Genomic DNA, 66,400 nt, shown 5'->3' on the forward strand with positions numbered 1-66,400 from the left:
ATGAGTTGTAATTAGGCAGCTAACCGCCTGGTTTCCCCCTTGTGACTCACACACTGTTGTTGTTGACAGCCAGCCTTTTTGCCGTTGGCACTGCATAATAAACTATATCCCCCCCTTTCGAACAACGTATGTAACTAGTTTCCTTGGACTCTGAAAAACTACTTACCGCGCATTAAGATTTTCCTCATGCTCTTGCGCAGCACACTGCAGTTCCATCGGCGATTGCGGAACTGAAACTCACATTCGCGGAAGCCCAGGTTGATGCCATTGATGATGATCTCTTTGAGCAGCGCCGAATCGTGGCGGCAGATTTCGGCCAACTTGCCGCGCAGACGACGTGTCTTTTTGCACATTAGATTTGGATCGAGAAGGATGTTGGTGCCCTCGGCCCTGAAAAAGGATTAAACATATGTAGGTTTGCATATTAAAAAAGAAATAAACATGTACTGCATCAGTTGCAAGTTAAATTGACTATGGAAACTCGTTGGTCACTTTGTCACTGTTTCGTTCTGATTTCCCATTATTGCGTATCTTTTGCACTGACTAATCCATTTGCTATATTTCCCATTCCCACCTAGGGCACACCCAAATTCGATTATCTATGACCAACTTTTTGTTTTCCCTGAAGGGTTTGTCCCCAGGGCATTTATCAGGCCAAGCACTTTGTCATCGATGAATAACCTGCACGTAGCTCACATTTTGAAGTACGCCGAGGCTTGGCAGTGATTTCTTGTATTTTTAGACTGACTCAGCTGAGAGTTCGCCTCGATTTTATGGCTTCAAAAATGGCAATCGCGATTTGCTGGAAGCCATAGATGATGAACACATCGATCAATCAGTGCTCGAGGGCTGAGCAAAACTAACAGCAGCAGCAGCAGGCCCTATTTAGGCGCTTTATTTACCCGGAGATCTGAAAACCGGGCAGAGCATAAACACTTTCCACTCTGAAACACTTTCCACACAACTGGCAAACGGCGCAAAGTTCAGGAACACAGGCAAAGTAAATTTCACGCGAATGTGCAATGTGAAAAAAGCGAAGAGCCGAGCGATTGAGCTATTAAAAAGTCATAAATCTGAAATGGAAAAACATAAATCAGCGCCAAAAGGCGAGCACTACTACTGCCTACTGCCCGCAAAAAAAAAAAAACAATTTCCAGTGGCCGCTTCTGAATGCTGACACATAGAAGTCGATCTCGATATGAATACTCATATATACTTTACTATAGGTATACACACGGCTGTATATCGATGTGTGCTCACTGCACCCACATTGTTGGGTAATTATTAATTTTCCACCTAAATTAAATTTTAACGCCGCAGAACCAGCCGCCAAATGGCATTCAAAATGAAAACGAAAATTGCATCTATTGGGAAAATATTTGCTAAATATTGTTGTGGAGCCAGTATGTGTGAAACTTTTATCGATTGACTTCTGCCTACGAATCGGCTTTATGATAATAAACATTGGATGAGGACCTCTTTATCGTCGCCATCACGTATACGCAGCATTTGATGGCGGAAAAATCCGGTGAAAAAACGCGCTAAAATTAAGTTCATCTTTTGGAAGTACGTTCGTTTTTGCTCCTTTTCTTTTGCTCTGCAGTTTTGCCATTCTGAGCAAATTTCGGCCAAGCAGTGCAAATAAATAAATAATACTATTTTTAATGAACTTGTGTGCGGCATGGTTTACGCATTGGATGGCGCCAGACTCATAAGTGTAGTGGCTAAGCCAACAAATTACCAAATCCGCCAATTACCGGATGATATGTGCATCTGATGTGTTGTCTCAGATATATATTACCAATTTTACTAGATTTTCGTGAAACGTGCCAGTGCTGAGATGCACTTTCCTTATGGTATTTTGTAACATCATATAGGAAACATTTAATGTTTGTTATTATGAGTTAGTTACAAGTAAAGTGTTAATTTTATACAGAATAATTTGCCGTTTTCAATGATCCTTAGAAATTACTGAATTACTGAAAAATTCTCGGCATTCCCGCATATCAGATAACCCAGTTCTGGTGGCCCCAATTTTCTCGGAGCAAGTAGATAAACCACTTGAACCGCTTCAGATTCCCATTATCGATGCCCACCTGGGTCGCTTTTGCCACCTGGCTGTTGCAGTGCAGCTCCCTGTGGCAATGCCACAAAAAAAAACACACACCATGCCACAAAAAGTGAACACACAATTCCCAAACACTCGACGAGATTATGACAACTTAATAGGTACAAAAATGGAAAAAAAAACCAAAATAACAAATAGAGCAGACACACGCACGCACAAGTGCTTAACGAAAATATTAACTCCAAAGGCAACAAAAACAATCACAGCCGCCTCTCGACCGCCAAAAACAAAAACTTCAAATGATAGACGCGCTTGGTAAACAAAGTAGAAACAATTGAAGTTCAAATCACACTGATCATCTTCATCTTCGATCGAGATCGAGATGTTGCTATTGCTGTTGCTGTTGGGAATCTAGATGTTGCTGTTGCTACTCTAAATGTTGCTGCTTTGATGATGATGACGTCTTGGCTGCGGCTGCGTTGCGTTGATGACTGGAGAGATCTAAAGAACTCAAACACCTTTCAGCCACACAAGTTGCCACCACCACCGAACACACAAATAGCAACTCGAAACATAGCAACTCAACACAAAAAACACAAAAAAAAAAAACAAAAAAAGAAAGAAAAAGGAGATTTTTGTTAAGCGGAAAATAGCCGCACAGAGAGTGGAGCAACCGATCGTTCGACACTTTTTGGTTTTTGAAGTTGAACTGAAGTTTACTTGCCAGCGAAGTCGGCAGCGAAGTTGTCGGCGAACATGAAAAGGAGCCAGCACAACTTCAGGTCTCTCAGTTCCCTCCACCGATCCGATCCGATCCCTCTGCCCATTCCCATACCCATCCCCATTCCCATCCATCCCATTCCCCATAAGATACCATACCATACCATCACATCCCATCCCAACCCATCCAGTAAAGCAACACTTGGCAACGTATCTTTATTTTGCGCCCAGTATCTGTGTGCGTTTGTTTGAATGGTATGGGTGTCGTTATAGGCCTCAATGGACTTTCAGTGATTCCTTTCCCTCTCTTTTCTTTTGTATCTGCCTTTCTCTCTCCTAGGTTGGCTGCTTTGGCATTGATCAAAGTGCCCGGTTTGGTTTTTGGTAGTCCCAAACAGACAAGTGGTTGAAATTTCCCATACTATCCCATACCCCGTATCCCATACCCCATACCCCATACCACGTACCCCTTTTGTAGTTACTTTAAGCGAGGGGACAAAAGTTGCCCCACTATTCGGGACTTTCCCGGAATGCAGGCATTTTAATTTACAGGGTATGAGGGATATTTATATCTATGTTTTATAACTTAAAATTCAGTAACATTCCTATTTTCAACTCGTTTTAAATGCACAAGTATCTTAACACTAAACATAATAGTTTGCTTTGCTTTTATCGTCTCATTACTGTATTAACTATAGAAAACAACTACAATTCAATATTTATATAACTTGTGTTAAGAACTATAAAGTTATAAATATTTACATATATAAATAACCATTTTTACAGCCCTCCGTTTTGAACTTACACCGATTAGTCTCGACTTGACTGCATATCCTATAACTCGCTATCTTAAGATATCTATGTTAATAAGTGAAATTGTGTGATTGACTCATTTTTGTGAGTCAGGTTGCAGCTATCCGCGGCCATCCCCCACACACCCTCCCCCCCTTCTCCCAGGGTTCAGTGCAAACAAATCAACGACTTAAACCACTTGTCAACATGCGAGTGGCAAAGTATTTAAACAAAGCGTTGACAAGTGAATGAATGGCCATTGGATTGGTCGCCTGGCCGGCCGGCGGGGCTCTCTGGATTTTTTATTTTCTGGCTTGCTGACTTGGCTGGCTTTGCTGACTTTTCTGACTGCTCTTGCTGACTGTTTGTGAGCTGGAGCTGGAGCTGGCCCGTTTGATTTTCGCCTTGGCCAAGTGAAGTGCTGTTGCGGCTGGTCAGTTTCATTTACGCGCTCAAATATTTGCCTACAGAATGCCTCGGCGCAAGTGCTGATCTCTTGTGCATACGAATTTCGAGGCAGAAGCGTTTGATGTGGGCGGCAGCATTGACAATCGATTAGGTGCCCCCTTGGAGCCACAGCTACTGGCTAAGAAGTCGAGAAAATAAATAAGAAACACCGAACACCGAAAAGGTGTTGACATGTCTGCGAGTTGCCAACCGATTTGATCCGTTGGGTGCGGCATCGTGTGTGGGCGCCACAAGCTGCTTTTTGGCACCTTTTTTTTGGGGGGGGAAGGAGGGTTATTTGTCATTTATTAATTAGCATATTAACATGTTTACTGAATTCAGGGCTCTTCGTCTTGGAAACCGACTTATCCTTTAATTCGTTCTAAGAGTCTAACAAATCACTGATCACTGATTTGCATATGAATCTTGTCCCCAGCTTAAGTAAATAACTTTTTTATTTCAATGATTATTTCAAACACACTGGCAGGTTTTAAACCTATTTTCAGTTAGTGCGCAGATCTAAAAAGTCAGCCTTTTTTACTGTTTCCCAGACATGTCCATGTCCAATTGGCGCAACAAAAACGCTGGCTAATAATTCAGGCATATTTACTATGAGTGCCGGGCAATGTCATTCCTTTAACAAGCCTCCTTCGGTTCCAGTGGGCAGGGCACGACTTCAACTTTAGCCCTAAGTGCCTTTAGCCAGGCTTAACTCTTTGGGCCAACAAAAGCGACATCAATCTCTGGGGCTTGGTGACTTTGAGGTGCGCAAATTGCGACAACGTTTAACTTAATTACGGCTCAAATAGGCGTAGCTGGGCCTAGGGAACGATCATCGGCGCACGGACATGGTCATGTTCATGTCAAGGATGTCTAAGCTGTGCTTAATCACGATGATTGAGGCTGTGGGAAAGATTGGGAATGGACAAGGATTCCATGAAGCTTCGCATGCCAGCGCCATTAGAGATCAAAAAGTATTTTGTTATGATGTTGAAATTGCCAGGTAAATAGAATACTTATTGTCTCAGCAAATGTGTCCCTAAACTCTACTGAGTTTTCACTTTGTATTTAAGGGTTAAATCCATTAATCAGCTTTCGTACTTTCTTAAGTCGCTGGTCCCAGCGCATCATCTTCCCTTCGAGATGACGAGGAGCACATCATATTCTCGGGCCACTCGGCGCAGACCGCCTGACAGACATCATGGCCAAGCCCTCTACCTGTGTGTTTCGGTGGCCACACCGTCCTCCAACTTGACCCATGTCTGTTCGCGTTCTTTGGTTCGTCATCCAATTTAATTATGATGCATCTGGCAGACAATCCGAAGACAGACACATTCGTCAATGTTACAGCGGGGAAAGCGACAAATTAACAAAATAAACAAATGGCATGACTCTTGACTAACAGATTTGCAGCGATCTAGTGAGCGGTAACTAGCTACTTTTTCTGGTTGATGGTTTAAGGTTGGTGTAAAGAAACTTGAACGTGAAACTTTCTCTAGAAACAGAGAGACACGGTATCGAGGTACTTTCGTTAATGTCGAGCGAATTGTGTCAGAGACGCTTTTTTGCTGATTTTTTGCTGCTCATAATCAACTCATCTGCATTGGATTTTGGCAATTGGCCGACTTTTCTTCTGCTCGTTAGTTGAACATAATTATTGTGTTGTTTTTGCTTTTTTGTTTTTTTTTTATTTTGTTTTGTTTTGCATTGGGGGTGTTTGCTGTTGTTGCTGCTGGCTCATGAAGTGTGCCAGATTCGCGGCAGAGATGATCTCGTGGTGCACGGGGCGTATGAGCAATGTTGAGTTGATGCAACCACCGACTGTGGAGCCAGCACAGCTTGAGACTAAGTGGCCACTGGGCCACAGGCCACCCAGCACCCCCTGTTTGCCTTAACCCATTAATGCCACGCCTGGCATTAATTACCATTTCACATGCTGCGAGAGCCAAAAAAAAGGAAAATCACCAGATTGAGGGGCATTGACTGAGCGGATTTTCGATGAATGAAATTGTGCGCTGTAAATTGAATGAAAAGCAGGAAGTCGCCGGCAAATGTCAAATGATTTTCCAACGGATATGAGCTCATTTAGGGTTTCTGGGTGCAGAATCAAACTGCAGTCGAAAACTCGCAATTTGCGAGATCTTCATCATCTTCATCATCGTCTCGTGCGCTGTTTTTAATTAAATTCCAGACACATCAGCGCTAAATTTCTGCCCGATCAACGGCAATTTGATGTAAGTTTTTCTCTGTAATTGGCTGCCCCCCCCACTGCTGCCCCCTTGCTGCCTGGAATTTCCATTCATTTAACGGAACATCTACCCACAATACGAGTACGATACACATACATACGTCTCTGGCCCATCGAATATGATCTCAATCGCTCACAGAACGACCGTTTGATTTAGTGCACTTCGCCTGCGAATTTCGCAAAATGCACACAAACAAAATGAGACACGATTTTGTGGCGTGGCGCTGTAAGCCCCCCAAATCGCATCATTTTCGCTATTTCCGGACCCATTGCAAAATGCAAATTGCGCAGATCCGCACTTGATCGGTTATTGTAAACCCAACGATTGGTTTTGTGCGCTTAAGTAGCTGATGGATTTGAGAGATTTCATTAAATTGGGGATATGGCAAGAGTAGAGTATTATTAGACACATTTGCGTTATACTTTCCTTTTGATCTTTTTCATGCTGCTGACTTTGAGTTTGGCTATAGTAAAATAGATTAGAGCAATCAAAGCTGCATTCTTGTTCATAAATGAGCTCTTTTTCGGAAGCTTAAAATAGGATTATATAAACTAGATCTGCTTTGGCTTTCCCCCTTTCTGAAGAAGCATTCATCATATTAGTTGCATTTCTGGCTGCCCCAACGCCCTTGAGTGGCACTGATGAAGCGCAGAAAGTGGCACAGCCAAAGGTTCCATTTTTGTTCTCTGTGCAACTTTCGGATGGTGGCGACATCACATCTCGTTCAACGTGCCCCATTCAACGTTCAACGTTCGACATCAAAAGGCGGCGAAAAGAACTGACAGCGCTGAACTTGAGCTTTAATTATTTAATTAATTTATGGTGAAAAAGTGGCAATTGCATTGGATGCGGCATGGAAACACCCAGCTACTATTCATACCGCCTCCCTTCAATTTCGCAGGTGTCCACCTTCGTTTGCTGACGCGCCCAGTTGCACAGAACACAAATTAAATAAATGAAAATCAAATGTATATATATAAATATATGTATATAGTGGATATAGCCACGTAATCGTCATGCAGTCTACGCCACGCGACGCCCACGCCGCCCCCTTTTGGCCACCCTTCATCCAACCAGCCAAATTGAAGCTTTCGACGCCGTTGACAGCCGCAATATTTCTACCTTTAGGCAAATATATATACTATAACTAACTACATATATAAAATATAGGAGCATACCTCTTGGGACAAATTCATTGATGCCACTTTGCTGGCAGATATTTTGGCAAAGTGCATAACTTGTGTGTTAGAAGGAAGCCCCTGCCTGCCCGTCACCATTTTTCTTTCTATTTGATGTCTGTCCTCCGCGGTTTGTTTATTTATTTATGCATCTCGTTGGACGCCTTTTCGCCTGTAATTTCGCGCATAAATTGCTCCAAGTGTCATTTGGCTTTTTGGCTTCATCCGCCTCTGCACTTTTGCTATTTATTTTAGGTTCCCCCCTCGCAAAAAAAAAAAAAATAGAAAAAAAAACGAAGAGGGAGAGTAGAAAAGTTGCCATGTAATTAAATCTAAATCAAACGTCACATTTTGAAGGTCCGCCGAGTCGGTCGCCACGCTCGATTGGCTCTGATTTGGACTTGCATTTGCATTTGCATTTAGAACGCATTTATTTTTGGGGGCCTGCACTTTTTTATTTGCTGTCTCCGCAACCGGAAGCGGTTACGCCAATCTCTATCTCGTAAATTGATGCGATTTGACGTGAACACAGATGCTCTGTGGCCAAAAGGCCTTCGAGAGGGTGGTAATGGGTTTTTTGGCATTGAAACAGAACATAAATTGCATGTTGAGCCAAATCGGAGCGACTTTGTTAGCTGCGGTGCATTAGACTAAGCGAGATGCTTAAAATTAGAGACTATCTTTTTTTTTTGAAGAATATTCGGTTTGAATAAGCGCACAAATGTAAGCCAACGCTCTCTTAAATAATAAATAATACATTGTTTAAAATGATTGCAACACAAAATTTATTAAATAATGAAGAAGAAATATTTTGGTTCTACTTTTATTTGCTATCCTCCTAATTTCAATATTCAACAAAGTTTATTTAACAGGCTATAAAAAGCGTGAGTGCAAATAATGAGAACGATTAACATGTTGAGCCTTTCAAACACATTAAACAATTACATTATTTTGCCACTAATCACTTGTATCGACTTTTGAGTATCTCTGAACGGATAATAGGTGTTTAAATGCCACTTACCAGCCGAATCCAGTCATTGGCATTGCGAATATTAAAATTGCAATTACCATGAGCAAACGCATATCGATTGAAGCCGCCAAATGCAGCGGCAACAAACCAAATTCTGGCCCGTTGAGCTGTTTCAATTTACTTTGTTTAGCCAGTGAGTGCTATATATTTAAAAATATGTATATAATGTTTTTGCTGTATTTGTTTTTTTTTTTTTTTTTTTGGCAGGTAGTAAAAGTTAACGCCGTTTTTATTGCGGCCACGATGAGTACACGAGATGCTTATTTGAATACCGTTGACGTGTGCGAATTAATCAAGCGTCTCGAGCTGAGTGGATATTTTTATGTGTGTACTTCATTTGGGGGAAGTTGGCGGTTGGTGGCGGAATCCCGGGCGACATGATCACCGATCTGATCCGAGGTGATCTGGCGGATCTGACGGATCTGGTGGATCTGGTGGATCTGGCTGATCTTTTCCGATCTTTCACTTTTTTGTGTTTTTTTTTTGTTTTGGGTTTTCGCTGCTGTCTGCGACTGGGGCTGCGTACGCACACGGAGAAAGCTGCCGGCGTACTGAGCCAAAAGGCCAAAAGGAATATTGGCAAGGAGTTGTCGGCCGGGTTTTCGCGATCCAGCGAACGAAACAAACAAAAAGTCCCAGGCCAAAAAAAGTTGAACAGCGAATCAAAAGCCCGGCCAAGGGTGGAGTCCAACTGGGGAATTGTGTTTTATTTTGTTGCTTGGCCCCACCGATATGGGGTATATGGGGGTATATGGGGGTATATGGCGGGCTGCAGGACGACCAGGGAGTAGCGTAAAAAATGAAATTAAACGCGCGCTTTAATCAGAATCCCAGGCCGAAGACCCAAGTCGCGCGACTCTTTTGGCTGCTTTTGTCCGCACTTTTTATTTTGCTTTTTATATTCGCTATACTCGCTGGAATCGCTTTTGGCTGAATCTTTCTTCTTTTTTTTTTTTTGTTTGGCTCCGGCTCCTCAGTTATGTTTTCGTTAATTTCGTTCTACGCAGAAGTTGTGGCGCATCCTTTGCGCCCGTTTTTCCCATGTTCCCAAAATCACCAGACGCACATGCGAGTCGAGTCGAGTAGAGACGAGACGAGACGAGACGAGTCGAGGAGAATTCTTCTCGCGATCGGAACACTCACTCGCGCTGACCGTTCATATGGATCTGATCTGGCGGATCGCTAGCCGATCATTTCGAGTACGTAAACGCGTAACAACCGTGGGATTTTCCACCTCCTCCGCGCTCGCGAAAAACTCACTCGCGAATTGTAACGAATACCGAATACCGATCGGGTACGGACTCTTGACTGATTTTGCGGATCGTTTTCGGATCGCTTTCGGATCAGATCGGATACAAACGGTACGGATCGGATCGTATCGTATGGGATCGGATGAGATGGGATGGGATGGGATCGGATCGGAGAGATCTTGCGACCCCACACAAAAATATAAGTCACTCTATGAATGGACGGCGGTTGTCGGTCGGTTGTCGGATCGTTTCTGATTGTGATACGTCGCCGTCGAAAAGTCTCTTCCCACTTCAGCTGCTCTGCTGACGCTCTGTTTGGAAGCGTGAAAATTTATTTCACTCATGCGCGATCCGAGCGCTCAAAATCTGTGGCGTTCTGTTCTGTACCCCCAACGCACACTGGGCCACGTTCGACTTTTTCGGCTCAAAAGTTCAAAAAGTTTGCGAAATATTGTAAGAATATGCCTCATAGCGATGTAACCAAAATTTCTAGGAATGGTAAATGATTCCTTAATGTTATAGGTAAATAGTCACGGTTTATTATTCACAATACATTATACTGAGCATCCATTTCAATACAGGTCTTTCAACATATAAAACTCTTTAGCTAGTTATCAAAGATACATTTTTATAAAGGCCATACTCATTATTATAATATTAGGTTTAAGTAATACTCTTTTATAATTTCGTTTATACAGAAGTTTTCCAGTGGCTAAGAATTGCAAAAAACAGCCGCATTGATTACGTAAGCCTGCTTTGACGTCTTTAAAGTTTAAGCTTATGCCAATAAAAACCTGATCTGGCCCACTGTGCAACGTCGCCAGCGCAGTTGACGTCTCTGTTGGCTGCGACGCCACCGCCCGTAGTTTTTGTGTTGATTTTTGAGATATTTTCTAATGTATCTGTAGATTGTGTTGGATGTGCTTTATTTTTTGACGGGGCATTCGGCTACTACAGTGCTTGCCATTTGTAAGCAAACTGAGTGAAAGTGGCGTGATGAAACGTACTTAGTTTTACTTTTTATAAAAACTTTTAAATTAAATTACGAACATTATTTATTTAAAAAGTTGCAGATGTAGAAAAAAAAAACTAAAAGCATATTTATATTGCTCACTAACTTTGGTAATATTGGGCTTGCTGAGCTGTCAAAATTCCTTAAGGTCTTTGTTACTTACAATATGAATTTAACCATCATTGTAACCTGCTTTTCCCACTCACTGTTGTTGGCTCTTTGACTCGGTTACGGTCACCGACTCAGGCCGACATCTTTGCTCTTGATTTCCGTTTCTGTGACACTGCTCTAACTGCCATCCAGTCCGCACCTTTGAACCCTCCTCCTCCTGGAACTCCGGGAACTCATCCCCATGTGATGGCTACTCCACCCGCGCTCTGTTTTGGCCGCCGCGAATTGTTTACACGCGACAAACTTGTCATCTTTTTTTTCGTGTACATCTTGAATGATAAAAAAGGTTGGCGACTTGGTCTTTGGCATGCTCTCCGCTTGTTGGGCTAGGCCACGAGCTCAGGTAACAACAAACAGAGTATAAAAACCAGAAACAATATCAACTGGTGGTCAAAAAAACACAAAAAAAGAGAATTGGAACACACACAGAAATGAGCATCAAACCAAGTCGCATGATCATAAAAATTGTGCCACTTTGGAACTCCATCACCGTTCTAGTCACTCGGAAATCTCGCGTCCCAGCCACAGAGTTTGCATAAGCTCCATCTCCATCTCCATCATACATCGCCAGACACGTTCGCGTCATAGCGATTCGTCTTCTATTCGTATCTAAGCGGCTAATCATTTTCAAATACCATAAAAACACATTTCACAGAGCTCAGCTGATGGCCATAGTACAAGTAGGCACAAGTAGCTAAGAGCCATCTTAGCCAGAAACGGGAGCAGCCACCAAAAGCCCAGTCAGTCAACAGTCGGCACAAATCTCTATACAAATCTATAGAGCCACCTTATCTTGTGCTTCTGATTTAAGTTGCAGCTTGCTAATTATGCTGTCTAAGTGTCTAAGTGATTAATTTATATTAATTTTTTATCTTTAAATTTTAAAAAATAAACCTTGAATACTATTCTCTGGCATCTTAATTGTTTATACAAAAATGATTCACATTTATTTATGCCAGCTCAAAATATCCGCTTATTGTTAAAGAGGAAGTCTCGCTTCATACTTGTTTACCTCACCGTTCTTTCTTTTTATTTGTATGTTTAACATGGTAATTTGTTGATTTCTTTTTGACATTTAAGTAAGCACACATAGTTCAGTATGAATAAAGCAGTTAGTTAAAAGTTTTTGGAATAAATATTTTCTTGCAAATCATTTCATGTCTTTGCCCCATTTTATCATGAATTAGCCTTGTAAGACATTCAGAACTGTTCGATCCACCCTCTCCAGTCTGCAGCTTCCAGCTTGATGATCTGATAGCTTGATAGCTCCGATCAAATATGGGCTAATCGCCGTTGGTATTATTGATGATGCTTCAGCTGCTTGGCGCTTTTCTGTTTGTTTATACTTGTATATCTCAAACTTATTTTTCTTTGCGCATCCCCAGATTTCGGCAGCTTTTTGTGATTGTTCCTTAATTGTTGGCGGGCTTTTGCGTTTATGGTTTATGATACCACCACGTTCTAGTATCGAGCAGGAGCCGAGAATGGGAGCTGAGTGGATGAAGAGGAGCGGTGGCGGGTTGTCAGTCTAAAGTTCACAAGTTGTCAAAATGTTTGCGCTAAAGTCTCAGACGCGGAGCATTTAGTGGCCCGTACTTATCTGACTGTGTTAACACATTACCAGCACTGACGTTCAACTCGAGATGTGTTTTTTTTTTTCTTCCAGTTTGATGGGCTGATTCAACAAATAAACAAAAGGTGAAAATCTCACAGAGAGAAATTTTAGCCGAAACTTATTCGGGTGTGTTGCTAATTACTTCAAGCTTTTCATTTCGAATGAAAGCAGTTATCTCAAGAATGTGCAGATAAGTGTGCATAAATCGTAATAAAAGTTGAACGATAACCTTCATAAGTTAGTTTGCCTAAGAGGTGGTTAGATTTTATCCATTTCTTCATGTGCACTCTTAAGAATTAAATGCGAAACGAAAGGAAAAGTCAGACATACATCCACCGCTATGACTAATGGGTGCCAAACGGATGTGAAATCCTATAAACAAATCCAAGCCACAGAGACAAAGACTTTCCAAAGGGACCTCCTGCCCACTGGTAAACTGCATTTGGCTTCGATCACCACTCAGAATCAACTGTCAAATCGGTGATGTACACCTGATCTCATCTGATCTGAACTGATCTGGCTGGAAAATCAAAGAGTGGGCGGAAAAGGCGGTGGGCAGAGGGCGCTTGGCCATTGAATTCTCTCGCACTATCAATGGGTATCATAAAAACTTTATGGCCCCGGGGCAAAAAGAAGCTGCCTCAGCAGCAGCAACAGCAGTAGCCACAATTCTTTTAAGTGCCCTCCGGCGTAATTACACTCGAGCCCAAAGTCAGCTGAAAAATATGCCACAACAGATCTACAAATATCACTTTGTGTATATATATAGAGCTCTTCCCGATAACCAAACATTTTCGTGGGGGAGGGCGCTACACGGATTGTTTGGTATTGTTCGGCCGAATGACCGATTCGGAGAATCAGAATCAGGTCTCCATTTGTGCCACAAAAGCTCTCGAAAACGGCTTTAAAGACTCCGAAGCGAAGAACAACAAACAAAAACGTCGTGTTATGAGCTATTAACGTAATTGGAAAATGGCATTGGGGGAATTAGAGCGGTCTTTGATGCACTACAATGAAAAATGAAAACCCGGGCTACTGCAGACGAGGGTAAATAAACAGAGAACTGGCCAAATGTCGAATTTGATGGGCGGACTTCTAATAAAGCTAAGGGAAGGCAGTTTAAGAATAATTGAAAGAAATGCTAGCGATAGTGGTTTAAAAAAAATATAACACTTTTAAATGGGTACTAAATTAGTTAAATATTATTAGTTAACACACTCAGTGTGTGTTCTTTTTAAGGCATTGTAGTATTAAAACCATTCTTATTATACATTTGGAATGTAAATCTGCAATTATGCAATATTAATTAATTTCAGTTTGTTAAATTGTTAAACAAGAAAGTCTCGACACTCTCTTCTTTTCTCTGTTCTCGTATTCCTCTCGAACTGGCTCATTTGAGGTATCTGTGTCTGAGTTTTTCGGCTTGTAATTAAAAACGCATAAAATCGGAACAACAAAGTAGCCACACAACAACAGCAATAACGAGAAACAAACAGAGAAAAATGTTAATACTCTGCCTCGAATTCATTTTTACGCAATGTTCTCTTCATAATTCAATTGTTTTTATTATGTGCGCCGACACACACGGCGATCATAAAATTTTATTAATTTAATTGGATTTTTTTCTCGCTTTAGTTTTCGGTTTTAGTCGTAATTAACGTAGAAAGTGCTGAGTGCGCGGCCACAGGAAATGATTCTTCGCCGTTCAACAAATTAAAAAAATAACCGCAAAATGTATAAAGGCCAAAAAAAAAAAACAAAAGCGACAGCAAACAGATTTAGTTTATAAATTATTTTCAGTTTTTATTATTATTTATTTACCATTTTTACCACCCATTGTTGCTTAAACAATTAAAAAATCCACACACAAAGCCACGAGAAGAGCCCACAAAAATAATATATTTCGAGTCAACTGCTTGGCTTTTTACGAGCGATTCAGTTGATTTACTATCCAGCCCCCGAAGAAGTATCCGTGTGTCCGCGCATCTGAGTATCTGGGTATCTGGGTATCTGGCCATCCAAGTATCTGAGTATCTGTGTGAGACAGGCGTGTTGAAACGGACAGTCAGCATCGGCAGCGGCCGAGTACTAAAAGAGATTTATGCCCATTTTGTCAGCTGTTCACTCACTGCAGACATTCCGCCACTCGGTTCTCAAGTTCAGACTCTATGAAAATGGATTTCAACATGATTTTTACTGGCCGACATAAATTAAGCCACTATCGCCCCACCAATTCGAACATTTCCATTTCCATTCGCATTCCCATTCCCATTCCCGGTCACCTACCGAAAAAATAAGTGCCAAAGCTTAATTAAGCCACATCCGAGGGCTCATGCGGCTCATCATAAATTGGCCTTAGTGTTGAGCTGATGCCGAGCGGTCCGATCAAAAACAAAGAGCAGCCTTGCCGCAGGACCACCAGGGATCTTGGATGGGTTTGTATAATGGCCAAAACGGGTTTTTAGGGCCCGAACTGCTGCGTCTGCTGCGGATTAAGCGATTAAGCAAATTAAAACAAATTACGTTTTTGCACCCACCACAGCGACGATGAGCATTAAATTAATAAAAATTTACCTGTCACGGAAAGAGGCCAACATTAAAATGTCCCAGTCGGTGTCAAAAACTCAAGGTATTTTGGATATTTCCAATGTTACTGTTTCTTATATTGTTTTTGCTAAAAGTTCTCACTTGGAATCACTTAAAAAAAAAGTAGAAGATATAGTTTGTAATGATTGTTTTCTATGCAGAAATGAACTATAAATTATATAATATAAAAGAATAGAGCTTTATAGATTCGCCTCAATGAAAAGTTTCCATATTACAGGGTGTCTGATTTGGGCTATTTCCCGATTTTTCTATTCGACGCCAATTGGTGTAGCTCGGTTTGTGTTTCGGCAGCCCATTAATTTCCTGGGTCTCGACCAGATATCCAGATATCCAGAGCTCTTCCTGTCCGACGCGCCAACAAGTTATGATCGACAAAATGGGCAATTATAATTATTGTTAACGATTTGTTTAGGTAGCATTAGTTTGCCTGTTTAGTTAGTTTGGTTAGGCCAATGCCGAAATTTATTTTAATATTTATGCACCGAAGTTCATTAAAATGCAAATTTATTGGCGCTCGTGGTCTCAGCCTTGTTGCACGGCCAATTGGCCAATTGGATTTCCATTAAACGAACAAAAAAAAAATGGTGTGGAAAAACCTCTAGAAATGTATAGCAATTTTTTTTCGCTTCGTAATTGTTAACACATTTACTGTATATACCTATCTGCATATAATTGAACGCACTTGTATGTTTCTCCTTGCGTATATTGCGTATGCGCCATGTGAGTTAATGGCGGACGCGTGTTTAGCTATATTGGTAAACTACATATACTCCCATATTGCTCATACGCAGTGTTGAACGAATTGTAGTGAGATTCCGTGATTCACTCACACTAATGAGCGTTGCCCGTAAAAAATGTTGTTTCCAGGAGAAAGTCAGGGTTAACAGAAGGTTTATTTTTATGATTTGCCGGAATTTATTGTTTTGGTAATTTTTTTTCGTGGGTTCTTCTGGATAAAGAATATTCTTTTCTCTTCATTATTTCTTGCTAACTTGACTTGTGAAATATTTTCGCTGCACAGTTTCGAACTAATTGAGATTGTCAGATCTTTTGTTTGGTATTCATAAAGTTTGAACCATATTTTTTGTGTTTTCAAAGCATTTGATTTATGAAACGCATTTATAAACGACGTAAAGGTAGTGGCTTATTCGATACAGTAAATCCTAAGCGAAGCTGACTTTTCTATCCTAAAAAATCTCATCGGAGGGATCGCATTTCGCATGTCAACCCTTCGTTTACTATGTTTTAGAGATTTGGTTACATCGGTAATTACTCAACAATTTTTAACCTGATTAAGCAGAAGCAGCAGAAAGTGCTTCACCTGGGCAAAAAGCGCTGCCTTGGGCCAGCGACATCAACTTGTCGTCGTTGTTTTTGTTTTTCTTTTTTTGTTGTTATTTAATTTTGTATATTTTTTGTTGTTGTTTTTGTTGGCTGTCAATGGCACTCAGTGCTGAATGCAGGGCATGTGCTGCATGCATTTAACTTTAACATGACAAACCGCAAACTCATAATACACAACATCGGCGACAACAGGTTTCCACAACCACAAGATAAAAGGGGGTTCAAGTACCTCCGACTCCAACTCCAACTTCGACTCTTACTCCATCTCCAGCAACTCCTCCACTCAACTGGACTGCATCTAGATGGGGAAAAGATGGAGCAAACAGAAAAAAAAAAAACAAAATAAACAGAAAACTGTCCCAACTGTCTGAGCGGGCGATTCATAATATCATATTTCACTTCCTTCAGGATATCATAAAACTTGGTGCATTGCGTTGTGGCTCGCTGTGTTGTCAACATTTATTGAAAAGTCGTGCCGATTTTATAGCCATTTTCACTGTACACCGCACACTGGACACAGGAATATCCCAATCTCGCAATTCCAATCCCCAATCCAAAAACCAAAACCAAAACCAAACCTCATTCCAAATCGAGACCGAACCAGAAAGCCATCCCAATGCAATGCCATGCGGAATGGCGCTCCATCGCACTGACTTAGTTTATTTTGCAGCTATTTATCTCGCTTAGTTGGTACTTTTGGCGTAGATTAAGTGCACTAAATACCAAAAGCCCGGCTAGAAGAGCCAGAAACGATTTGACTCCCGCCGATCGCCAGACGCAAAGACGGAAAAAGCAGAAACGCAGACGAAGTTGCAGACGAAAACGCAAATGGCTGGACGACAGCGAACAAGGAGTCCCAGTTCGGGGTGAACTGTGGCATAAAGTTGCATTCGCTTATTTATGAGTTAATATACATGAATTATGACATCAAAGGCCCCACAGTCGGGCCAACTTGCTCTCTAGCCCGGCTGAAATCGAAAACGAAATGGAAATGAAAATGGACGCCGCCTCATAGGCAAAGTTTCTACACCCAGAGAAATTGCCAAGCATCTAATGTGTTTCAATTGCTTTTAAAATAGCATTCCTCTAAGGCATTTACAATCGTATAAAATATTTTATTTTTTCGTAATTCTTTTTATTAACCCCCTTAATTTTTCCATTTAACATAGACTTATTGATGAAGCTCAACTTATTTATGCGAGTGCATCGCTCTTCCCAGGCAAAAGGTTCGCTGGGAGAAAAAACGATTGTTTTGACACGCGGCGTTTTGTCTAACGGAGGCGGCTTAATTGAGTTTCATTTGATTCACCGATTCGAGATTCGACGAGTTTCGGGATCCAATCGCTGGGGCATCGGGGGCAAATTAAGAGACCACACGCAAGGTGTGCTCCGGAAACAAAATATCCATGCTCGAGCGCTCGGCAAATTGAAGGTTGTGTGAGAAATTGTTTCGCATACAGCGGTCTGAAAAAAACAGATACAAGATACGAAATAAAATGGAATATTTTATGACTAAACGTCAGCCAGCAGAGAGCAGATAGCAGATAGCAGAGAGCAGAGAGCCCGGCAACAATAGCAGAAAGCCGAGGCAATGCCAACAACAAACTATTACCAAAAAATAAATAAAAACAGAATATATATATATTTGTTCGAGCTTCTGTTGCGGCTTTGCGGTCTGAGTTCGCTTCATCGTTTGTCGGTCTTTTGCCTTTTTTGGCAACGCTCCTTCGCAGCTGCCCCCCAGTTCACCGGATCCCCAGACCCCCAGATCTTCGGATCCCCAGAACCCCCCCACCCATTCTTCAGTCCAAGTCCAACTTCATCGCACGGTGCGTGTGGCATGTTGCCATTTGAGTTTTACATGTGTTTGCGGCCTTTTTGAATGCCGCTTTGGAAGCGTGTGCTACCAGCTCCGTATTACCTGAAATAAGTATCCCCAAACTGGGCGATCCCCAGACCCCACACCTCCCCCCCTGAGCACCAATTAGTTACAGCTGTGAGTTGTGGACTCATGGGGCTCGGCGGCGAGTTCTTCCAGCGGAAGGAAGTATTAGTCAGACTCTGAGAAATTCAAGGGCACGTGGGGCAACTATAAAATGAATTTCGTGAATTCCTGAAACTGAATCGCAGTGACTCAGTGATTCTGTGACGCATCAGAGGAAAAATCATTGAAGAGATGGGAGAATCGATCTTGATGGAGGAACATGTGTAGTGATAAGATGAGAAATATCACGGATATGAAAAAAAACATGACATAGGACTAGTTGGTATACAAACCACGCATAAAATATTCATATGAAATATACAAAAATCCGATAGAATCAAAATGAATATTAAAAGAAATATATACCTTATACCATAGCCTTTGGAATCTTCATTAAACCATCTCTTTATATAATCTACATACATCTCTTGAACATCCGAATCGAGAAGAACCTCCCATAGCTCCTGTCGCAATACCTTTCTATCCGATCGCCATGCCAAATGCATTTGTCAGTGCGAATTTGGAGTGATGGGTGCGATATTGAGAGCAGTGCTGACCGCAAGATGTCAACGTTAGGACAAAATGCAATGCGAGGTTTTTGTGGTGCGCCCAAAACCGGATTGGGTTACAATAATTTCCCCATAAAAATGTCGAAAAATGCGCGCGCGTCGGAACCCTTTTTTATTATCAGTTTTTTTTTCGGACAAAGATTAGATCTGCCATGCGCAAAAATATTATGATGCGGACTAACCGCAAACCAAACAAAAATAAAAGCGCAGACAAAAAGCTGAAAGAAATCAAAGCAATTTGAGGGCTGGCCGAATGGATGGAAAAGCACCACTGAATGCCTCAATGAATGCGGATGGCTGAATGTGGATGGATGGATGGCTACCAATTTGGCTGCTGAATCATAGAAACATAAGCGCGATCATAAGCGATCGTCCGCAGATAAGCCATCAAAGTTCCCAAAAATATCATGACAATGAAATGAACAAAAAACTCATCAATGCTGATCGAAGTGGAATATACCCTTAAAGTTATATTACATTTCAAGCTTAAAATAAATTTTCTTTTTTTGGGTTATAGAATCGACTTAGGTATTAAGTTATAAGTGCATAAAATAGTCATGAGAACAAACCTAAAAGTATTAAAATACGTAGATAGATATAGTTAAAAATTGTTATATTTACTTTGGTTTTATTTGGTATAAGTATTAATCAATTTAGTATATATTAAATGTTATCTAAATTATCAGAGTTTAGTTATAATTGTTGCTTAAGACCCTTTCAATATTTCAACACTCCCTTTGGAGAACAGGTAATATATATACAACTAAGTTCGGAGTATCAAAACCGGCAGTTGGACATTTTTGCTAATTTGTGCAGGGCGACTGCCAGGAGGCATTAATGTCGCTCAGCTGTCGGCGACCGTGTGAGCGACAGAAAATAAAGGGTCTGGACCCGATACTGGATCTGGATCTGAATCAGGATCAGGATCGGGATCGGTATCGGGATCGAGGAACCCTAAACTGGACCTGCGGCTAGGGCGATCCACTGTCAGCTTAGGCCTCGAACTACACGCGAAATCGGTTGACAAAGCGACTTTGGCGAGATGACTTCATTCGCGTTTTGTGTGCGTTTTGTCTGGAGTCGAGGATCCGATCGGATTGGATGCCAGCGATCGGATCGTGGGGATCTCTCCGCCCGATCTGTGCCAATTTATCGATCAACACGCTTAAGCGCATTTCGCATTTCGCGACGACAGCGTCGCCGACTTCTAGAGATTTGGGGACATTTAATTTGCCCCTCGATCGCCTGGCTGCTGGTTGAGCTTGATAAGCTTTATTGATGCGATTAGCGAAATGAGCTTTAGCCTGACAGCCATCAACTTCAGCTTCAATTTTCGCAGGCAGCAGGAGAAAAGCCAACCAAAACCGACAACCGACATTTCTCATTAACAGAATCTTAATTTTTTGCGGCTATCGATTTTCGCCCTTGTTGCACTTTGTCAATCGCTGGACATGCGATGAAGTAATTTTGGCCCACAACCTTGACATGAAAGTAGTGTCTTTGGTAACAGGAAGTTGCTGACACATCGATAAAGTGACAGTGTGGGCTTAAATTGATATGTCATGTTAATAATAATTGCGGCATCTGCCAGGATATATGCACATACTATAGCTTAGCTAAACACAAGAACTTAATAATGTCAATCCTTAATAGATTTCAAATGATCAAGATCAAATAGGCGAGATAATATATATTCGCGATCGGCAAAGTGTCACTAATAAACCATCGGCCAGCTCAGCACGCAACGCCAACTGATGTCGAAGATGGCCTGAACCCCGAATCCAAAACCCAGAGCCAGATTACTTAATTCCCAAATTGGCCCTAATTCACGCGCCAAAGTGTGTTAAATTGCCATGGCGAGGGAGCCTGGACCGCTGGTGGATCTGAAAGTCCGAGGCGCTGAGCTTTTGCATATGCGCCCACCCGTGACTGGCCGTGACTACCTGGGAGTTAAATCCGTCCAGTCCAGTTCCGTCCACTCCAGTCCGATCCAGGCCAGGCCAGTCCATTTCAGTGCGAGGCTCACATTCAGAGCCATCCCTTTGGCCCCGGGCACTTTGGATATCTGCTGCTTCGACTGTCTGTCTGTGTATTTTGATGACTACTATCGGGTGCAGTCGCTTAAGCTATAAGAGAAGTGCCAGGCGCATCCGGAGGTCTCTGCTGGCTCCATGCGCTGAAAGAAACACAAATACTATATTATGATAAAATCGAAACATGACAATATAGTACACTCTTTGTAGAATATCCTTTTATACTGTGGCATATACTTATAGTATGCAATCAACTTAAAAATCAAAAATAAACTGTATGCATTTATTTAAATGCTAATTTTTCGCTCAGTGTACCTGTGGCCATCCCTTTCCCGCGACCAAGGCGAATGAAGACGTTTCGTGACGATGACTGAGGTCCAGTCTTGTATCTGGCTTCATGCTTATTATTGAACTCAATTTGGCCGGCGCGTGTAATTTGACTTTGCCTTGAATTTGGCATACGGATTCGCTGCGCCTCCAATATTTGCAGAGGCCGATCCCCGGGATCGCGGCATCTCGGGATGGGGATGGGTATGGGGCCTTCCTCCAGAGCCTCCCTCCCTAGAAAAGAAGAAAAAAACCAGATTGGAGCACCGCCACTAACATAGCTGCATGTCGTCGGCCACTTCCTTCCTCCCATCGATCGACATGTGAGATCGAATAACCGAGTTCGAGTTCGAGTCCAAGTCCGGACAGCCAACACACAGGCCCACAACATAATTAATAAATACCATCAACATTGATTAACTCAACTAAGCTAATAAAATCATTTGTCATCTGACTGGAGCTCGACTAGTTAGCCAGCTCCTCCTGCTCCTCTTGCTCCTCCTCCTGCTGCTCCTCTTGCTGTTCCTGCTCCTCCAATATCGCTGCTCCTCCCGTTTGGCGAGTACATAAAAATCGCGTGACTAATTTTACAAAATTAAAGCTGCAGCTAAAAAGCAACTGCTGCACTCGAGCACAACGGGCCAACGAGCGTGTAAATAGCGCAAAAATTAATCAGCGTTGTGGGTTGCCAAAAGGGGGATGGGGGGTTCGATAGCTGGAGCAGGTTCTCCCCAAGGTCAGAGAAGAAAGCGTGACACGAGAATAGAAATAGTCAACAACTGAATTTCACGAGCTCCTAAGGCCCAATTACTGATGTTTTAAAAAGCAATGAAGTTAATGAAACAATGGTAGATTAGGGGATTAGGTCAAAAAAGTATTTTAAAAGGAATTGTATTAAATGCCCTAGCTATTTCTATAATTTCCAGAGTCATTTTAATTACCAAAATTATTCGCTCACTTAATGAAAAGTTTTCATCCCACTGAGTTACTTTTTTTAATCACGCTATCATCGTTATTCCCGAATCGACGACAAAGAGCACACAGAGATGAAAAATCCCAGAACACGCAGTAACAAAGCAACAAATTGAAACTAAATACTTTCAGTGCGAGGCCATGGAAATGGAGATCGAGCCGCAGGATGAGATCCAGATTCGGTTCCAGCAACGGACCAGGCGGGTCCAGGAGCTCTAGCTTAGAGATATGCCTGTTGCCGAGCGCTGTTCGTTCCATTTATTTAAGCAGAAATTGTTGCAATCAGTGCGGAGTAGCTTTTAATTGCCTCCCAGGTGAAAGGGAGGAGTACTATTTACAGGGCAGGCGGGGCTGCCAGCACCAGCATCAGCATCAGCACCAGGATAGCGATAAAGCGATGTCCAAAATGCCAAAGATTCCAGCCAAAGACGTTCCATCGGAGACAAGAAGACGACTTTGGTCTCATGCGGAAATCGCCAGCTTGCAGGCGAGTTGAACTGCTGGTGGACGGGACGTATCGCCAACATCCACAGATCTTCGCTTTTTCCATGGAGACAGAGAGGAAATGCCTTAAATCAATTAGTTGGGCACTAATTGCCCCAATACCTTGTAGCATAGTTCGCCATTTGCTCAGCACCTGTTCGAGGTCCCTGCCTCCTCTTTGCGTCCCTCCTTAATCTCAGTCGAGGAATTCCTGCGGCCTTCTCATTGTTTGCCTGCTACACAGGGAGAAATCTTGTAGTAGCTTAGATATTTTAAGCACAAATCTGCGGTTTCGCAACTTGTATTGATTGTGCATAAATACTTCGACGTACTACTATAATAGTAAGCCATGATCAGAAGCATTTAGAGCAGAATTACTTAACAAGTTAGCCTTATATATAGGTATACGTTTCTCTCCGTGCATAGTTATATTCATGTCCCGCTGTCTCTTGTTGTTGTTATCTTTCTCACAATCAAGGTGCACGGCGAAGATGCCGCACCAAGTTCAGTCTTCTTCGCGAACACAGCAAGTGCAACAAAAAAGTGTCTCAAGTGCTGCGGCAAAAAGGAAGTCGCGAGATGGATCGTATTTATATATGTATGTATGTTAGTTATACGGCGAACATTTCGATATGCCTGCGTTTTGGTCAAGCGAAGATCTTTTGTTGCCGCAGATATGTGAAACTTCCTGTAGTCAAGTGGTTGTGAGATCAGTTGAGTTGAGTTGAGCTGAGCTGAGCTGAGAGGGTGTGTCTCCGGCGTAAGAGTTCCTTTCATCTTCGGATAATTGGTGGTAAGGATGTCCAGCCCTGCGCTTTATAAGTATTATCAAATCGCACCCACCGAAATGTGGCCTCACCTGGGCAAAACCTACACGTGAGTACCCTTTTTATAATGAAGATTACAGAAAAGTGAATGAAGAATGATATATTAAAACTGTTTTTAACAATTACCTCAAGCATTTATTTATTTCATCTTAAACTTTGTATACTAATAAATAAAACCTTAGTACTTTGCCACATCGCAGCACCAATTACCTGAGAACCTGGCGTCACCAAAGCCGCATGGAAATCGAAATGCCCGGCGGGCTTCCTATGCAATTTCGGCAAGGGCATCCTTAAAAAACCAACAACAGGAACAGCTCGGCCAACAAAAACAACGAGGGCAGGCAATGTGGAAAAAGAACAACAAACAATAAGCCAAGGCAAAGTTAAACAAAGTTGGCGCACACCAACTCACTCTCTTTTTCGGATCTCGGATCGGATCGACTTGGATCGGGTGGGTTTTGGATGGGATCTGGGATCGGGAACGGGAACGGGATCGGGATCGGGCACAAGGGTCAGGCTAAAGGGCCCAGGCAAACAAAGGAGTGCGTTCATGTCGATGAAGACGGCCACAAAAGCGCCCCGATGAGATGATCGCTCCAGTCGGTGGTTCTCCTCCTTGGACTTCCTTGCCCCGATCCTCAGCGCGCACTTACACTGTGAAAATTAACCTATACTTTAAAAGTACGGATTAATTAATATCGCTAGAACTTAGATCCTATGTTATAGTTAGATGTCTAGATATTATATAGTTATATCTACTATCTATCTAAGTAAATTAATAAGCTTTAAGAAATATAACCATATATATTATATTTTTAAAGCAATATATCGTTAATACCTATGCACTTATGAGCGCATTTGAATTACCTGCTTTGCCAATTAAACGAATATTTTCGCGCAGTGCAGGGTCTCGACCTGAATGTGCTCGCATCCGTTGACTGGGAATCGTAGTGGGCACCCAGGCGCACCACCTCCCCCCGCCCCCCTCCGCTCTGCTCCCCACCTGACCTTGCTCCTTTGTTCGAGCCTCACATCCATGTACACATCACATCACATGTGTGTGTTTGTGCAAACCTGACGCCCATTCGCGCGCACCTTTGGAATTCGGTGGCCGCGAACGCTGCATAATGGAAGCCAAATGATGGGAAACTTTTTTGTGGCCCCGATCCGACAGACAGGCAACTGGATGGGGTGGGGAAGGGGGATGGGGATGGGTAGGGGAGGGTTAACGGAGGGGTGCAGAAAAACAAAACTAATTAGGCATAAAGTGCGTGTAATTATAAAATAAATTAAAGTCGAGCACTGACACTCCACATCGCCCGGTGGTTCGATTGACCTTTTTGTAACTCAATTACGATCTTCAGATCGTCTTTGCCAAGTTGGCCACCCAGATGGGAATGGAATGGACTGCACGGTGAGAAAAAGAGCCTCTCTCTTTGTATAATTATGAATCATATAGATATTCAATCGATACGTTGAAGACACTACTCTGTTTCCTGCTTATTTGTTATGGGCTAATTGTTCTCCAATGTAACGTAAGCAAAGAAAACATTTCGCACTAAATTATATAAGAATCCTAACATTTTTTTTTTAATATTTCTCAGTGTACTGCGATGCAGAAAGGGTGATGTGCAGTGCAGTCCCGAAGTCCAGAGCAGCTGTCGCGTCTTTAGCCAAAAATGGCAATGTTTACATGCGTGTCGCCTTCGGCCAATGGGACACCCATATCCAATAGCTGCCTCCAGCGGAATCCCAGCACCATCCATACTCCATAAACGCATCGCAAACACTTTTTGCGTGCTGTTAATTACATGGTCGGGAGTCTGGTCTAGTCGGTCTCAGAGGGCATTACCAGTGGCCAGTTGCTCCTCTGGTGGTCTGTTGGTCTCCACTTTGTTGCTTGGTCATTGCTTCCTGGTTGCGGCAATCGCAGAACTTGTCGCCCATGTTAACAGGCCGCAACTCGATGATTGATAGCCATAGGCACTAGGCCAGCGATTCAGTCGTGGTTCGGGCATACAAATCAATGGCATGGTTGAGAATCATATTAAGAAAGTAATGTAATCTATAGGAGACAGATTAGCATTACGTTCAATTTGACTACTTAAAAACCCTTCTTAAACGTAGTATTAAAGCTCAAAAGTAAATGCCTTTGAATCAGAGATCTCCCAAGTTGCGATGCCATATAGGGAGACCCTTGCCCCAAATGGGAGAACAGCGTTGGAACTCAAACCAAAAACCAAGTTCTGTCTGCCGTAGGTCACTTACATTTCTTTGCCTAATCCGCCAAATTCTCACGCCTCGCAACAATTGCCACTTAATTAACGCACACACACACACTTCGCTTGAGTCGAAATTTTCATTGTGGCCAAGAGGGCCGAAAGAGTGAATAAGCCATGGGCAGGGGGGAAGGGGGTGGCGGAGTGGAGGCTTGAAAGTCTTGTCATGCCAAGAAGTGCGCGTGCCGGGAATGCCAAGTCAATGAGATGCCCCCATCGCCATATATATTGCCCATTCCGAGCCGATCTGTTGCAATTTCCAAATCAAACAGCGCGCGAAACGTGTGGCGTCTGCAATTACAACACAAAAGAGGAGCAAGGCATGCTCGGTACAGCAACGAGGGGCAACGAGGGGCTTTTGGGGCACTACATGCTCCAAACATGACGAACAACAACTGTCATTGTCACATCCACATCCACATCAGCGGGCCAAACAGTCGATGCATCGAACGCTCATGCGCACTGGCAAACCATCGATCCACCGATCCACCGATCCACCGATCCATCGATCCGCTTATCGAACCACCGAGCGATTGACGAGCCAGCGGAGGAAGATGACGATGACCGACATGGGGATCCCGATCCGCTCTTTTTTTTCCTGTGGTCCGATCTTCTTTCCTTCATTTCTTTTCATCGGACTCTTCCAGTGGGTATGACACTTTGGGCCAACAGTTGTGCTCATAATATTGGAACTTGCTTCTGAGCTCATAATACTAATGTTATAGTTACAAAATAAATATAAGTTTCATATGCTTTAGATGTAGAAATTATTTAATGCAAAAATTTATAGCCAAAACCTTTCAAAATGTAAAGTTTAGCTTCTGATACTTTTGTGTTATGTTTAGAGAAATTTCGAATTAGGTTTTTGTTATACGATTGGAGATAAAGTGTTGGAGATTAGTGTTCAAAATATTTATGAAAACATTATTAAATAAAATGCTTCATTCTAATTATTCTAGGGTACTTTAGGTTTCACTCTGTAACTTCCACTTACTTACAGATTTTTTTTTCAATTTTGTATGCTGCACAGGCTGCTCAAAGTGGACGACGCTGGCGACTCGCAATTCATTAGGCCGCCTGACCATTTTTGGGAGGAGCGTGCGCCGCTTTTGGTCTCTCGCCTCGGCGGACGGAGTGGCAATAGCCACAATAACTGCAACAGCACTCCATGCCAACATAATCTTAATCCGCTCGTTAGTTTTATTGATTAGGAGCAATGTCTCCTCGGACCAGCGGACCAGACAGCGACAACACACCAGGACAACGACTCATTGGAGACAACAATTGTCGCCTCGCGGTGCCAACTAAATAACAACAATGGCACATCAATCTCTAACTGGGCGTACTGTGTGCCCCGAGGGGTTATGAGATGCCCAATAATGCCAATAGATTCAATAGACCCAATAGGCTGGCAAAGACCATCTCGGGGCGGCACTGAGAAAAACTTATCGATGCTGTTCAATCATAAACGGAATCCTTTTAATGTTACTAAGGCTTATGTATATTGCTAAAATAATATATTAACATAGACAGACATTTTGTATATCTACCATAAAAATATGGGCCAAATGAGAAATAACTGATTTCTCCGTGCAACGTTGAAGTCAACAGATTGTGAATCATTTGCCGGCCATTTGGAAGACATTCTCTAATTACAAGTGACATAATGGGAATGGGAATGGCTTGAGGTACATGGAAACCAAATGATGTCAGAGGAGGAGTCGATCTTGGAATTTGATGATATATTATAATACGTGTTTCAGTAGTGCAAAGTTATAGAACTTAACACCTCAGATAGTGTTAGCCTTGGTAATGGCTGGCAATTAGATAAGGATCACTCAGCTCAAGGTCTCTGAGAGATCAACGGCTAATCAAACATCTAGCTGGAATCCCGCTTACTGGACGAAAAATTGTTTTCCCACCCGTATGAAAAAGAAAAGACGAAACGAAAACTGTCAAGCACAGTGGACACATGTAGCACGATCACTTTTTTTTGTTGTTCCGGCGAGAGTGTGCTTATCTAGCCAGGGTCGCCTGCTCCAGCTCCAGCTGCAGTTCCAGCTCCAGCTACAGGTCCATCTTCATCTGAAGATCAGTAGCTGAAATCAGGATCAATGTGAGCCACATCCAGGCTAAGGTTTATCTCCACCGCCTGCTCTCGTCTAGATCTGTCGGATGTCAGGTTGCATAGTTGGTCCGGCAATTGCATGTCGCGATCGTCCAGCGCCGAAGATCTGCCACAACCTCAAGCTGAACCTGAACCTCATCCGCGTCCACATAAACATCCACATCCACAGGCATAGCCACATCCACATCCACAGTCACAGTCACAGCCACATCCTCAATCCTGAGTCGCTAAAACTTGAAAGCCGCATTCGATGGCTGGCCGCTGACAGCGCGGAATTGTCGTTCGCATTGTCAGCTGGCATGAGCGGCGAAGGGGGGAGTGCCGGTACTGGGCGGGGGAGGGGGGGTTTATCCGCCGACTTTTGCCGACGATATACAAAAGATGCAACTGTCGCTGCTTGTTGCAGCAGTTGTTTCTGCTTTCTGTAGCTGCCCAGGTTGACAGTTGCTGCAAGAGCAAAAAATGCGCTTGGGAAACTGCCACTGCCACAGCCACCGCCACCGCCACTGTGAGCTGGCTTAAATCAAATATTGAAATGCCTCAGAGCAGATCGGCGACCCTGACCCGTGCCCCTGCCCCTGCCCCCGCATACTCCACCTGCCGCCCGGCTAATTGCCCCACACATGAGCCAAATAATTGCGCCAGCAACAACAAAGTCCATACAAATGAATTCCACTTGGCTTTTGATTTTTTGTAATTTTTTTACTCATTGTCGTTTTGTGTGTTTTGTTTTTTTTGTTGTTTTTATTGATTTGTTTTCGATTGCATTCGCATTTTTCTGCTCGCTTTTTTGCTTCTTGTTTTCCTTCGCATTAATACTTTACAAAATTGAATGTCTATGAGCTAGTATAAATTAATTAAATATTATATTCATATCGAGCTATTTATATACTTAGTTTAACTAGCCAGCTAAGTGCATTTAATTAGTTAGTAATACCTACATGGATGGGGGGATTTTTAAGTTAAATGCGTTTACAAAAAAAAATATTTCGTGTGCAAAATTTCATAAATTCCAAGCAACTAAAATCTTTTTCTGTACGTACGTTCTGTTCGTGGGGTTGGTATGAATTTAAACTAAAACTAAAAGTTAATTTAAACTTATTTATGTACACAAAAGATATTTGTTTGTTTTGTATGACCATGGAAGTGGAAAAACTGTAGTGGAATTTGTAGTTTGTTGCATTCCAAATGTTTTCCAGCCCTGGTTACCGATTTTCTCGAACTATTATCCTGCCCACTTCGCACACGTTTTGGTCCTGGCCAAAGCAGTGTGCAAGCAGTTCAAGCAGTGCTCGCTAGAGAGTAGAATAGAGCTGCGCGCTTTTTGAATTTTCAGTCTTGTTTTCAATGATTTAAAAAGATTTTAAACGACAGCATGGGGAGGGGAACTCAGCAGAAAGGGGACGCGCTTCGAAAACTTTAAGCTACACTAAAGTTAATTAAATTGACAGCTATTAACTAAGGGCACAAAAATTGGGGGAGGGGGGCTTTGTAATTTACAAAATATTTTGCTTCGATTGGGAGAGCGGGCTTACATGACTAAAAACTGGGCAAACACATGTTGTATTCCTCACTTCTTCTTGAAATCTATTCGTTAATATTCCTCGTGTAATACGTAATACTGCTAAAAAAAAGTGAGTGGTAAAAAGGATTTCAGATGGTACATTTCAGGGGCTAGTCGGCTAGTCGTATCTTTAACTAGGCTATAGTCTAGGCTCTTAAGGTGCTAATAACAAAGGCTAAGCGTAGACAAAATACATAACACATACAAAGAACGAAGAGGGGGGCTTCAGAGGTTGAGGGGTGGGGTGGGTTGGAGGTGGACAGTGTCCTTACAGACACGTGTAGATGACCTTCTTGGTCCGACACAGCTTGCACTTGACCTCGCAGCACCAGTGGAAGGTGCAGGCGCAGCGCTCCACCACCACGACCTCGTCCCGCCGATAGCCACGCCCACAGCACATCAGCCCACAGCCGTCGACGCCCAGCGAGGTCTCGTTGCACTGGCGCCCATGGGTGCCCAGGATACCATGCCGCAGGTTCTTCTCGCAGAAGCTCGGCGAGGGCTCCAGATAGACGAGGTCCTTCGAGCCGGGTGGCTTGTGCTCGGGATTGTGCGGATTCAGTTGGAAGTGATATCTGCAAGGAACAGAACCAGAAGGTAATGAGTAAGCATGTAATTTTAGGGAATAATATTCATTATGAACATTGATTATATAATGAGATGACTATAAAATAATAAAGTTAGGACTGGTGATCCTTACCTATTGTGCTTGCGTCCCTGACGACGTCCATTGCGTCCGCCCCTTTGGCCAGCCTGGGGCAAACTGTTGGGCGACGGCATGTTCGGATGGTGGATCTTGCTGATCGGGTGGCTGTTCTCCAGCAGGATGTCTGGTATATGATCGTTCAGCATTCGCTCCTCCTCCTCGCCGTAGACCAGGCCAGACTGGGGGATAATCAGGCCGTTGGAGCCCGCGGAATTGGAGCCGGCTGCATTGGGACTAACTGGGGCCAGAGCGTTGGTGGCCCGCAGGCTGTTGGTCACTTGCACGCGGGTGGCACCATCGAAGCGGGCCTTCAGATTGTCGCCAATCACACGGAAGTTGGCCAGTCGCATCCAGCAGGTCTTCACTGTACACGAGCCGGACATGCCATGGCATTTGCACTCCTGTCGCATCTCCGCCTGGACGTGCTGTAGATCGGAAAAAAGGAGCGGGTAGAGATTGTTCATTAGTATGACTTTATTAGGCTTCTTGCGAATCGAACGACTCGCAATATGTTTTTCACTTAATTATTTTGCTGTTTTTTTCTTGGCCTCTTGTTTTTGCCGTTTTGCTGGCTGAATGGCTGGATGGCTTACTGGCTGGTTGGAAGATTGGCGGCCCGCCTGCCACGTTGTTGCAGTTATTAAAAATCAATAAATGTTGTTGCAACTTGCTGTGTGTGTGCGCGCTTGTTGCATGTCCCCCCCGAAGTTGCTGGTTGTAATTGTTGTGCGCGGACCAAAAGTAAGAAATCAACGCAGTTGGGGGCCTTCAGTTAGTTCGGTTAGCAGCCCAATGATGATCATCATCATGCTGATCGCAATGATTACGGAGCTGCGGCCCATAACAAGTAATAAAATAATAACACAGGCGGTGGGCCCTGCCCCCTGCCCCCTGCCCCAAAAAGTCGGAGGACTAGGCCCGGATCCGTTGGGATCGGTCGACTCTAGCTGGATGCAATGGATGTTGGCGCAGTGTGCTACTTTCTACGCCCCACTAAAATGGACAGCAGGACTGGCGGTGCACAGTGGTTTGGTTATGCCACAAAAAAACGTACATTTGATTATGCTAAAAACTAACATTGATCCTGCCATTACAACTCAAACATTGGTGGGATGTAGGAATATCTTTACATTTCTGTTTTTTACCAAAATTTCCCAATTTGCGACCACTGTACAGTGGCACTAAAACTAGAGTCCTACTATTTTCTTGCATGTGGAGGGGAACTGGAAGCTGTCAACGAGTTAATATACGAGCGACACAAGCGCAAACGAGTGCAGAAATCCCCCCACATTCGCGGATGAAAGAGACAGCTGCAGGGGCAGCGAAAGAGAGGGCGCTAATCTCTACAAGCTAGGCCAATTGGCGTTCAGCTCCAATTAATTGTGGGGACGGAAATTGTCGACGCTGGTTTTTATTAGCGCTCCAGTCGTAAATCGCCCAGCCAGGCTTAAGCCGAACATTTCAACTACTTATTACGAGGTGCACTGAGCAAAAAGGTATATAAAATAAAGCCATATAATACCATATTTGTATTGACTCTATTTATAAACGTTTTTTCAGTGTATTTATGTTGGATAGCTAAACTTACCGCTCGACCCGCCTCGTTGTTGTGCAGATTCATCTTCTCGCGCAGATTGCGACCCCGCTCGCCGGTATCGACGAATTCCCGGGAGAACTTGAACCCGAATCCGATGTTGTCCGAGCAGCCGCCCCACTCCCAATCCCGGACGCCGGCCACACTGCCCGCCTGGTGGTTGGCTTGCGGGGATCTCGACTGGTGGCTGTAGTCGCAGGTGCAGGACTCTATCGATCCTTCGCTGCAGGCCCTGGCAATTGAGTGGGTCACCGCCGCGCTGGTGATGGCGTAAATGAAGCTCGTCTCGCGGCAGCCTGAAATTATAAAAAAATAAAATATTTAATAAATTGTTTATATTATAGTTCATTTAATTTAGTTATAATTTGGGCCCGCTTTTAAGGAGTATTTTAAAGCTGAGGCAAGGCACTTCTTCTACATGGCTGATTTCATGAGATTTCTTCGCCGTGCAGTCATTATTTTCGCCTTCTGGGTGTTCCACTTGGACTTCCACCGCAGAGCAATACCAATACCAATCCCAATACCGCGACCAAGACAAGATCTCAATCTCGGCCAAGTGAAGTGATGGCCGGAGACGTCGTGGGCAAGAGTTGAAAATTTTCGTTATGAGTAATGGCACTTGTCTTCCAAAGCCTGGTCAATTATGACACTTCAAGTTATCAATGCCACGATGGCACGGTGGAAAAGAGAGATGAGCGCACCAAAACCTGACACAGATTAAACGCTCAACTATAAATTCCAACTTAACACTTTGCGCCCATCTCGGCACAATCCATTTTGAGTGGACAGTTTCCCCCCCTTACCTCCTCCCCCCTCCCTTGTGCTCTTAACATTTATTTTTTTTATTTTTAGTAACTGCCTCCGTTTCTGTTTCGAGTCGCTCTCAGAAGACCATCACAGATAAAGAACAATGAAAATTGAATTTACATGTTGCAGATAATTTTTCAAGTGGTTTCGCCTCGGTTCATAGCTCAAGATATGATATGATGTACGAGTATATAGGGATGGACCCGACGGTCAGGTAGCTGAAAATTCATGAGTAGAGTCTTGTCAACCTTGTTTGGCATTTCCAGTTGCGCTTTGCAGCGTGTAAGGTACTTCAGTTCTATTATTTATTATTAAATGAAAAACTCTTTTCCCCGCTTCTATGTGAGTGAGTAACATTTTGAGCATTTGAAAGGACCAAGCCCTTTAGCCATTTTAGAAAATCCCAAAATCGCGGCCTAACCTATTTTCGTTGAGGTGTCGATTGACGTATCTGTGATTGACTAGTCTGCACTTGACGATTGACACATTCTAGCGCTCGCCGTATCACGGAAAACAACTTCCGCTTGGTGTTAGGAATTTTGCCGCTTTTGATTTCGATTTCCTGGAATTCGACCACGAAATAATTTGGTTTATTTTTTTTTTTTTCGAAACTATACCGCAGTGAGCCACCAATTCCCGGTTAATGTTTGTTTGTTTGTCGTTGGTGGTTTCGTATTCTCGTTTTTCCTCAAATTATTTCACGTATGTAACGAAATTGAAGGCGCACACACAGGTAAATTGTGTGTAAATATGTGCAAGATCTTTTGGGTCGCGATAAGACGGCGGCGCATGCGCAAACGGTATGGGAATCACAGGGGCGGGGGGTGTGAGGTGGGATCGGGGTGCAGGGGGCGGAGGAGCGGACTCAGGGGCGTGACACAGTCATTGGTGACTTTGTTTTTTGGTTTTCTTCTTTTTCTGGTGATTAGCTTAGCAAGAATTCGCGTTACCTTTTGGAAGCGAAATGTTGTTTGCATTTCGTACTCTCCCTTTGTGGCTTTGCTTTCCTCGTTTTGTGCGTAAATAGCGAACAAAAGATAATAAATACGAAATATAAACGAAATATATAAAATAAAAAGCGAGGGTGGTGCACCCTGAGCAATTAGGCAAAGAAAGGGTGTGGCATGGAAATGGAGCAACCAAGAAATAAATTTCCGCATGTAATGCGATACCTTTTTTTTCTGATTTATATAATTGCCACAAACGGATTTCCGCTGTGAGTGGGCGTGGCGCGAGCTGATTGAAATTGAGAGCAGGACGAAAATCAGAAGCAGGATGCCATGCTGATCCTCAGTCTCGCAGCCAAGAACCAAAAACCGGGAGTACAGCTCAGCTCGGGGTTAAGCTGCTTAGTGACAGCAGCATCAGCAGTTCCCGGAATAGTTTAGACCTCTTGATATAAAACCCACAGGAATATACATAGGCACATCATGGAGAGACACTGGAACGCAGGGACGCCACCCGGAGCGGCTTCGTCACGAACCGATGATGATTGCCAAAAAAGGGATCTGTACGAGGAACCCAACGAATATTCACTAATAGAGACTGCCTGTTAAAGCGTATGGCGTGGCAAATTGACAAGGTGTCACCAATTAGAAAACAAGTTAGGCCAGCCCTAGGACTTAAAACGATAGAAAAAAATATAAGAAGGAAGAAACCCAGTCAAGATGGGCATTTCGGTGTGCCCCGCTGGCAGGGTTACTACTACTTCTTTCAGTTTCCAGCAGTTTGGAAGCCACTGACTCAGCTCCGAACCCCAAGTGTTAATGGTGCGCTCTAGGTGTTAATTAGGGCCAAGGGCACGTTACGGCAAATACATTAAAAATAAAATTTGATTGTGGAAAGCGATGAAAGTGCTGCGATAAAAAGCTGTCACCAGGGCAATAATTTCCCTTTTCTTTTTAAGTAATCCATAAAATGTCGAGAGCTCATAAAAAGGATGTTGGCGCAGAGTCAAAATAACTTGATAAGGTCAAGAGCCTGGCTATAAAAGTCAGCTGCCGTTGACAGACGGACGCAGCGGAATAGGAGTATCGAAGCCACGCGACGCTTGCCACGCCCACTATATATGTATGTATATATATATATACGGACATCAGGTAGTTTCAATTTCAGTTGCAGGATCTCAGGAAGCAGGACAAAACAGTAGCTAATAAAACAGCAGGCGGGGGCGGGAGTCGTATGGATTTCCAGCTAAAAACGCGCTAGGACAAAAACTGCGCATGCGCGACTTTTGTTTACATTGATATGAAGAAAAACTGGCCGATCCGTTCTCCTGGGATTTTGCTGGCGCAGCAGGCGAACTAAACTCCCAGAAGACAAGCACGTTTGATTGATTTGAATGGCTGAGTGAGTGACAACAGTGGCTCAGTGGCTCAGTGGTGGTGCAGTGGTTCCAGTGGTGCTGCCAACTTGTGCTCATTAGCATAAACACGCTGAAACCGAAACGCAAATGGAGCAAGTGCAGCGAGCACAGAGCCAACTCTTTGTTCCTCCGACCCAAACCGATTTGGTTGTCCGTCCAGGGGAAAGTGGCCCCTTCAAAAGGGTAGTCAACCCATATACAAAATATATACATGCTACCAAGTGCTCAGATCGTATTACAATAACAAACAAGCGCCACATACGTATGTATACTGAAGATGTCCAGGGGAGTGACATTTCATAACATAAATAAAGGGCCAGTCAAAGGGAAAAACTGGATTCTCGAGCTGGGTTATGCAAGCAATTTGTGTGGTAGCCTCGTTTTCTAGTAGTTAGCTAGTAGGCGTTGCTCAGAATAGATCGATGGATCATATTTCCCAGGGTAAAAGGAGTCTTAAGTGAGTTGCAAGTACTGCGGCACTGATTAAATTAAGTCATATTGTTAGCTCACCTCGATCAACGATTTTGCCGAATAGATTCTTGCCCCTCGAGAAGTTTCTCGTCGAGCAGTTCCAGCGACGATTCCTGAACTGGTGCTGGCACTCGCTTATGGCCAAGTTGGCGCCCTTGACCAGGGCACCCAGTACACCGGGATTGTCCCTGACCAGGCGTCGCTGTTTCCTTCTCAACGTGGAGTGGATGGCGGGATCCATGTACATGATGGGCGTTATGTTGTTGGGTTCGCCGACCTTGGCAATGCCCCTAAAAGAAAATGAACCAGAAAACCGAAAGTTAATAGAGCAATCTTCGAAGGGCGGTTGTCAAAACTATTAAATGCTTGGCTGAGTTCTTCGCCTAATTATGAGAACGAGAATAAAGGGGACGAGGATTTTCACCAGCTGAACAAGTATTTTTTTTTGTCATTTTTCCAGCGGCTTTTGTGTCTTTCCACTTGACTTGAGATCGAGCTGTTTTCCTTTTGGCAGTGCTTATCTTTTTTTTCGGTTTTTCATTTGCGGCTTTTCTGTGTCTTTTTCATTGCGTTTAGTTGTTGTTTCTGGGCGGTATACGTCAATTGCCGGCGTTACTCATGCATAAACCACACACAAACGCATACATATGTATATAAATTAGGTACACTCACACGGGGATGGACAAATATTTGCAGACACCTGTCGGCTAACGCTTTTCTTCTCTCTGACCTGTCATACTTTATTTTCTTGTTTCAATTGTTGATCTTTATTATATTTTTTCCGCGCTTCATTAGCAACAACGTGTATATATACATTTATTTATTCACATAACAAACAATAAACAAGCATAAACAAATGTTTATTGACAGGCAGCGGAGAATGCAAATTAATTGCCAATTCAATTGAATGCTGATTGCGGTGGGAACAGAACGTTGCGCAATGCAACGAAAATTAATAAAAGTACGTAAATAAAACAAAATAAAAACTTGATCGAAAGTGTAACATCTGTGGCGATCAGCGGGTCAGCGATTGCCAATCGATTTCAATTCCCAGGCGGATTAAATCGATGCCCCGAACGGAGATTTATGCGACGGCAATCCGAAGTCGCAGCCGCAATTTGTGCGTTGTGCTTTTATGTATTTGTGTTGATTTTTATTGTTCAGGTCGAAATTTATGCCGTTATAAAAAGTTATTAAGGCTTAGCTGAAGTTTTGCACATGATAAAAGTCAAACAAACAACTCATCAAAGCGCAGAGAATCTGTGGGAGCTGATTAATAATAGCAATGACAAATATCAGTTAGTGCCTAAATATTTGACTTTAAACATTTACGATTACGGTTCAGCCAAAATGTCAAAAAAACCTAATACATTATTTATATTTAGCGAAAGAAAAATCAAGTTTAATCAGTCAATTTATATCAATAATTTTTCCACACACCAAACGAAAGACTTAGGCAACGAACTTGATTTAATAACTGTAGTTGCATCGCCGCGGTAGATCCCCAAGTCTGGACTTCCTTATCGAGTCTTTATTGCCCCCCTGCCATTCACCCAAAAGCCCATTCATATCTAAAACTGTGTCACACACACACAAAGTAAAAGTTGAATGCGCGCTTAGAATTTTTAATTGCTTTCATCTGGCGAGAAGATGAACGAAGTTGGGAAGAAGTCGAAGCTTTGTTTTTTTTTTAGTTTTTAGTGTGTGTGCATTTTGTGGCTTCCGCATTTGGTGCGTGACGCACAAGACCTTTAAACTTTTTTTTTTTATTTGGTTTGTTTGTGGGTTTGTTGCTGTGGGAAATGTTTCTCGAAATATTTGGGCGCGTGCCCTGTTGTTGTTCGTTGACTTCTGCTTTTCAATTTTTCCCCGGCTGGTGTTTGCTGATATTATTTTCGATCGCTCGCTAATTGCCCAATTTAATGGAAGGGAAAATATTGGATGAACTTACCACCACATGGAGCCCCGGCCCCTTCCGGATTTCTGTTTGCCCTCGACTTGGCTGAGACTGCTGCCGCCGCTGCACAGGGCCATCAGGCAGATTACGAAGATATAGCTGATATCCATTATTGCTGATTGCAGATCGGGTTTATCTGTTCGACGGCACACACACTGGCACTCTCACTGACACACTGAAGTTGTTGTTTGTTTGCGAATGGTTTGGTTTGGTTTGGTTATATTGAATGTATCGAGCAATTTCGCGTTCAATTAGCGCACTATAAATGAGGCATAATCATCATTAGCATGCGTATGCCGATATTGCTGCTCATATTTGTGCGATTAATTCCGCTAGATCACACGGCAATCATGGGACACAACAAGAACTTGTAAGTTTTCCACGCATATATGTACATATATGTATGTAATATATGTTGTATTGTGAATGCGGCTGTTTCGATGGGAACACACTCGGCTCGCTCTAGTTATAGAGATGGCTAGTTATAGATCGGTGGATCGGTAGATCGCGGCGTTTTCGAGCGGAGGAGTGAAGATTGTTGCCCGGTTCAGTGCCAACGCTTAACTGAAACACACGGTGCGTTCTTTCGTCCGACTCTGCGTTTGTCAGCAGCGACCCGAGATCCCCGATCCGATCCGATCCCGATCGCATCGTCGGTCTTCGTCTTCGGATCGCACACACGACTGCGGCTACGACCGCCGCCGCCCGATGGTGTGTGTGTGCGAGTGGGGTGGAGCTATAGCCTGTCTCCAGCCTTGCAGTTGCGTGCGCCAAAAGAGCACCGCTCTATGGCGCGCTGATCGTACGTTCTCTCTGTCACTTCGTGATCGTTTCGTGTGTGTTGCGCTTTGAAGTGAGTGTACGTGCGCGTGTGTATGCGTGTGTGTGCGGTATATAGCCAGCATGGCCCAATAAGAAATGGCGGAAATGGAAAAACTCTGCCCGGCATTTTCGGTGTAATCGATTGTATTGCCCGATTATTTGCGCAACCTCACGAGTTTCGTCATAGCGTCGACTGCATTTAATTATACTTATTTGTCGCAATTTTTTCGCCTATTTCTGTTGGGTATTTATGGGATTGGTTTGTTTTCATGGTGCTTTTGATACGCTTACTGTTTGGCTAATAAAGGGTTTGCACTATTATTTTCGACTGTTGAGGTGGGCTTTTATCTTTAGCCTGTGGGTGATCATACTTTTAACATAAAATAGCATTAAAAAATAATTAGCTTTTGACTATGAATGTATGCCTATACATTTCCATTTTAAATATTGGGAAATATTGAAATCATTGTTAAACAAAATAAATACATAGTTTCCTCTTTCCTAAAAACTTTTCCATGCATTTGCCGTGCCAGAACAAGTTTTCTGCTGCTTTTCGGAGTAGATTTCGGAGTAGCCTTATGTAGTGCGCTCGAATGCAGCCAGCTCACTCACTCTCACACACTCTGGCATGCCCAACCGAGTTTATGTCTTACCTTTTCCTCATCCATTGCTTGGCCGCTTCCACTAATTGGACAGTGTGTGCAGCCCAAGAAGAGCAGGTAACCCCCACCTTATTCGCTGCCCCCACCTTTGGAAGGCTTCTCTTTCAGCCATTTTCCATGAACTACACATTTACTCGCTGTTCAGAGCATGTTAGAACTGATAATTAGAGTAAGACTCTAGTTAATTCACATTAAGCATGATTCCAGCTTATAAACATAAATGCTACTAATAAATATATATTCCTTTATTTTTCATGTCATATGTAAACAAGCACAGGAAGCGGCACAAAATGGCGAACGGAAAGAGTTCCGTTTTCGGTTTAGGCCCAATAATATCCCTTGGCAAATATTAGCGCAGTCTGGGCGCTGGAAAAAGAGTTAGGTGAAAAGGGTGGAGGAGTTGCAGGAAATGGTGTATGTTTATTTGCTTAGGCCCCGGGGCCTGAAAAATTAGCGCGTTCTTATTAATTTTATTGCAGCGGAAAATCCAAATGATGAGACACACACGCACACGCACTCCCAGACATTCACGGCGAGTGAGTAGGAACAGAAGGCTGGAATGTAAATATATCATAAAATCGAAACCCCTTCGCCGCTGTAGGTAGAGTGATCAGTGATCACCTCTCTCGTCTTTCGTCTCTCGTCTTTCGAGGTTGTAAAAATAACATAATAACCCAAATCGGCAGACCTACTAAAGTCTGGTGGGTCTATTCATTAACTAATGGCAGATAGCGAGAGTGGTGATAATTTCTTTACGATAAGCAATTATTTGAGGCAATTAAAGTGTTCTTTGGTAGAAAAATGTTGCTCTAATCAAGACGTAATCGGTGCAGTAACGCATAACTTAAAATGCCAAATGAAATTAAATTTAGTTTCTTAACAATTCTCATCATAATTATCGTAATAAAAATGAAAAACGGAAGTATATTGCTACATCTGTCTCCGTCAAATTGTAAATTCCATGTGCACATGTGTTTTTCTGCATAATTGTTGCCGAGTTGCTGAGTTCGTATTTTGGTTAGCCAACACAAAACAGGTCGTAACAAATTCGAGGCTAACCAAGAGGCGACCTTCAATGCGATATGGCTAATCCATCAAAGTAATATCTATTCGTAAAACAACGCCACAACAATTCTAAACAAACCAAAACCGATCGAAGTCCAAAACCCCCGAGAGTTTCGACCTTCAACAGAACCAAATATGTATGTATTTTTCCTACCAACCGAGTGATGTGTGTCCTTGGACATTTATTGAAGGTCTACGATTTGGTCAACCAACAAGGAGCTGGAACGCAGAGGAGTTACCCAAACTCAGGTGATTAGAAAACAAGTCGAAAAGTCAAACTTTTGTTGCGTTGCATTTGCATTTGCATTCGAGTTTTCACAGCTACAAATTTCCTTTTTTTCCAGGGGGAGTTGTTTCACTAAAAGTGTAAAATCTCGGCTCATAATTGCAAATAATCGCCGGCGTTGAAGCGCGACTAAAACGCTGGAGGCGGGGGGCGTGGTCCTGTACCTGGTCAGCAGGCAGCAGGCAGACTTCCCTGCTAATCGCTCACAATCGGAATTTATATGGTCGGCAATCATTTGGCATCATTTGCAACTTTGCGTCTCTGCGACTTCCAATTTTGTTTGCCTTTTACCCTCTGAATATGTAGTTGTCAAGCATTTGCCGAATTAGCCACGCTGTGTCCTGTCAGCAGAATTGGTAGAATCAGCAGCAGCAGCAACGGCCACTGGCCAGGGGTCATAGGTCAGCAGCGATCGCCGCATGACTCTGCTGGGCCCGTTTTCGTCCCTCGCAGGGTGTGAAAATTGCTTCCAAATAAAAATTTGCAACACTACAACTTTATGGGCCTCCTGTTTCTCAAACAGCTAATGTGCCGTGCAAAAATGCTACGCTTCGATCGGGCTTGGTATTTGGTATAGGGATTGGGATTGGGACCAGAATACGGGGTTCCAGGTTCCAGGTCCCGTGATCATTGCTGCGATCATGGACAGCTCGCGATCGGAGGAGATCGGAGATCTTCAGCTGAGCGTGTCGTGTCTTTGTTGATGGCAAACAGTCGGGCGGGCACTTGCTGTGTGTCTTCTGCATGTTTTATTGCACTCGATTTTACGCTCGAATCTGCTGCGGAGTTTGGCCCAGATGATCGGCCATAGATCGATATTGATCGAGTCTAATGGGCATGACATGAGACGATTAACCCGGTGCAAGAGGTTGTAAATGTTTATCGTGGGCTCTTATGGCAGATCAACGCCATTAGGGCACGTTTGGTCATAATTGGGGAGTAAACTCTCTTTGCCGCCTGTTTTCTTATAATCTGTTATTTTAGTAGCTTATATATTGTTGGTAGTGGATTTTTGAAACACTTTGCAAGGATCAACAGTTTGATGGACTTTTATTTGGGGCATAGATCCTTTTGTGTTTGATTTTATTCTCAGAAATAAGGTATTGGGTGAGTTTAATAAACACCTTTATGTTTTCTGCTTAGCACACTTTCTGTTATGTAAAGCATTCCCTTTTTGATTACCCTTAACTTCCAGTTGTATTACGCCAAAGTAAAATTGTATGAATGAAGCCTTAGCTGCAGTTATTCAAGTTTAGCCAAAGTTTTCAAGACTTTCTGTGCTGGCCATTCTAAGATCCGATACAGATGCTTGAGTTATCTTAGCATTAGCCCGAAGATTGCCCAACACTCTTAGCCTTAATAACCACCAATGGCCAACTCCAGATTCCAGATTCGAGATTCCACATCCAGAGCTTGCGTGCTCTCCACCTCCACTCCCACTCCGGCCGAGATGCTACGATTGTGATGCCTGGGCCTGCCATTGATGACTCCACATAATTTGCTCCTGCCCACTTTTTCGCTTCCAAGAAGTGGGAATGCGGATGGACGGAGGGGCGCATGTATATGGGTGAGATTTGAAAATAAGCCATAATCAACGCCATCATCATCATCATTGGCAGTAGAAGCAGAAGAAGTAGAAGTAGTGGAAGCATCGATGATGGTGGTCGATCTCTGGTGTCTGGTCTCTGGACCTGCTCGACCGACCAATAAGGTGAGAGGTTTGGCCGCCTGGTCCACCCCTCCCACTGCCGCTCCTCACCTGGCAACAAAAACAACAGTTACCACTAACCAACTGTTGGTTCTCTTACCGCTCGAGGCGTTAATATTTTTTTTTTGTTTTTTTCTGGCCCAGTCCGCTTTTGGGATCGTTGCGTGTCTTTCTCTTTCGCTGGGAGGTCCATTTTGTTGTTAACTTCACTCCGCTACTAAACAATAAATTTTCGTTGCCTGCGCGCTGCCTGTTCGACATGGTTCACGCACTTTAGGCCAAAATATGCCACTAATAACTACCGAAAATGGTTGTCCGGCCCCGAAAGACTCCAAAAAGTTGAGAAAAATGGGCGTTTAGTTACGCTTTGATGACAGTGTAGAATTTCGGGCTCCGACAATTTATATTTCCCGTTCCCCCGCCAGCGAAAGAAAAAGGCAGCCAGTTTTTGTTACCAAAAAATTTATGCACCGAGGGAAAAGAGTGCACTTACTTAATTCAAATCACTTGCTAAGAGACTTGTATGTTAATAAAAGGATTAAGATACATTTTACATACATTTGCAAAAGCCATTTAAGAAATAAACTCTCTTGTTATTTAATGTTTTTTCTTTATTACTTTTACTATACTTTTTTTGCAGTGCATGACCAGCGGTTTTTTGGCTGTTAAGTGCTTATAAAATGTGGAAATTATATCTTAGCATGCTCGGCTACACTTTCTGGCCCGGCCTAACTATAGGTGTTAAAGTTCTGCTTATCGCGAGTTAATAACAATTAAATACCAGGCGGCGGAATGCATAATGCATTATCATCGTCCACGCTGGCGGTCTGCGAACTCCGGAAGTGCGAGCCGTCGAGCAGCCATCGAGGAAACATGGCGGGGCGAAGGGGGAACCACCGGAGCGTGTGGTGGTGGCATGTGCAAAAGAGTAGAGTGGTGCTCATGGTGGTGGTGCTGCTGCTGGTGGTGGTGGCGATCTCTTTTCGGCGGCGCAGGAAGCCATTTTAGTGCTGACATTATGGTAACAAGATCCGTAATGGGCTCACAGGGAAATGGCAACGAAATGGTAAATATCAGACGAATGCAAAGGGGTTGATATGCTGATTATCTGCGATTAAAGTTGATTACTTGGTAATGGTTTTTTATGAAAAAAAGGATTTTAATCTGATATCTCTGGCTTGTAAGTGCTACGTAACTTTCCTGCATAGTATAAGCATTTTACCAAATTGTTAACTTAATAATAACATATCACACATAGGCATAGGGAATTAAATAGTTTAAATAATTGAAATATTTTGGTAAGCTAATCAGTTGCCACCTAGCAACTCTTTGGTTAACACACGCCCCACTCATTTATTTACCACTCGTTTGATGGCCACATATCTTGGGCGTGGCAGTTGGCCATCAACCATCAACCATCAACCATCGGCGTGTTGGCTTTTTACTTCAGCAGCGTTATTGGCGCCATTTTGCTGGCAATTAATTTGAATTTTTCCTGGCGTTAATTGCACAATGACAAAGCTGTCGTCGCCTGTCGCCGCCAGTAGCCAGCAGCAGCACCTCGTCTTCATTATTTGCCGTTTAAACAGCAGTCGAAGACAAGTTGCTACCGCTGCGCCTTCTTTTTTTTTGATGCGCCACAAAAGCACACACACAAAAAAAGCCCAGAGCCGCGAGATCTTAGTAGCAGCATCCGCCACACAGGCCAACACAAAATACCAAACAGCAAATACAAAATACAGAATACGGAATACAAAAACGAAGCCAAAAACACCAAATAGCTAGCAAACAGCGAAGAAAACAAGTTGGCCAAAAGCCACTAAGCCACTCAGCCACTTGGCTTGGCTGACGTTGGTCGCAGTCACTAGCGACCGTGTTTGCCTATTTGTTTATGGCCTTAAGCCGCCTCGACTGCCGCCTGTCAATAACTGTGGGAAAAGCCAACAAAACTTGATGCGCACCTCCCAACTTTGTTGGGGGGGGAAAGGAGGGGGCTAGGCGAAATCGAGATCATTGGAGATCCATTGGACAGCAGTGGCGTTAAATGGTAATCGCAAGTGGCTGCCCTTGTTCCACATGCTCCAAGATCCTCCAAGATCGTGGGCTTATCGTAATCGTTGATTCTCCATGATTTCAGCTTTAAGTAGAGGATCTGCGATATGGTAGCTATAGGTAGTGAAGTAAAATCACGTGAAACGACCACCCAAAATGGTTTATTTCGCTTCCTGGAAATGCACACTTTGTTCGCCCCATATGACTAATTAATATGTGGCCTTTTTGGCACAATTGTTTGGCTACCGATGCTTGGATGGCTTGGAGGATTTCCAGGAAGATTACACAAATAATTAAGTTGTTGTTTAAGGGTTCATTATTTTTCACGGCTTTTGTCGGCCTGCGAACTGCTGACCTTTTGTCCTGGCGGCGGCACAAGTCACACATCCATCCGAGGGTAGCAGCCAACAGCTGGCCACTTAAAATCGATTTCGAGGATTCAACGTTATCCTTCGACCATGGCGAATGGGGGCCGGGATTTCGATTGGTATGCGATCTACTGGTCTCTGCTCTATTCAATTCCCAATGGAAGACAGAACGCTGTCGTACGTGGGTCGGCGGCATTGGGTCAAAGGGCAGCGTCAACGGCGTCACCAGGTCGCGACTCGATCTTGGCGCCAAAAAGAATGCCAGAAATGTTGCTGCCCCCGCTCACAATTGGATTCGCACTTCATAAAATGCATAATGTAATTGCGGGGCCCCCCACACGAAAATCGAGAAAATCTGAGAATCGGAAAATTGTAGAATTGTAGAATCGAGAAAATCGGAAAATTCAATTATTAAGTAGTGGAAGTAGCAGGAAATCCAGCGACATCAAGGCGGCGCCAAACCTGCACTTGATTTCCCTCCACTGATCTCCACAGTCTGACGCAATAATTAAGTCATTTTAATTATTAGATGACAGCCACCAAAAGCAGAACACCACCAAAACACAAAACACACAAAAAAGAAACTCTGCCGCCGCCGACTATTTTTGGTATTTTCCCTCGGTCTCGCCAAATCCTCGAGAGAGTTTTTTTTTTTATTTTTTGTTTATTTTGACTTGATTCAGGTTTTTCACACATTCGCTGTTTCGGCGTGTTTTTTTCCAATCGCTGGCGGCAACTGCAACTGGCGACAACTCGGAACGAATTTTGGTCAGCAGTTAATAAGTTTCCACATTTTATGCAAGTGTCTCTCGCACTCAGCGTTGTTTTCCTTCTGTCGTCATTGAGTAGTTTGGGAAATTTACACGCTTAAGTGGATGGATGCACAATGCACAATGCACAAATGCACAATGCCGTTGAAGGAAAATCACGTACACGTGCCGCTCTCTGCGCTGATCAAGGACTTTTGAATTTGAAATGTTGAAATGTTGAAATGTTTTCGTAGGACATTGACTTTTGCCTGCGCCCGAAAACCCATGCCAAACATGTCCGCATATCCAAGATTCTCTAAGTAGGGCTCGGCTCTACGCTAAGCCCCTGTTTGGTTATTTAGTCCCTGTTTTTTCCCACTCGGATTGGCCTTTCAAGCGGTAAGTGGCCGTGTCGTGTGGTCCGGGAAAACTTCGGATATATTAACTAAGGTCTTGGTTTCATGTAACAGGAAGCAATTAGGGATATTGAGAAAAACCAAGGCAGCTGGTCGCAGAACTTGGACCAAACCTCTTTACATTGCTAGTAACTTTGAATAATGTATTTAAATATACAATAATGTTGTCATTTTATATACCGTTTATTATTAAAATCTCTTTGTAAAATAAGAATTGCAAGTTCAATACTTGAAAAGTTGAAGAGCAAGGACTGCAGTAAAATGATTCCTGAATTTAGCTGGTAACTAATACCTCGCCTATATTGTCCTCGCCTTATTGTTGCAAAAAGAGAGAAGATTCTGCAAATACATAATACTAAGTGATCTCCAATTGATGGCGGATTCTGTGCACCTAATGCTAATCCCTCTCGAGCATAGAGTTTCCCATGAGAAGAGTCAATACAGCAGTGCAGCAGTACCCAAAAAACATTCCCAGGCCCCGGAAAAACAGTGTGTGAGTGAGTTGGGAAATTCCCCAGGACAACGTGGCATTTCCTTTCTGCCTCCTTGGTCTTTGCTGCCCTCTTGCTATCCGCTCAATGAAAGTTGCGCTGGTTTTATAATCTATAATGTCTATATGTAGTTTTCCTGGCTGTCGGCACTTTTGCCCTGTGAGAGCAATCGAAGCAACTTACTGTTCATATATAAAGATTACATTTTGGGTGGCATTTTTCGTTGGAAAGATAAGGCCGAAAGGGAATCGGAATCGACCTCACCCATTGACCAAAACTCGCTCCCCGAAAAAAAAGTGGTAGTAGTAGAGAAATACAGATGAAGACATAGGCATAAAGCGTGGCTAATCGAACATTTCGAGCAGAGTCGGTTTGAGTCAAGTCAAAGTCAGATTCACACCGGCGATAAGCGGCCTAACCAATATCTACAGGTGATAATTATATAATTTGTGACGGATGGACAAGCACATAAAAATGTTTCACTACAGAATATTTTTTTTTATAGTCACTCCCTTCGCCTTCTCTGTTTGCGCCGTCGAGTGTCTTTTGTCTTTCGCCTCCATTTCTTTGTTTGCTGACGATGGCATGAGTTAGGAGGTGTGGCCCATACACCCGGACAAAAGTGGCCCAAATAGTGAAATCTGATCAAAACTATGGCTGGGAATTATTGTGTGGAATGCAGTTAAAGGACAATTGAGAATTATAATTGTAAGATGGTTTGTAGAAACTTTATTATCCTGAGTATAAAGTTAGTTCAATTACCTATAGGTAAACTACAATAGGAAATATACTTTTGAATAACTGAATAATATTTATTCACTCTATGAGAGATATACATTTACATGGTAAATTGAGGCATTTTTTCGAGTGCACTAAGCTCGAGTAATGCCGATGGGAAAGTGCCGGCGAAGGAGTCAAAACTGTAGCACTGGGTGGGCCGTGGGAGTTTCAGCAAAGAGCTGGCACTTAGAGAAGTACACACATAGGTGGGTTGGCAGAATTCCCAGATCCTCCAGATACTCCAAACACGATCTCTTCGCCGTGGCTCGCCTTTTGTTCGTGCTTAATTGTCGTTGCGGGGAATTGTTTGGAATTGCTGGGTTTGGGTCTTGGCGGATTCCGTAAATTTCGCATTCGTTCCAAACCGCAGAGCTATGGGCTATTCGTCATTCGCTTGTCCGACTGCCTGACCATCTCGACCAACATGACCATCATGACCATCATGACCATCATGACCATCATGAGCATCATGACCATCATGAGCATCATGACCATGTCCATCATTATCGTCATCCGTCCGATCATGATCTTGTTTGATTTTTTGCGATTTAGCAAAAATGACTTTTTGCTGGCCCAAAGTCTTTCGGACCTCAACTGCTGGGCCGCGCGTTCTTTTCACAGCATTTCACAGTTTTTGTGGCCAATATTAATTTCGCAAACGTTTTAAATGGCTAAGACGGAGGCCCATAACTTTAAATATGCCATGTGAAGCAGTGAACGAGGCAGGGAAAAAACCAATCTCGTACCAAAAATCCTTTTTCCAGTGACAGTTTCGCAGCAACAAAAAGTTTGGCAAAAAAGTTCTGTCTGTTGCCGTGGCTTCTGCTGCTTTTTGGCATTTTTCTGTACGCATTTCATTTGGTTTTTGGATATTTTTTTGCTGGCTTTTTCATCGACATTTCATCTCCGAGAGCGTGCAATTCTCCGGAGACATTTTTGTGCTGGCCAGCACAAAAAACTAGAACGATCCACGGAGATTTATTTCTTTCGTTAAGGATTTCTGAGACGGTTTTGCATTGCAGATCCTTGTTACGCGACGGATTCGTCATTATCTCATTTCTTCATGGCCAGATCCCGAGCTGTCAGTCAATCCAGTCGGTGTTCAATTCACCCAACTTCGATCCTTTTGGACAGTCAACTCTCGTCATGGCATCGTGGCAAATGTTTAACATTTGTACGCCTGTTTTTTTTTTTATTTATTTATTAATTTTGCTTAGCTTTTTGTGATTTTTTCGCGTACACGGCCATGGCAATAAAAAAATGCGTTTCTTTTGTTTCTCGCTCGACCATTTTTTTGTTCAATAATAAAGAAATATTTTTAATAAGCTTTCATTCATTTTTAACGAGGGTTAAACATTCTGTAGCGACATTCATTTTTTCAGCGTTTTGTTTGCCTTCCTGCGATTCGATTTGATTCATCTAATGGATTTTTGGAAGCCGATCGAAATGGACCCATGGGAGTCACTCGAATGATGTGTACAAAATCTGTAAATTCAATCAAATTGCAATTAAATGGATGAGTAAGAAATTTCTCGATCTCTGCTGATTTTGATATAAATAATGTTCAAGCTGTGAGAAATATTGCCCATACCCTTTTCCCTCTCTTATTACTTATTACTTAAGTTATTGATTCGATAAAGTCGTAAACATTTCCTATCTATTTTGATTACTTAATCTTAAAACAAAGCAAGCGATTGTTTTTTCTGCATCTGTGCCTGCGGCCAAGTCAATAACCGCCCCCATTTAATTTGCAAAGTGTATCTCACAGGTGAAAGATACAAAGTACGGCAAGTACGAAGGGGGCCACTTGGCAATCTGAATGGAAAATTGCAGACATCGAGGCAGACACACGCCCCATTAGGGCCGACATTATCGTTTCCATTTCCAGACATTTTGCAAAGCATTTTCGGATTGCAGAATGGGGAAAACGAAAATGAAAATTGACATTGAAATGGAAATGGAAATTGAAATGAAAATGGAAATGAAAATGGAAATGGAAACGGAGTTGCCTCGAGGGCCATGTGGCCGCCGCCCATCTGTTTTTATGCCCATAATGGAGCGCTCAATATGCAAAACCATTATTGAGGAAGTTGGGCGAGGTTATGGATGATAAGACAACTGAATGGCCGAATGGCTGAATGGCCAGCAGATCAGAGAAAATGTTTCTGGCTGATGAGCGGGCCACTTGTGGCGCAAATCGTTTAAAAAACATTTGCAATTGTGCGATCGGTAGTTTTATTTTTTTTTGTTTTTTGGTTACTTGTGGGCCACCCTGAAGGTCCTGAAGGATGTGCCGACAAAAGGAACTAACTGTTCATCGCACACGTTGAAGATGAAGATGAAAATGTAGAGGAAGGGACCGTTGGACCGTCGGACAGAGGCGTTTGTATGCCAGCAACTGACAGCTAAAGAATGGGCCAAAATCCTAGTCGATAAGGAGGCAGGGTCCTCGAATCCTCACCCTCACCCTCACCCTCAACCTCACCCTCTGTGAAAGTAAATGCTTGTCAGCTGCGGCAGGAAACACACAACACACACCCAAAGAGAAAAAAAAAAAAGGAGAGAAATACAAGTTAATAATGTCTTCATTATTGTTGAAGCGTAACTAACGTGGTTTACACATATTAGCCGGGCCAGCTCGCTGGGAAAGGTGAAAGACAGCGTTGAAAATTGCCATCTAGGTGGGCCAGGGACCGGGTCCGATCAATGAGACCTCAACCGATCCACAATTGTATCTCCTCCTCTGGTCCACAGCCCCAGCACCGTCCATCCACCATACACATCTACGAGTATATGTGTATATCTGCTGTGATAAGGCGTAAGGCCCCTGCCGGTTGACATGACACAATTTTTATTCAAATGGCCAGCAACATGAGGCTGCATTATCGCCGGTGGGAATGTCGCCCAAGACGCGAGCAAAGACGATGAGACTGTGCACAGTGGGGCAAGGTCTTTATTTTGTAACATATAACGTGGAATAATTGGCTTTGCTTGTATAAATTACCAAGATTTTTTATCAGCTGACATACGTACTTTTTTAATCAGAAAATTACTCATTACTCCAGAGTGAACACCAGTTTTATTCACAACCTGTTATTTCTTCTATTAGGCATTTAAACTTGTACAACCAATTTGTTTAGACATCATTTTGAGGGATTTCGGCCCAGTGTGCGAATAATGGGATCCCCTGGCGAGCATAACTTTATCACTTCATTTGCTGCCGGAGCTGCAGTTTGACCATCACTTCAGTTCGCTGCTTCCACTTCTTTGATTTCGCCTCCCTTCGGTGCTCGGATTCAGTTTTCCGACTTGGTCGACCGCATGCCGCGTGTGGCGGTAGCCAAGATTGAGCCAAGATCGGACCAAAGACTAAAGACCAAAGACTCAAGACTAAAGACCGGACCGGACTGGACTGGACCGCTCGTCATCATCAACATATGCAGCTCTATGTCGGACCAACCGCACAGCAGCCCAACAAAACAGGCGACCACCCAGCTCAGCCCAACCTGAGATCTCGTAGAGAATATGATGCGAATGGGTATGGGAATGGGAACGGGAACGGGAATGGGAATGGGCATAAGAATCGGAATGGTACTGAGTAACTAAGGGACTGCCCGTTGCGTTTGGCATTCTTTGGGCTGTCATCGCCCCTGACTAGAAACGGAGATAAATGGTAACAGACTCTGGATAGAGCGGTATCCCATACGGAGTCGCAAATTGGCAGCTGGTCGTCAAGTGCTTCCGTTTGCTTTCCCTTTCCCTTTTTCCCTTTTCCCCTTACCAGTTTTCCCATTGGCCTGAATGCCACCATTGGTCAGTTCCGGCGCCGCATATGCCGCAAAGATAAAAATAAATAAGCGAATGAATTGGGCACTATTTAAAGTGACCTCCCCTCCCACACCCACAAACCCCTTATGATGCCAACTAAATGCTCTTAACTGATGGGTTTCCCTGATGAGGAAAACATACAGTCGCACGTCGATAAAATGGTCAACAAAGCTATATATTACCTAAACTTCAATTCAAAATACTACTTTTTTAGCAAAATATACTTATATGCAGAGGAATATATAAGAGGAAGCTACCGATTCAGTTACTTGAATTCGACTTGGCGAGGCACTACTGTATGCGCCTATCTCCTCGACCAATGCGGAACAGCTGGGCAGCTGCCTCAAGTCCAGATATCTCGCCTGGATGTGGGACAAAGTAATGCGGCATATTTAGTGGGTTTTATATGTTAGTATGAGCAGGAGGCAGGCAGATGCCGCGTGAGGAGGGCATAAAACGAGAGCAAACTACTAAAAGGCTCTGGCTGTCGTCGTGGCCAGATAAGATTAAAAACAATTTTATTGCAGCTCTTTAGTTGGACTCGCATGGCTGGGATCCCAAAAACCCAAACTCAAGCCCAAACCCAAACCCAAACCCAAAGACGAACCAAGACCAAGTCGAAACCTAAACCGTAACCCAAGAGCCTGTAATTTAATTAATTTAATTTTTATTCAAAAAAATGCCTTTTGATAAGCGCAGACAAAGTTGAGGCCCCACAGCTGAACGAACAGGCTCCCACATTCCTTAACGAAAAACGAGAAACCTCGACAAAAAAAAAAAAAAGAGGCCGAATGATTGTGGCTTAAATCGATTAATGCTCCTAATCTGAGCCAAGAATCTCCGGTGCTGTGGGATCTTCGGGTTCTGGCTTCATTCAGGCCCTCTCACTCGCCCCTCTCCCTCCCACTCGCCCCCTCTCGCTCGCTCATTGATTCATTAAAGATTTTTATTAAAAGGTTTTAATACTCGCATTAACTCCACACGATCACCGGACGACTGCCGGAGTCGCACTGCCATTGGTCAAGTTTTAATGCTGGATCTTGGATCTCCGGTGCTGGCGCTTCTTTTTGCGCTGTCATCCATCGTGTCAGGTTTTGTGCGTTTTCATGCCGCCTCTTTTTCATTTTCCCCCGCTCGACCGACCGCCTCTTGCCCTCCGCCTTTTTTTTTTTTGTGGAAAGTGTGAGAAAGGAAATATCTTCATTGTGCGATCAGCCGAGCGATCAGCGATCGACAATCCACAACAAAGTGCAGCCCTATGCAGCATTAATTGTGCCACAAAAGATCAACAAGTCAGGGCGTTGATGATTGGCTTCATCTTCATTAAGATGGGATCGTATCGTATCGTATCGGATTGGATTGGATCGGATGGGTTTGGATGGGATTGGATTGGATCGGCTTGGATGGTGTGCCCGTGGAGTCACTTCACCGCAGGAATGTTAAAAAAAACGCAAACGCACATGGAATTTCCCTTTTTCGGGCCGCTACAAAATATGGTTTTGTTTCTTAATGTTTCACAATTTGTTATTGGCTCGGGCCTAATAGGTTCTAATTGAGATGGAGCTAGCTCGACCTGGGTCTGGGCATTAATTGAATTGACAACCACGGGTCTCTAAAAGTAAACGGAAAACGGCAGCTGGCGCTATGTCCACAAGCAAACACTGAGAAAAATTGCATGTATGCGAAGGATATTTCCCTAAAAGCAAGCATATACATAAAAATCTTATTTTTGAAGGTATTGAGGTCAATATAGAGGAGAATATGGAGGAGGATATAGAGGAGGATTTGATGATATAATAAAAGTTATATGAATTTCAAACTTAGTATCCATAGTTATTTCCAGCCTTATTGGATCATTTTATTTCAGGAACATCACTATTAAATTACTATAGTATAAGACCATTATTTCAGTGTAGCAACTGCGATCCGATCAAGGAGTGCTCACCTCTGGCTGCGACTTGGACTCCAGCTCCATCTCCACCTCCAACAGCATGTTGCACCATTAAGCGACCAAAGCGGGCCAAACCTGAACACGGAAAAAGGTTAAAAGGTTCAACATTTCATTGTTGCTGTTGCCTTTGAATTAATTTTTATTGTTATTGTTATTGTCTTTTTTTTTTTTGTTGGTGGCTTGCTTCGGGCTGTGAACTCAATTAAATGAAACGCCAGGCGATCCGATCGAAGATGTCATCAGTTTTACAGCATGGAAAGCAGCCGCAGCAGCTGGTGGCGCCTCCAAAAACACAGTTTTTTCTTCGTTTTGGTGTGACATGTGGCGACAAATTAAGGTTACGTATACGACACAGGGATGTGGAGTATATGGGGGCTATCCCCCGATCTCAAGCTGGGGTGTTGATGTGTGGCCAACTAAGGAACTGGCGCGGCGAGGAATTAATCAAGGTTAGAGTGTGGAAAGTTTGGGGCAGGTCAGGGATATAGAGAGCATGGGATTTATGGGAGCTTGGGATAAATAAATTGAAACATAAATAATTGAAAAAACATTGCTAGTAATTGAAAATTTAATATGTTGAATGTGTTATATTAAATAAGAATGAATCTTATTTATATTTATATTGTAAGCCACTTTGGTTGCCCCTCTTACACCCTGAAGCTGAGCGTCATTATTTTCATAGTAATTATCGTGATCACGGATGAGGGGCTCAAGCTAAGTGCTGTGTGCGGTGCGCTCCACTAGCACAACTCAATCTCAATCTGCAGCGATGCCTGGCCAGAGATCGCCCCTGGGTCAACATCTCAGGAGCTGGCCAAGATGCGGCAGCCACCAAGCGGCAAACCAAACCAAAGAAAACCCGGGCGAACTAAACCAACTAAACCGAACCAATCAAGCGATAAAACATCCAAAACTAAGCAAACAGAGAGGGACAAACAGCAAAGAAGCAGCAGGGCCTGCAGATCGTGTGGATGTCTATATGTCTATATGGATTCCGATGCGGACGAATGGCCCGGGGGCGATCAGGGAACGGGTAGAGATCTTGCCGATCGGTGAATTTGAAAGAAAATTAAATCCGTAAATGAGGAAATCAAATATCGTAAAGTGCGCAGTCTTGGTGGCAAGTGGATTTCATGGATGAGCTGGAGGCGGAGGAGGATGGGATGGCATGGGATGGCATAGGATGGCATGGGATGGCATGGGATGGGATAGTCGCTGGGTTGGCGGGGAGTAAGCCACTTGCTTTGCCCATCTTCCCATGAATGTGAGCAAACAGAGAGTGAGCGGCCGTGGAAGCAAAAGAGATATTAGCGTTTTGCCGCCTAGACCTAAACTGCTGCACTGAGAAAAACGAACCTGAAAGCAGTCGAACAATTTTATTTGAAATGAGTAGTAAAGGTAGGTAGCCTGTATATCAAAAATATAGGTAAGAATATGATGGAAATATGTATATATTTTATTTTATATATTTTTAAAATATAAATATTAGTTAAAGATATAAATTTGATTTAAGCTAGTGATTTATGTTAGTAATTTAAAATGTATGAAATACATATTTGGCGTCCTTTTTTCTTCCAGTAATGCATTGCCCACACCTCGTCCCTCTCCTCCATCACCACCTCCACCCCCTCCCCGCCACTTCCCTCTCCGATTTGTTTGCCCAAAACATTTCCCAATTCTCTGATGCATTTTATGAACGCGTGCAAGGCGCTGTTCAAACAAAAGGCTAAATGCATTCTTAACCTTTTTCCTCCGCTGCCCCTTTGCCGTACCTGTATTGGCCATATAGCATGGATATATATACATAGTTTTGGTATATAGGGTTAAGGTCGTGGCGCGTGAGTTCTTTAAATTGACACAACAAACAGCATCGGGAATTTGAGAATTTGAGAATTTGTTGAAAAAACAGAAATCAGAATGCACTTTTCGGGCCAAGAAGGGAAATTGAAAATGGCTTAATTAGTCGATGTCGGTTGGAAACCCTTGAAGACTTGAAGATTTAAAGATTTGAAGACGCAGACTTTCCGTTCACGGACTGACAAAATATTTGCCAAACTCTTTTGACAGCTGTCAAGTGGTGAGCCGGAAAATGGAAACGTAGCATTTAATTTTCCCTTCGGTTGGGTATTATTTCTCTTTGGGGATCCGTTTTCCTATGCAAATTTGCCGATGCACTTTGTGTGTGGTTGGGATTTTCCTCCTGTCAAACTCCATTTTCCAGCCATGTATAGTGCATGTGCATTGTACATGCCTGAAAGCACTCGAAAACTCAAAAAAACTGAAAAAAAGAAACATTTTTTGTTTCGCCCAAATGAAATTTTCGCTTAATCTTGCACATGTGAGGAGCGGTGCAGCTGAGCAGGAAGTGATTTTCCAATGATTAACTTTGCTGAAAGGAGATTTCTTCGGCTGCGCACGTTAGATACACATATCTACAGATACGGATACAGATACAGATACAGATATGGATGCTTAGATAGTGGGATACACAGGCGGAAAAGAGGCTCTCAGGGGCCGGTGATCGCGTTGTACCTTTTTGCTTATCATCAAGCAGACATCGCCGATCGGCGCTCATTCATAAATGTGCACAAAGTTGACAATCTTACTCAACTCCTGCCGATGCATAAAGATAACTGAGATATATGCGATTTAATGAGTCCGCTCCCCGCCCATCGGCTTTTCCTTCTCACTGGGCAAAAGTATCGATTGCACTTGGCCAAACAGGGCCAAATGGAAAACTGGTACCACGCTGATGATCTGGAGCAGCGTTCCTTTTTTTTTTTTTCACACACACGACGCTTAGACTAGGGATGGCATCGTGAACATTTTTTTAACTAAATGGGATATATTTGCTTGAAATATATTTTACTTGATAATTAGCAAGCATTTTCTAATTTAAGCCGTCTTATGTTGATTCCGTTTCCAAGCTGAACTTGCATTCAAGTTATTTTTATTTAAAAAACTCGAAATTGCGTGACTAAATCGCAATCACGGACTCACCTCCGGCACAGGTACAAAGAGGTGCAAGTCGGCATCCGACGAGGAAGCGGTGGTAGAGGAGATGTGGCACGCAGCAGCGGCAGCAACTTTGGCGGTCCTTTTCCAGGAAGTTGCGCCTGGCGTGCGCGCTCATCGCAGCTGCCATCCAGCAGTCCCAGTCCCAGTCCCAGTCCCAGTCCCAGTCCCATTCGCAGTACCAGTCCCAGTCTCAGGCCAACTCGAGCCATCCAGCTGAATCCCATTCACGCGAGTGGCCCATCGGCCCATCTCACCCGACTCCCTCGTGCGCATCTGAAGTTTTATGCAAATTAAGCAACGGCAGCAGCATCGGCAGCTACGTGAGTTTTTAGCCTACTTTATGGGCCCCGCTCATTGTCAGCTTCTTTTCGATGCAGTAATGCCCGTAGAGACTGTGGCCAAAATAGCTAGAAATTTTGAATATGCACCAAATGTCTTTTGAATACATTTAAACTCAAATGCTAGTGTATGTTACTTTCTAGATTAAACAGTTGATTCGCAAATGAAAAAATATTCATAGAATTACTAAATAGATAGTTTTTCTTCTCTGCCGGATGATTTGTATTTTGTTATTTTCCATATATTTCCAAGGATATTCCAAACGTTGCATCCTTTGAGCCACCTGATCATAGCCAACTGAGCAGCACTGTTGCGATTGTGGTGCTGGCTTGTGTTGGTGTTGTTGTTGTTGCTGTGGCACTTGTTGTCGAGCTGTCCAACTGTCGAGGAGGTAGGTACTCGGCACTTAAGCACTGCCAGTTTCTGAGTTCCCCTTCGTATCTGTATCTGCAAGATTGTCGTGTACCTTTTTGTTGTCTATTAGCGAACAGCGTTTTCGCTCGGATACGGAACTCTCATTCGCATTCGCATTCGCATTATCATTCGCATATGCGCATGCGCTTGAGCGGATTTAGCTTAATTTAAATCCAAATCTCTGTGTATCGCTATGCGGCAGTTTATTGTTTTGCAAGTGAACGCTCCATTGTGTCCATCGAGTAGCACGGGCTGCACATCCCAAGCCTAATCAGGGGTTCGGGTTTAGAGTTCAAAGAGGCAGGGGCAAGGGCGTTAGGGTAATATGCCTGGAAATTGGACTACATTTCGTAAGTATTAAGCCTCCTCGGGCGATTTCCTCAAGGGCCCCGCACAAACAGCCTTTGACATTCGCAAATCTGCAGATAAATTTCAAGAGGAAATGCACAATGCAATCGCCTAGGCAAACAATTTATGAATCGAAGTTGCGACAATGGGCGCAGTGGAAAATCGATGGGATAGGTAAACATATCTCAGCTAAGTATTTAGTAGTTGTTCTCTATTGAGAAATAGGGTTTCAAACTACGCTTTGCGAAATGGATAATTTGCAGCTATAAAGAAAAAAAACAAATCAATGCTAGGAGTGTGTTAACGCAGATACTAGATTGTTTTATGGGTGTTTAACACCTTGTTTTAATTAAATAGATATTTATAATACCCAATGAGTAAATCTCTGTAGCACCAATATCCGCAAGTGTCATATCTGTAAACTACAACCGAGAAACAAGAATCAATAAGGGTTCTTAATGAAGACATGTGTACTCAGTCATAAAAGCAGCGAACTTTTAAATACAAGCCAAACTCTGAACGGTGCTGATAGCGCATGAGATATTGTATCTTGCAGATAGCTTTGACTTGACTTGAGCACAAAGGTAAATTGTGGCAGATATGGCCAGTTGTGAGGAATGCGCCATTGCCGTGTGAGCCACACCCACTTTCAAAACAAAGCCCAGGCCTCTTTGGTAACCCTGCCCCTCCCCCGCCCCCCTTTGGAGCCAATGGAGAACATGTGCTCCACCAGGGAACCCACCAAATGAGGAATGAGGAATGAGAACCTCGTCGCTGGCCCAACCTAAACGCAGTCAGCCAGCCAGCCAGCCAGCCAGACAGTCTGTCAGTATCAGTGCGAGTGTATCACAATTCAATTAAGATTTATTTTTTGTTGTTAAACAATTTGTTGTTATTGTTTGCCCCGGGCCGAGAGTGCTTTATATTATGTATTTTCTATATTTATTTCCCATTCCCATTGATGGGAACGTGGAAATTTGTTTGACTTGTGCTTGTGAAGGAATTGTGAGGAAATTCCTGGAAATCGCATTTGCGGCACAGATCGTTTTCTTTCAACTTTCCCCCGCAACCTGTTCCATGACAATATGACAATATGTTTAATGACAATATCTCCTCTTTGGCGTGGGAGAATGCAGACGAGTGTCGCCTTATCTGCAGCGTGGGAGTATCATTACTTGTTTAACCCGAGTGTTTCTTACCCCATCCCAAATCGTGGATAAACACTCCACTGGACTGGAGGCCTTAATGGCAGGGCTATTAATTAATTAGCGCAATGCTAATTATAAATTTAACGAATGCCATTCGATTGAATGTGCGAAAAGGCGGAGAGGAATACATATTTAAAAATTATTAATCGGCGACTAATTGAACAAAGTTTTTACATTAAACAAAAGATAAGAGCAGCGCCAAAAGGGGGAGTCTGTTGTGCAATAAAAATTCATTTCAATTCGTTTACGCGTAATGAAATGGAAGTCATATAAACGTGGCCGGGACAGTTATTGAATGTGAAACCAAGTCCGTGTCCGAGTCTGTGTCGGTGTGTCAGTATCTTCGCATTCGGTCTGTATTCAGATACAGATATATCTGGCACCCAAAGCCAGACAAAGTTGTTGCCCAGCTGCTGGCGCTCGTACTTATCGGGGGGGGCCCAGGAATGGGTATCCACCATCAAATCACATTATTACGAGTGTTTTGCCATTCAGCTCGGTCGCAACTGCTGCTTCTGCTACAGCTTCTGCTTTTTTGCTGCCGTTGGTCTTCATCTTTTTGTTTTTTGTTTTAGCCCACTGAATTTGTTGTTAGCCCCCAAACTCTTGTCCTTTTCACTCTCACGTTTTTTTTTTTTTTTATCTCACTCCGGGCAAATATTGGGTCGCCCCTGTGTGCGTGAGTATTGCGAAGAAGCTTTAATGGAATCTCGTCATAAATTCAAATTTTATTACTGCTCATATTACCGCTGTGCGCACAGAGGGTCGGGGCAGTAGAAGCCAGACACGGGGTACGGGGGCAAAACAAACTTAAATGGCAATATGATGCGGGGTATATATAGCAACAAACACATGCCAATTTGGTCAAGCCAGAAGGAGATGTGGTTCCATTCCACAGTGGTTTTTATTTGGCAAGTAAATTGTATTATTTACCAAGCTATCCATCAATTCATATCCTTTTACATCTTTACTAAACAGCATAATAAAGGTATAATAGTAGGAAGTAATGTTTTAATTAACGGAATTCGCACTTTTGTGCTTTAATTCAACGCTTAATAGAAAACTCTACACTTACTGTTTAAAAACCTGTGCGCTACTTCTTAATTAAAAATCGCCGCTCTCCGCGCTTCTCATTTACCCTTCTTAAGCGACTTTCGTCTCTCCTCAGCAAAAGCATCTCCTTCAATTAGCTACTTTTCCGATTGCCTTTCAACCAATGTGCCTTGCCAAATGACAGCACACAAAACAGCGAGCTTCAATCACGCGCAATTAATCTGCTCGAAAATCCTTTTATAGATAATCGCGCACACAAGCTCAGACTCAAACACACACACACTCACACACAGTCTACAGTATCCTGTGCAGTTTTACGACAATTGTTATTGTTATTGAGGCATTTTCGAAATGAACAATTTCAGCGCTGACGACCAAGTTGAATGACAACAGCCACAAGGAGGAGATGGTGATGGGGGATGCGAATGGAGATGGAGATGGGGTAGCGGAGTCGGAGGAGCAAGTCAATGATGACGACGTCGACCACGAAGGCTCCTGCCAAGCGTCTCCTCCTGCATGCATCATAATAATAAAACACACAGACGCACACAGTCGGATTGTGGATGAAAGATACTTCTTGACGGACAAGGACAACCTCGTGGAATGTGCCGGAGCGGGTTAAGAGGGGGCGGGGCGGAGGGGAGAAGTCGGGGGATAGCGCCCCAGGCGGTTCTAAAAGCGTCAACGCAAATTAGCAGCAAAGTGTAAATTGGAAATGCTTTTTTTGGTGCACCCCACACACACTGGCGATGACGATGGCGATGGCGCAACGGAGTTGCAGGTGAGGATTGGGTATGGTCTTTGGGCTTTTGGAGCCATGGGGAGCTGCGTTTTAGGGCCTTTAATTAAGTTGTTATTTGGCCTGCTGATTAGAGACAACATTTTTTTGTCCCCTTCACTCGAAGAAAATGTTTTCTTCACCTAAAATCATCCATGTACTTTTGTGGAAACCACATAAACAGTTAATCTGGTAATTTAGCCATTTCATTATGCATTAAAAGTAAAATTATTGTTATTACTTATGCAATAGTTAATATTATTCCCATGTGCACTTTTAGTTCCCACTGATTCCTAGACTTTAATGGATTGCAGAACCGTTTGCGGTTTGATCAATGGCAGCTACTGATAGACATATACCCCTGAAGTTGTAAAAATGTCAAATTTGCGTGAGTTACGATCGTGGAAGAAGGAACAATTTTATGATCTACAAATTGATCAAGCGTTTTTTTCTCTCCAGCACGGCGGTCACCTCGATAAATTTTCAAGTTGCCAATAATAAATTAATTGCCCTTAGCCAACAAAAACTTGCCGATCTGCTTAGGCATCGGATTGTATCCGTAGATTTTAGACGATCAGGCGATTTCAGAGTTCGTTCCAAAGATCCAAGTGTGTGGTCTCCATCTCCATCTCGATTTCGTGTTGGGATTTCGCTCTTTGGCCTCTGGTTTTCAGCATTTGCGTCGCATTCGAAACTATGACAAATTTATTTCGAGTTGCTGGAGATTCCACTTATTTCTATTTCTTCATTAAGTTTTCATCAGTGAAATTAATTATTCATGTCTGAATATCTTCATATCGCATACGTTTTCGATGTGTCCATTCGTTCGCTTTGTTTTCATTTTATTGTTGGTTTCTCTATGTCATTTAGTATTTATTATTTAATCTTTTTGGGGGGCTTGCTCGTATGTGTTGATATTTCACGACTTAATAACTTGATTAAACATACGTTTGGTGTGGATTTTTATTCACTTAAAATCTCCCCGTTCTATTCCCTCTTTTTGGCCCGATCACTGTGTGTGGGAAATGCCAAGTCTAAGTTGTCTGAGGCGTAATCTCCATAAATTTAATTTATTCGAAAAATCGTTATTCTCTGCCGAGTGGCCTTTGATTTCGGGCTACAGACGGTTTTAGATGCATTGAGAAGGGTCATGACCCATATTCCTGCGATTATTAAATTAGTTTTCCATAGGTATTTTCAAAAATCATTTAATGATTTCCTGTAATTATGTTATTAACCCTATATTATTTAATATATTTGCTTTCTGTCAAATAATTATTTTAAAGTCTGCCATCCCCTAATGTTAATTTAAAATTTATATGTAATATCCTATAAATATCTTACACTGTACATATTTTCAGCTTATTATGTCAATATTTTTCCTTAACCAAATGATCTAATAAATAACCCCATCAGTTCTTATTAAAAACCCATAAGCAACAGTCATAAAGCTGAGAGTGCGATCTCAAATAAAGTAATTAAGTCATAAAAAGCACAAAACTGATTCATTTCCATCACTAAAAATACTTCAGCCCAGAGAAATCAAAAATGCCTCCAGCCTTAAATCCAAAAGAAAAAAAAAATGAAGCGCAATAATGAAATGCATACAACTTAATAACGAAAATCGAAATCAAATAAAATGCCAAATGTTTTTATTTCAACAGCTACGCTCATTTGGTGGCCACTAACGCATGCAGGCCGCTCCAGCAGAAAGCCAACTTGAATTTAAGCTAAATGTTTCTATTAATTTCCGAGTTTCTGAATATCAAAGCCTCTGATTGCATATTCATCAGATGTAAATCGCAAAACCTTCCAGTCGCATTAATCGTTATTCGTTGGTGGGCCGAGGCATTTATTTCATATTAATAAGCAATTTTTTAAACTCTGCTCGACATCTTATGGTTGCTGACGTGTTGCCCTGTGGTAAACCATATCATCGTCATTCGGTAGTATCTTTAAGATAGGCTAAATGAGATATTTGGTTTTCTTAAATTTATTGATGCCCTGTAATAACAAATATTTGGGTATGCTGAGGTGCGTTTCTGGATATCAGATTAATCTAATCACCTTTTCCAAATTATAAGTAAGTTAACTTTAAATAGAATAAAAGCTTACATATATATTTTTGTGCGTCATTATTATATAGAATATATTACTATATAGTATAGTTTAGTTTAATGGTGTCAACTCATTTTTGCCCGTACCCTTTTCTTTTATTTTTTCTTTTCTTTAATATATTTATTTTAGTTGAATATATTAAAATGTTTTCATTTCGTTTCGATTATTTTTCATATAGTAATGGTGCCCGGCGAATTCCCAAACGTTAGTCAGCCTATCGACAAGCTGAATTTGTTGCGAGGGGGCCTTGCTAATTAAAAAATGTTTGTTGACAGTTATTGTTATTTGGCCATATATCAGGGCATTTCATTGGGAATTCCGCTACCAAATTGGTGCCGAAGAGTGCCCACCAGTTGCGTTTCATGCTTAATTGAGTTATTTAAATATTTTATTTGGCCAGAAAAATACATGAGATAAACCAGAGGTGGGTAGGCCAAAGGCAATCGAATCGAATAGATTCGGCGCTCTGAATCTGAATCGCGTTGTCACACAAAAGTCAAATGTCGTTTAACAAATGTTGATATGTTAATTCCCGTGCCACCGGCGAGAATGCAAATCCACTACATATACATAGATACATTTTTCGAGATACAATTTGCTGTCGCTGCTAACTGCATTTTCGGATTCAGTTGGCTGAGTTTCAATTTTAAAGCGATTATGTTAATGCTGGAATCGAAAACGAAAACTAGTTTCCAATCAGCCATTATCAATTAACAGTTTTGCCTTCTTGCGGAATATATGACCACCTGCAAGTTGCCCCTCACATTTTTTGTTTGTTTCATTCTGCCCCCGAAAGTCAAACTGAGTTTTCAATTACCACCTTTCGAACTTTCAAATTCAAATTAATTTTCCGTTTTCCCAAGCTTAATTGGCAATATGTGCACCCAATTAATGAAAACGATGGAGAAAGAGGTGCGAGTCTGGCGGAAAAGTGGAGAAATAGAAATTTTTTGGCTCAAGGCTGTTGGTGAACTGAAAGAGCAAACAACACTGCTTAAATTCCGACGCAAAAGTTTTCCCAGCTTTCAGCTAGGTTTCCATTAACCCTATATCAAGTTTCATTTTAATAAAGAATATTGGCCAATGGAAAAATTAATGAAATTAATAAATTATTATTTTCGAGGATTTTAAAGATTACCCAAATTTTAAGATTATAACCAAGTGCGGTCGCCAAACTCCCGAATTCCACAAGGATTTATGCATATATCAACAAAGAATATTTATTGTGAAATGAAAAACGACAGTTTCTTCGATGTAGATGCATAGATGAGAGTGGTACGAAGGGTTAAGCCCTTTCCCATCGGTGGTACCACCTGCCGTATACGCAATGGCCAGGAATTGTTCTTCACCTCGCTTTTCTCATTTTGTCAAAACATCACGTAAACAATTGAGCAACTTCTGGGGAAAGTGGCAGAGCCGAGTGAGTTTGGGTTGTGATGATTCTGCAAGGGGGCAGGCATGTGGATGTGGGCAAATGGATGGGGTAGGGGGGCGGCCCAGCCAATTCATCAGCAATGGCCTTGGGGGCAAACAGCCAGCCAGCCAGCGCTGCATTCAGAGCAAAGTTCATGTTGCAAAATGCACTCAGCGGGCGGGCGAGGAGCATTCGCCTCCACCTGAAGTTCCCATAGGTCCGTTTTAAACCTTTTTAGTATTGTTGGCATTTTAATACCCTTCCAGTTGAGTAAGAGTGAAGATAACTGAAATATTTTAATATCTGAAGCATAATTTGAAGCCTTAATACAAGCGATTTTAATACAAGAGATTATGTATCCATTTTAAGCTCTCTTTTCTTCTAAATCAATTCTTCGATATAAATCCGATAAGATTTTAACTAACTTATTACATATCTAAATAAAGAGAGTTCCAAAACTGGAATGTAATTCCAACTTTTATTTAGAATACCTATGCGAAATAGCTTTAGACTCAGTTTGCACTTCAACATTTTTTAAAACCAGTCAGCCTTCGCTCTTGTTTTGCCTTGATTACCCTTAGTGCGGAGCATTGAAAGCTAATTGTTTTGATATGTAAGCCGAAAGCAGAACCGAAAATCAACACGCAACATGGGGCAAGCTCAAGAGCAGCTGGCTGAAAAGGGTGAAAGGGTGAAAGGGGAGAAAGCGACTGAAAGCGACTGGAGGCAAAGGAGAATCGCAGCCTCGGCTCGTTGAGCATACGACGCGTGTTGCACGCCCTCGCCGTTGCAATCGTTATTGTTATTGCTGCTGCTCCTGCAGATGCTGCTGCTGCTGCGGCGGTGCCTGCCTCACTGTACTTGTGCGTTCTCCATTCGGCCTGGTGTTCCCTGTGCCTCATTGAGCATGGTTATTGCCAAGCTTTTTGTGCTAATTAGCCACGCTGCTTCATGGTTATTAAGATTGCGTCAAGTGTACTGCACCCTGCACCACTGGAACCACTCCCTCTCCAGATTCCAGCTCTCCACCCCCAAACCACTCCCAAATTGCACACTGAAAAAGAGACTAGCTTACTCCTAATGATAATTATTCTATATTTTTAGTATGCCGCACAGATCTCTTGGTTTAAGTACTATGCACTTCTAATGATGTAAAACCTCCTTTTGTCACATGATATTTACATGATATATTTGTCAAATGATATTTAAATGAATTAGAATTGTTTCCGGTGCAAAACGTGTGTTTTCCTCAGATTGGCAGCTGCGGGCGTTTTCGTATTTGGTAGCTGCCACAAGGACGCTGCACCAGCAGCCTGCAACACACACACATGCATAGATACATAGATGTATGTATGTTGGTAGATAGGCCTTATTATATGGCGCACGCATCCTTCAACTTCAACGGTCGTCGGTGCAGCAAAGAGCGCTTGAAAGAAATGAGACCCGAACCTGGTGCATAATCTCTGCTGCTGCATAACCACAAGGAAATATTTGCATTAAAACTGTAATTCATGCCAATGGAAAGACTAAATTTGTGTAGGAGCAACTTAAAGACTTAAAGCCAGTTTCTAGTTCTTTGTTTACCTAATACAAAGATCAATATATACGAGAATCTACTATATATATCCTTTTATCAATATATATTTTCAATCGCCGTTTTTGCCATAACATGGCCAAAAATGGTCGCACAACTGAAATAAAGACAGTTTTGATTTTTTGATTTTCAAAAAAAAAAATTTGACAAATTTTTGCATTTTCGATAAGGGGTACCATCATCAAAATTTGCGAAAAATGGCAACAAAATACATTTTCCTTTTTTGAGCACATGTGGATAGGGAATTTTGTTACGAATTCAACGAGGTATTGCATTCCACTTTTGGACAACTAATTTTACTGCTATCGAAAAAAAACGGATTGTTTTTTATAAAAAAATCGGAAAAATATGTTATTAAAAAATCTGATATTTTCATCGGCGTTTTTGCCATAACTAGGCTAAAAGTGGCCGCACAGCTAAAATAAAGACTGTTTTGAGCTGCTAATAAACATAGCTAACTATGTCTATCCAAACATTTTTGATTTTCGAAAAAAAAAAATTTGACAAATTTTTGCATTTTCGATAAGGGGTACCATCATCAAAATTTGCGAAAAATGGCAACAAATTACATTTTCCTTTTTTGAGCACATGTGCATAGGGAATTTGGTTACAAATTCAACGAGGCATGGCATTCCACTTTTGGACAACTATTTTTACTCCAATCGAGAAAAAACGGATTATTTTTAATCAAAAAATCTAAAAAAAAAAGAATGTTTGTAAAAAATCGGATTTTTCTCGTTTTTACCATAACTTGGAGAAAAATATACGAAATTCTTATATTATACAAAACGTTTTCAAGTCCATTCCGTGAAACCAATGTTACTTACACATATTCTACCCGCTCTCTACACGCATTTCTACAAATTTCCAGAATTGGTGCAATTCTTGGCTAATGACAATTCTTGCCAACGCGGGGCGCCGTACATTTTTGTAGTAACCTTTTAAGGCAAAAGGTGTCGCCACTGCAGGGAACACTTACAAAACTCTTATAAAAAATGGTATATGTTGTGGAAAAATTTAAATTGTAACTTTTTGTAACCAATTATTTTCAGGAAAAATGATTCTTTAGCTGTTTATAGAATTTAACATCAGCATATTCTACAAATATGAACTATTTGAGTTTATTGCAGCTACTTTCTCGTGTTTAAAACCATAACTGGCGAATTTCTAATGTCCTGGAGGCCTTTAAAGTTTTCAATGCATCTGCATCTGCAAGCCACTCCATTGGCTTGCACTTGATAATTGATGGCGGGCTGTCTATAGAAATAACCCCTCGTCTCGTATTCGCAACCCAAATCGGAAACCAGCACGCGCCACTTCTTCAGCGCCCCCGTTTTGGTTTGGGGCAACATGTGGCTGGGTGTTCCGTTCTGCAGGTTGGCTAGGATT

General features: G+C 42.7%; 2 protein-coding genes across 2 annotated transcripts in view; both read right to left on the reverse strand.

Annotated features, from left to right (window-relative positions):
* The window catches only part of LOC120458468 (protein Wnt-6), a 12,246-nt gene extending 2,276 nt beyond the window's left edge, over positions 1-9,970 (reverse strand). The window contains exons 1-2 of the mRNA XM_039646121.1: positions 8,476-9,970; positions 167-390 (exon numbers count right to left, since the gene is read on the reverse strand). Coding sequence (XP_039502055.1) covers positions 167-390; positions 8,476-8,537 — 286 coding nt within the window. The 5' untranslated portion in view covers positions 8,538-9,970. The remainder of the gene's footprint in view (positions 1-166; positions 391-8,475) is intronic.
* A 19,761-nt stretch (positions 9,971-29,731) lies between these two features.
* Positions 29,732-38,103, reverse strand: LOC120447023 (protein wingless). The gene is made up of 5 exons (XM_039628347.1): positions 37,544-38,103; positions 35,632-35,882; positions 31,944-32,245; positions 30,350-30,780; positions 29,732-30,224 (listed from the first exon to the last, which is right to left on the reverse strand). Exons 1-5 carry the CDS (start codon positions 37,657-37,659, stop codon positions 29,918-29,920), a joined length of 1,407 nt encoding a protein of 468 aa, XP_039484281.1. The 5' UTR covers positions 37,660-38,103; the 3' UTR covers positions 29,732-29,917.
* Between the last annotated feature and the right edge of the window lie 28,297 nt (positions 38,104-66,400).

The sequence above is a fragment of the Drosophila santomea genome, chromosome 2L (genome assembly GCF_016746245.2).
Source record: "Drosophila santomea strain STO CAGO 1482 chromosome 2L, Prin_Dsan_1.1, whole genome shotgun sequence".
NCBI classification, from domain to species: Eukaryota; Metazoa; Arthropoda; class Insecta; order Diptera; family Drosophilidae; genus Drosophila; species Drosophila santomea.

Excerpts from the sequence above, each read along its gene's own strand:
- LOC120447023 (XM_039628347.1), bottom strand. The coding sequence starts at position 37,659 with ATGGATATCAGCTATATCTTCGTAATCTGCCTGATGGCCCTGTGCAGC. Across the intron at positions 35,883-37,543 it reads GGCCGGGGCTCCATGTGGTG|GGGCATTGCCAAGGTCGGCG; the intron begins GTAAGTTCATCC and ends ATTTTCTTTTAG. Across the intron at positions 32,246-35,631 it reads CGGCAAAATCGTTGATCGAG|GCTGCCGCGAGACGAGCTTC; the intron begins GTGAGCTAACAA and ends TTATAATTTCAG.